The sequence below is a fragment of the Aythya fuligula genome, chromosome 9 (assembly GCF_009819795.1).
Source record: "Aythya fuligula isolate bAytFul2 chromosome 9, bAytFul2.pri, whole genome shotgun sequence".
NCBI classification, from domain to species: domain Eukaryota; kingdom Metazoa; phylum Chordata; class Aves; order Anseriformes; family Anatidae; genus Aythya; species Aythya fuligula.
The window spans coordinates 8,250,935-8,320,511 of record NC_045567.1 but is presented as its reverse complement, the minus strand read 5'-3'; the positions used below and the strand labels follow the sequence as shown (position 1 = coordinate 8,320,511).

General features: G+C 49.5%; 2 protein-coding genes across 6 annotated transcripts in view; one reads left to right on the top strand and one right to left on the bottom strand.

The window, feature by feature from the left end:
• ADIPOQ (adiponectin, C1Q and collagen domain containing) overlaps positions 1 to 158 on the bottom strand; it is a 4,627-nt gene extending 4,469 nt beyond the window's left edge. Inside the window, exon 1 of the mRNA XM_032192975.1 lies at positions 1 to 158. This exon is cut by the window's left edge and continues 103 nt beyond it. The gene's annotated coding sequence lies outside the window, so the exon portion shown is untranslated.
• A 17,922-nt stretch (positions 159 to 18,080) lies between these two features.
• ST6GAL1 (ST6 beta-galactoside alpha-2,6-sialyltransferase 1) lies at positions 18,081 to 60,255 on the top strand. 5 transcript variants are annotated; one of them, XM_032192973.1, is made up of 9 exons: positions 18,081 to 18,238; positions 30,590 to 30,747; positions 41,908 to 42,048; positions 46,735 to 46,863; positions 47,880 to 48,561; positions 51,698 to 51,795; positions 55,193 to 55,294; positions 56,362 to 56,536; positions 58,739 to 60,255. In XM_032192973.1, exons 5-9 carry the CDS (start codon positions 47,931 to 47,933, stop codon positions 58,978 to 58,980), a joined length of 1,248 nt encoding a protein of 415 aa, XP_032048864.1. In that variant the 5' UTR covers positions 18,081 to 18,238; positions 30,590 to 30,747; positions 41,908 to 42,048; positions 46,735 to 46,863; positions 47,880 to 47,930; the 3' UTR covers positions 58,981 to 60,255. The 5 variants fall into 5 exon arrangements, with proteins under 5 accessions (XP_032048864.1, XP_032048860.1, XP_032048863.1 ...); XM_032192969.1 differs by lacking the exon at positions 41,908 to 42,048; XM_032192972.1 differs by lacking the exons at positions 18,081 to 18,238; positions 41,908 to 42,048 and adding an exon at positions 18,548 to 18,562.
• Positions 60,256 to 69,577: the final 9,322 nt, after the last annotated feature.

Genomic DNA, 69,577 nt, shown 5'->3' with positions numbered 1-69,577 from the left:
TGTGTTTTCCATTTGCTATTGCGCATGCTGGCTTAAAAGTTGGCTTTTCCCATTATTTTTTCCTGGTCATTGCTTGGTTTTGGGGCCACTTACATAATCCAGTTGCAAGTAATAGCTTGTGAAGATATCCGTACCAGGGGAAAGGCTGGTTTGGGAGTTTCAAATGAACCCAAACAGAAATGTTTGGGGGGGAAGTCAGTGCCTGAAAGCTCGCTTGTCAGGGGCTCGGCTCTTGCAAGCCCCCACGAACAGCAGCTGCTCTGGGTCAGCTGGGAGCCCTTGTTAGCAGCTGGTGGAGAAAGTGTGTCTACAGGCTTGTGTTAACACCTTTGAATGTTTTCTTCTTTCTTTTTCTTTTTTTTTTTTTTTCCCCCAGTGTGCTAGTAAATTGTATGGGAAATGTTTGCTTCTCCTTGGAGCTGCGGCTGCCGCACCAAAGAAGGGAATGGCCCAGGACGGGGCAGTGCTGGGGAGAGCAGAGCAGTATTTCCAGCAGAGCTGGGCTGACAGGCCGGCCTCTGAGCAGCTGGCACACGTCAGAGCCGGTGGAAATCCACAGAGCAAGCTCAGCCCTGTGGATGGTTTTCAGTCCATCACAGGTTTTAGCCTTAGGCCAAACCAAAGTTGTCTTTTCCTGCACTTCTCTCCTTCCGAAGTGGGCGCTGCATCTCAGAGGGGAGGCTTTGAGCCCTGGTCACTGCTGGTCAGCTCAGGGTTAACTGGGTGTAACCTCAGCAAACCCTGCCTGCAAAATTGGGCTGGGAAAAACCAAAGCTAGGTGTTGTCCCAAGCAAGCACGGGGAAGCGGTGTTGGGGAGCTGGAGTCCGTGGGGATGGGGAAAGCTCGTCCAAGGGGGTGTCAACAGAGAAGTGTCCTGAATTTCTGCTGCTCTAAAGAGATGGCTATCTAGGGGGGAATAAGAGGATGTGTAAATGGATTAATTTCTTATATGTAGAGCTGGGAGTCGGCAAGGGTAAGTTCTGAAGTAGTGAGGAGAAGGCCAAAGAAGGAAGCAGCTGTTGGATTGCTGCTTGCTTGCTTTCTTATTTTGGTCGAGTTGTCGGTCCAGCATTTGAAGAATTTGGATATTATTTTTTTTTTCTTGACAATAATTTTTTTTCCAGGCAGGGTTGAGACTTAAGTCAATCATCCCTCATGCGGTCCCAGTAACACAGGACGGAGAACTGCTTGGAGGACTCAGTGGAGATGAGAGGTGCCAGGAGCCAGGCAGATTGTTGTCTCTGCCAGCTCTCGGCTTGACCCCCGAAATGCATGGCTGGAGAAGTTCTGTAGGCTGCTGGTGTCTGAGGATCAGACGTGATGTGTTTAATAGGTAGTGCTGTAATTGTGGCGTGGCATTTTGGTTCAGCTGTATGGAAAATGCCGCGGGCATAAATGACTCGTGGTCCATCAGCAGCCTTCCAGACAGTATCTCTGCTTCCCCCAGGAGGGCAGGAAGTCTGCCACTGCCCCGTGCTTGTGCCCAGGTGCTCCTACCCGCCCGCTCTGGGCATCGGGGCCAGCTCCCATTCCCACTGCGGGGTGAGCTGCTCCCACCTGTGGGATGTGAAACACCCCAAACGCCTTTGCTCTGCCCGGTGTCATACCAAGCCTGCCGCCCAGTGAGGGGTGCTGGCAGGCAGCAGCTCCCCCGGGTGCTCTGGGTGTTTTCGGCTCCCCATGAGCATTGGCCACCGGCCTTGTGCGGAGCCTGACCTTATTTACTCTGCTGGGCCCGATCCCAGCCCGTGAATGTGAGAAATGCAGAACTGACGGATTGCAGACTGCAGGCTGCCCAGAGAATTAAAAATAAGCCCAAAGTTATATTTAGAGTCTATAAAGCATAGCGGGAGGCTGATTATCAGCTGCGCTCCCTCAGGCATGGTCCCTGCTGCTGTGGGATGAGGGCTGAGGGCCGTGCCCCCCAGGGACGCCCGCCCTGCCCCGTCCCCTTGCCTTCCCCTCCGCCCTGGATACTGCACGTAGGAAGGGCAGCACAGTCTCCACTTCACTAAAAACAGCGAGAAGTGTTTATGCCGTTCAGCGGGCAGGCTGCCAGGCTGTGAAATGCTCTTTCCGTGCAGCCCCAGGCTGTGCGCTGTGGATGGCCAGCGCCCCACACCACGGGGGTGTGAGGGGAGCCTGGCGGTGCTTGTGCTGGGGGTGCTGGTCTTGGGGAGCCCTCACCCCCTGCTCTGCCCTCACTGGGTGACTCAGGGCTTCCAATTTCTCATCCTGTTTCACTCACACAGATGGGCTCTGCTCGTCCCTGCAGCTGGCAGCTCAGGCAGGGTGGCTCCTGCCAGGCTGGAGCACGCTGGTGTCCCTCTGCTCGGTGACCGTGGGTGATCTTCCTGGCCCCAGGGAGCGCTGCTTAGCTCCCAGCGAGGGATCTTGGCACGTCAGTGTTTCTCATGCCGAAGGAACAGGACATCCAGACGTGTTTGTTCGGGCCTTGGGGCTGTGTCAGTCCTGCCAGGTCCTGACCTCTCTCATGCAGGCTGGCAGCTGAGCCAGGCATTGCTCCTCTTAAAGGCCAGTCTGGGCTGGGGCTTGCTCTGGGGTGGGCAGGGTTGGGGCAGGGATCAGAAGAAAAGCATTGGTGACCCGGTGTGCAGCGTGCCCCCTGAGCCATCCCCTGTCCAAGCACCCCACCAGGCCGTGTTCCCAGCAGTGATGGTGTGCTCCCAGTGAGGCACCTGGGCACGTCTCTGCCCAGCTCTCCCCTGCCTTCACCCAGCTGACAGCAGGTAATCCTGCAGCCACCCAAAATCTGTGTACATCCGTCGAATCACGATGTTATCATCAGGTGAATTGTTTATCCGGAGAGTATTTCTCAATACCTGATCAAAACCTGATCTCCTTCTATGACAAAGTGACGCGCTGGGTGGATGAGGGAAAGGCTGTGGATGTGGTCTACCTTGACTTCAGCAAGGCTTTTGACGCCGTCTCCCACAGCATTCTCCTCAAGAAACTGGCTGCTCTTGGCTTGGACTGGCGCACGCTTCGTTGGGTTAGAAACTGGCTGGATAGCCGGGCCCAAAGAGTCGTGGTGAATGGAGCCAAGTCCAGTTGGAGGCCAGTCACTAGTGGCGTCCCCCAGGGCTCGGTGCTGGGGCCGGTCCTCTTTAATATCTTCATCGATGATCTGGACGAGGGCATCGAGTGCAGCCTCAGTAAGTTTGCAGATGACACCAAGTTAGGTGCGTGTGTCGATCTGCTTGAGGGTAGGAAAGCTCTGCAGGAGGATCTGGATAGGCTGCACCGATGGGCTGAGGTCAACTGCATGAAGTTCAACAAGGCCAAGTGCCGGGTCCTGCACCTGGGGCGCAATAACCCCAAGCAGAGCTACAGGCTGGGAGAGGAGTGGTTGGAGAGCTGCCAGGCAGAAAAGGACCTGGGAGTGATGGTGGATAGTCGGCTGAATATGAGCCAGCAGTGTGCTCAGGTGGCCAAGAAGGCCAACGGCATCCTGGCTTGTATCAGGAACAGTGTGACCAGCAGGGCTAGGGAGGTGATCGTCCCCCTGTACTCGGCTCTGGTGAGGCCGCACCTCGAGTACTGTGTTCAGTTTTGGGCCCCTCGCTACAAGAAGGACATTGAGGTGCTTGAGCGGGTGCAGAGAAGGGCGACGAAGCTGGTGAGGGGCCTGGAGAACAAGTCCTACGAGGAGCGGCTGAGGGAGCTGGGCTTGTTCAGCCTGGAGAAGAGGAGGCTCAGGGGCGACCTTATCGCTCTCTATAGGTACCTTAAAGGAGGCTGTAGCGAGGTGGGGGTTGGTCTGTTCTCCCACGTGCCTGGTGACAGGACGAGGGGGAATGGGCTTAAGTTGCGCCAGGGGAGTTTTAGGTTAGATGTTAGGAAGAACTTCTTTACCCAAAGGGTTTGTTGGACACTGGAACAGGCTGCCCAGGGAAGTGGTGGAGTCACCATCCCTGGAGGTCTTTAAAAGACGTTTAGATGTAGAGCTTAGGGATATGGTTTAGTGGGGACTGTTAGTGTTAGGTCAGAGGTTGGTCTCGATGATCTTGAGGTCTCTTCCAACCTAGAAATTCTGTGATTCTGTAATAACTTAAACATGGAGAAGAGCAGCTTTCTGTGCAGATGTGGATTTCTGCATCACTCAAGTCAGCTGTGAGGTTTGGACAATAGATGGTGCTAAGAGCCCTGGCAGACCAGCTGCTGTCACGCCGAGCCTCCTGCAGTGGCTGTGGGGCTCTGCCTGGGCACTGTGCAGGGCCGGCAGGGAAGGTGAGCAGGCGCAGGGGCCCCACAGCCCCAAGAGCTTTGGTGGGAAGGCAGCCCTGATAGGGGTGCTGGGTGGCTGCTGGGGTATTGGGATGAGCCTGGTGGCAGCCTAGCACCATCCCTGTGCACATCCCCCTGCGGGATCGTGTCCGCCCATCGCTTTTCTTCCCGTTGTGTAAATGCACGAGGATCACGTTTGGCCACAGCCTGTTTTTCCATTCACTCTGGTATCGACCTGGGGCTGCTGGCTCCGGTGACCCCAGCTGCCTCCCTTCTCTTTGTGGCCTGGGCTCGTGTGGGGACTGTTTCTGTGTTGTGCTTCTGGCACAGCTTTTGGCTCATTTTGCAGCAGTTCCGTGACTTTTCCCACTTAAAAGACAACTCCAGGACTCTCTTGGGTAACACTGAATGTAGAGGATAAATCCTTTTGTCCCCTCTGCTCCCGTTTCTCTGACACTTCTGCCCCTCACTGTGCCACCCCTCGCTTGCTCACCGACATGCTGTGACTGCAGGGCGGTAGAGCAGGCGGGCTGGATGCTGGCTGGTTGGATTTGGGAACTGCTTTCCCAGGGCAGGAACCTCCTGGGCTGGCATCCAGCTGCCTGGCACATGCCCTGGTCCTTTTGCAGAGAAGCTCGTCCCCGCGTGCCTGGCTGTGCTGTGGGCAGCGGGGGCACCACAGCATGGGGAGCTGTGCGAACAGGTTCCTCATGGGCTAAACCCAATAAGCTTTGCTTCAAAACAGCAGGGAGGTGCTGGGGGACAGCACTTCGTGTGTTTCTCCCATCGTTCATAAAACCTAATGACCTAGACACGAGGACGGGGTTAATTAAAGGCAGTGTAAGTCTTACGTTGTTCATAAAATAAAATATTATTGTGGACTATGAATGATGCATATTTCATTGAGAAGCTGTAAATCTGATCAAAACTGACTGCTGTGTGTTTTGACTTTGGGCATTTCGTGGTGTGAATTAGCACAGAGTGTTCCTGGGGAAGTTGCACAGGCTGCTTCACCCGTGATGCTTTCGATGGGGAATTTCTTTATGCTTGGGAGAAAGCGTTTATGGTTGCTGTAGGGCTAATGCAAGGCTTATGATGTCTTTAATTATTCATTTTTCTGAGTGCTTGTTCTCCTGCCTCGAACAGCCAAAACCACGCTATGACTGGCTTCGGCAGTAAATTGTGTGTATTTTTTTTTCTGGAATCAAATTACTTTGCCTCTGCTGCAGACTTTGCCTCCCTTTGCTTCGGAAGACGACTGAAGCGGCAATGCATGCGGCGACTTGCTCCCGGCTCTCACGGTGTGGGACATCCTCCTGCCTGTGGTGAGCACCTGGCAGCCTGCGGGCAGCCCTCTGCAGACCACGGGCGCTGTGTTCGGAGCACCGCGGGCTCTGCTCAGGAACAGAGGTTCATTTCCAGGGTGTTTTCCTCCACAGCATGGCACGGTGCTGGGCCGTGTGGCTGCGGGGAGGTGGGCGCCAACATTGTGGCTGTGGGGCCAGTGCCCAGCACCGAGCCCCCCGATGTAGTGCTGCCCACCCGGGCCTTAAAAAGCCCAGGGTCTGTGCTCACACGGGGACCCTGCAGGGCTGCAGATGCTTCTGTGGTGAGGCACACTGCCTTCCTGCGCCTCTATAGGGTTTTAGCAGGGTTTTCATGTTGGCGCCTGGCCTGCTGCCTGCAGCCAGGCGCTCCTCTTCCTCCCGCTCCCTGCTGTGCTGTCTTCTGCAGATGACATAAATTCTCAGTGGCATAAATTCGTCTCCTTTTATACTTATAGCCCCTCTGAGGGTGGTGTCTAATAGGGACTGTCCTTTCTCAGTGCTTTGGCAAGGCAAGTACCGGCATCCTGCTTTGTCTCTTCTCAAATGACACAGAGGTTCTCTGAATAGCAAGGAGGAAAAAACAAACAAAAAAAAGATTTATTTCTTTTTTTTCAGACAGCTTCACACATCTGAAAAACACTCTAAATACTTCCTTCTCTGCCGTTCGGTACTCTTGTTTCCTCGGGGCCTTGCCACTGGTGTCGGGGCAGAACCCAGCCAGGTCGGGCCGATGCTCCTTCAAGGCAGAAGCGCCCTGCCCACGGCCGTGTGCGAGCTGTCACTGCAAATATTGTCATTAGGCTGAAACATAAATAATCACTTACAGCTTTGCCACTTCAGTTTGTGATGAGCCTGCAAATGTCAACAGATGTTTGTCAGAGATGATCAGGCCACTTCAGTGTTTAGTGGCTTTGTCATGCCTTGTGTCTGGGGGCTTTGTTTGTCCCCCACCTCCCCCTCAGTGTGTGGTGTTTTTTCCAATACCTCTGAAAATAATTGGCTTCTTGTCCTGGTCATTTTTTACGTTTGTTTCCAAAAGGCACGGGAACAGCCCCTCACCACGGTGACGGCCACGTGTGCGGCAGTCACTTTTCAATGCAGCTCCCAGCTCCCTGAGCGGGGCGGCTGGGGCCTGGTCTCCTGGTGCCCATGGCAGCTTGGGCATCTGCAAGGAGATTGCAAAGAGAAGCACTGACCTGGTTGCATCATGTTTGTTACTCTTCTTGCTCTCCCGTGCTGTTCACCCGATGATTTATTATTTTTTTCCTCACCTCCTTCATATTCATTTGCAGCCGGTCTTGAGCAGAACAGGAACCCAGACACATCTGAGTCGTGTTTTCCACTGATGGTGCCGTGTGCCAGAATAAATGATCTCTTACAGGGCCGTGGTAGGGACCTTGTGTAAGGTGAGAATTTAACAACAGGCAGGTTAGGAAACACAGCGGGGGCAGAGGTAGCTAAGGAACATGGGTAGAAGTGGTCTCAGCTACAGCTCATCTGTGTCCGTGCACCCTGAGGTGGCTTTTACAAACCTCTTGAGGTTTGGGTACATCCCCCCATGGCTTACCATCACCCCAGGCTGCCTCTCAGAGCAGCTTTTGGGCTCTCGGTGTCCCCTGGGGCTGCTGTAGGGCTGCAGGCGCAGGGAGCGGTACAGCTGCCTGGTGTCTGAGCACCACCTGCCCGAGAGCATGCAGGGCTGAACCCGGGCCGGGATGCTTGCTGTGCCCCTCGAGGAAGCCAGCTGAAGCCTCTGTCCTGGAAACCCCCCCCCGGCATTTGCCCTGTTACCACCAACGTGCCATATGCTGAGCGTGGGGAAGTGTTTCTGGTTTGCATAGTGCTTAGCTCTGAACGCAGGAAGAGGTCACCATCCTTCCCCTTTCCATGGGAAAGGAACCTGGCGTGTCGTCTCCCTGATGTTTCTTTGAGCTGTGTGCGTTGACCCTTCCTTCAGGCTCTGTCTTAAGCACTGGGGGTGTTTCTCGGGGCTCTGTGTGCCGGGCCTGGGCGCACAGCATCTCTCTGTCCTGCAGTGGCACCCTGCAGAGCTCCCTGGCTCCGGGCCCCAGCACAGCTGTTGCAGGAGGTGTCAGGAGGACTGGTCTGCCACCTGCCTGGCCCCCAGCTTGGAGAGCAGTGCCCGGTGCCCCCGCTGTCACCTCCTTCCCCTTCCTTCACAGCTAAATGCTTTGTTTATTCTCATACTTCTGCAAACCAGCCTTGCTTCTTGCAGATCCCGCAGCCTGCAGGTAGGACTCTGTTTTGGTCTGTGCCTGTTCTCACCGTCTGTGTGCCTCCTCTCACCGTTCCCTGCTCCTTGACTCAGTTTTGGTTTTGTGAGCATTTCCTCGGAGCTCTGATTCCTGCCCTGTTTCAGCACATTCCTGTGGCCTAGGGCTGCTGTGCCACTGCTGTGGTGCCTCCATGGTCTGCCGCCCAGCATCTCACCCACCCGTGTGGCTTCTACCCAAGCCAAGCTCTGTATTTCCGTGCTGAGGAAGGAATATTCTGGCAGTTTCTTCCTCCCTTCTACACTTCTGAACCCATAACAGCATAGTGAGGGGTTCCCTGTCCTCGAGGAGAGCTTGTTCACTTAGTGCAGCCTCCTCACAAGTCCCCTGCTCATCTCATTTCTCCTGTAAATAGGGTATTTTTCAAGGCTTAACTCCATCCACGAATACAACAGCTTTAAAATCTGCAGAAGCACACGACAACTGGCTTACTGTTCCCCAGTTAACATTTGAGCAGTCCCGCTGCCTTAGAATCAGAGGTAGTAAATCAGAAATGTTGCTTTTATTCATCCTTCCTTTCAGGTTCCTTCTGCCTCCTTGAGAAGCTGATTTTCTTGCTGGAGTCTTTTCCAGCTGGCTGAGGCATTTTGGAGAGTCTGAGGAAAAACAGGGACTTTGGAGGCAGCCTTCTGCACTGGGAACCTGCCCGTGAGTTGGGAACAGCGTGGGGCAAGCCTGGGGTGTTTCTCTCAGGTTGCTGCCACTGAAATACCATCGGCTGCGGTTGGTTCCTTGCTGCAGGCAGCAGCATAGCGGCAGCCCCAGTGCTCCCCGTTCCCTGGTGGTGGCCGCGGCTGCTGCCCTGGCACCTTGTGCCAGCGGCTTTTGGCTTCACCACCCTGTGCTGTGAGAGCCGGAGAGGCAGTGGTGTGGGGAAAACAGGAAGCGGTGAGGGGCTGATCTTTTTATACTTCAGTTGGTCGGTGATAAAATGAGAAGTTATCTGCTGCTCTTATCTAATAGTGAGATTTTTACTTCCTGTGTTGCTGCAGTTAATATAGAAACCCTCTTTCCTCATGAACTTCATTTCCTTGAGGTTGTTTTTTTTTTCTAAATTTGCAGCATGCCCTCTGCACGCCCTGATGCGGGCAGCTTTCGGGTCGCATCCTGCCCTGAAGCTACGCCTTGGAAAAGAGGTGGTGCAGGAGCTGCGGGCTGGAAATAACGCCTGCCGTGGTCCTGTGCTTGCAGTTGGCATCTGTCCAGCAGAAGGCAAAATACTTCAAAAAGGAGGAGGGTGGAGAGAAGAGGTGCCGTGAACGGAGGCTCCCATGCAAAGGGGCAGAGCTGGGGCCGGGGCCAGCCTGCTCTGGGGGCATGCAGAGAGCGTGGCTCTGGACCAGTGCTTCCAGCTGGTGGCCCCCCACACCAGCCCTGGAAGGTCTCATGAGTGTGCACAGGGCTCCTCACAGTCCCATGGGAACCTTGGTCTTGAGAAGAGAGGATTTGGCCAGAAGCACGCCTGTACCTCTGCATATGGGTACAGGAGGTGGGAGGAGAGGGAGAGCTTGGGCTGTGCTGGCTTCTGCTTGTACCAGCACCCTGCCCATGCTGCTGTGCTGGCAGAATAACTGGGGGGTTTTCCTTCTCCACCCCAACAGTGATTGGAAAGTTGTACTTGAGTGTCTGGAGCATTGTGCACAAAACCCAGTGGGCGTGAGGGGCTCCCAGCTAGGAAGGTGCTGGGTGAATGCCTGGGAGGCATCCAGCGACTCTCGTTTGGACAATTCCAAAGCAAACTGGAGCAAATGGCAGGGGCCTTCAGAAGGAGGGAGAGCTGCATCCCAAATGCTTTGCTTGCAACTGTATTTCTGCACTGGCAAATACACCGGTGTCAGTGTAAATCATTGCCTGGAAATTCCTGTGCATATATTACCAGCTGGTGACATCTTTATTTGCTCCTTGTTTATCTGTGATTGCAATGCCAGATAAAAATCCCCTATATGTTTCCTTCAGCTGCATAAACATTACTTGTCAGTGACCTCAGCTGTTTGCCAGTGGGCTATGTGTCCCCAGAGCTCCTCCAAAGCTTTTAGGGCTGTTGTGCTACCCAGTAAGTGCTTGGTGCTTGGGCTGGTCCTGCAGAGCATGGTTTGCCTTGGACTTGAGCCTGGAGAGCACTCTGTGTCTGGCTGCAGAGCATCCCTCTCCTTGTCCCTTGCTGCCTCCTGGAAGGAACAGGGGCTGGGGGTGTGCAAGGGGAGAGCTTTGCAACACTCAAATCAGCTGTGCATGCTGCAGGGTTGGACTGGTGTTGAGGCCAAGGCTGGACTTGATGCTGCTGCTAGGGGAGAATGGAAAGCAGCCGCTCTTGGCCTGGGGGAGGCTGTGACCTCGCAGAAATGATCCTCTTAGATTGTTTGAGAAATCAGCTTCCAAACAGCACATATTGATGGTGAATTATAGCCATGGGCCGGCGAGCTGCCCTGACGACCTCCACGCTGTGTTTCTAGTGGATGCTCTCCTAGGGGTTTCATTACTTCGAGAGGCTGTAGGGCTCTGTGTGAGTGTGGTTTCGCTCCCAGTCCCAGCGTGTTGCTCCAGGGCTCACTTGGAGCAGCTTCTGGGGGTGTGCTGCACGTGCAGACTGGGGCCACGTGCTGCCTGAGCGCTCCTTAATCCTGTCTTGAGTGCAGATCAAAAAGCCAGTGTGCCACCTGGCCAGTGCTGCTGGCTGCCTCACCTTCCCCACTGGGCTGTCTGGAAAGAGGGTGCAAAGCACCTGCCGGCCGCTGTGGCACAGGATGTGCTGTAATCACCATTCCAGCACCATTACAACGAGCTCTTCTTGCAGTTCTTTAGGAAATAGGCACTGAGACTGAGCATAAAATAATACGTTCCTTTAAGAGTTCGCTACATAGCAGGCTCCAGAATTAATATGGAGGGCTTAAATTTTGAGTTTCGAATGAACCATCCGGAAAATGAGGGTGTGAAGACCTCTCACCACCCCACTGGCTCTCTGGAAATCCTAAAAAGGCAGAATCTGTTTTACTGTGTTGAGCAACACCTCACTGTGACTGTGGCAGAACTACTCCTACAAATTAGCACTGATCAACCAGAGTGAGAGTTGTAAAATCTGTCCCTGAACTTCCATGTTTGCAACCTGAAAATGCAGGTAATCAGTCTGCAGATCGGTTCAGGATCCTCCCGGTGTAAAGGTGAAAGTACTCACATGATAATTAAATCACACCTAGGAGGAGTAAGGAGGAATTGATAACTCTCAATATAGAGAGCACATGGTGAGAACACCCTGCAGCTACCCTTCTTCAGCACAACACAGCACAACGTCAAGTAGCTGGTTAATACAGAAAGAAACTTTACACTTCCTTAAATTCAAAGCCCGGTTCTTGATTTAAAGGAAAGAAGTGGTTGCAGAGCACTGTGATGTCCTGGTGTGCCACCGGTATTTCTGCTGTACAGCTGTGGTTGCAGCAGAGCTGGTTCAGCTGGAGTAAGGCTGGTCATCAGTGCCTGGGGACTTGGTTCCAAGTGCCTGGTCCCACCAGCTTCAGCTAGCGCCGTAAACAGAAGGAAAAGCTGCAAAGCACACCCAGAAAAATTGTATTTTGTTGAAGCACAGAGGAGTGGCATACATTTCAACCCTTTGAAGTCACTAGGCTATTCGTAAATTCACTAAAAAAGCAGATAAGTAATGACTTGCTTTCTTAAAGCCTGCCTCACACGTCCTCTAATTTCAGCCCTGTTGCAGTGGGTCGGATGGCTTGATGGATCTGCAGAACACCCCGCACGAGGATGCCAGGGGTGCACAGCTCCTCATCAGCACTCTCTGTGCTGTGGACCACAAGCTTGGAGAAGCTGACACCTCCTGGTAAGCAGCACCAAGCATCGCTCCGTGCACTGTGATCAGATGCTGGGTCCCAAACCACCTTAGGGCCCAGGCGGGGCTGGGGGTGCAGTGTCTGCCTTGTCTCCGTTCCCTGCGCGCAGCCTGCTTGGGGTGTTAGGAGACCTGACTGAGCATGGGGGATGCGCTGGGCTTCCCCAGGTGGTAACAATGGGGCAGGGTGGGCAGCTGGCCAAAAAGTCTGTGCTTAAAACAGCACCCAGTCCTAATTCCCTGTAGGGCAAATCCAGGCAAGCATAATGCAGGTGCTGACAGCCCCGTGGGGGTGACCACGACAGCCCTTGGGGGCTGGCGGCTGGGCCAACCTCCCTGTTGGCCTGGGCAGCAGCAAGCTTGCCTTTGTCCTGCAGAGCCATCACGTTATGGACCTACTTACGATGTCTTGAAAGGTTTCTCAGGGTTACTGTACACAGTTAGCTCAGATAAGCTCCTACTTCTTCATCACTGAGCAGACGTGCACAAGGTGGGGTGTGAAGTAATCACACTGGATCCACTGCTCCTTAACTCTGCATCGGGCTGGAACATCTCTGCAGGAGGAGGCTCACAGAGCCCCTGCCTCTTGTCCCAGACTCTGGGGAGCAATGAGGAGGAGTATATCTCCGTGAGCACTACTTGGAAATGTTTTGTTGAAATTATTTTTCAGTTGAAGTGGTGTGTTGTGTTTTTTTTTTTTCTAACAAACTGAAAATTATTTTTTTAATCAATAAAACATTTCAAACAGAGTACTTTCTATGTTGAAATTTGTGGTTTTCATGAAAATATTACATCACTGCTTTCAATTTGTGCTTACGGGATTTCCTGGTAAGTCGGGCAATGCTGAGAACGCCGCTAATCCTTCTGTGAATTCATGTCGTGGGGCAGTGCGGTGCGAGTAGCTCTGTCCTTTTGCTGTTTTCCCATCAGTGATGTCAGGTGCCAACAGCACTGTCCCTTAATGCCACAGCACAGCCCCTTTTCCTTTCCTGGGGAAGCCGTGTCCCCCCAGAAAGCAGCCCTGCGCAGTCAGGTGGTCTGGCTGCTGAAGGGGCACCTCTTGCACTGCCAGGAAATCTCCAAAGGATGGCCTCCAACTTCGTTGTCCCAAAGGAATGAATACTGGGGTTGCTCTCCTGGCTAGCCTGAAAAAGCACCGATGTGTGTGGAATAAAGCACAGCCCTGCAAGGAACCACTTCTTGCCGCGAGCCTGTACCGGGGAATGCTGCTCTCGTCCAAGGAAATTCCTCCTGCTCATCCTTGACCTCCCAGGCTGCTGGCTGTGACCCAAGGAAGATCTCCTCCTCCAGCAGCGTGGCTGCGGTACGCCTGACGTGCAGGAAGAGACCTTGTGAAGAGTTACAGGTCCACATCAGGAGTTACAGGTCCACCCTGTCCCTGCCTGCTTCTGCCAGCTGTGCCCGGGAGAACCCACGGTGCTGCTCACTGTCACCTCAGCAGCTGGGTGGCTTGGAGCGTAGCCAGGGCTGGGCTTTTCTTCCAGAAATGTGCTGCTGCTATGGATATCCAAGACATGATTTAAAGGTGTTTCAGTTGCACTTAACCACTCTACGAAGTGTTTTTCAGCTAATGGCAGATTCTGTAGCAGTACCTAAAATATATGAATTCCTCTCTCCCTAAACAATAGGAAGTGACATTTTATTCCCTAATTTAAAATTCCAAGGAGCCAAGGCACGAGCAGCATCCTGCTGGGACGCTGATTGCAGAAATCGATCTAGGTGTTAATTGTCTGGACTTGAACCCTCTCCTGTGTGAAGACAACAAAGAGAATGAGAGCTGCACTTGGATGTTCGTTATTTTTACACACATGGCACGGGAGGGAGGGCTACGGCTTCCCTCTGCTGTGTGCTGCCACGCAGCATGGTGTGCAGGTAGGGGATGGAAACTGAGCTGATAGCATTGATGCTACAGCGTTCTTCAGCCTGGCCTGAAGGGAGATTTTACCTCCTTGTGTTGCAACCCAGTGACATAGGATTTTCCAAGAAAAAAACGACCCACCTTTTTATTATTTTTATTTTGTTTCCAGCTGGGGCTGTGTGTGGACTTGCATTTGTTACCGTGTCTGCAAGTGCAATCTGAGACAATTGAACCTTCCTAAATTGTTGCTGAGTCTATATGCTGTGTGCCAGCAACAATTATAAATCCTGTTGCTGTTGTTGCCTGGGGTCTGCCATTTCTCTCCCAGTTAAATGTGTCATATTTTTGTTGAATGCCAACAGCACAACACTGAGAAGAGATAAATACACCATGGGCACAATGAATCACAAGCTCTGGTAGCCTCGCCCCAGTCCCAAGAGACTGTCTGGAGCTGGCCAAAGGAGAAAACACCATGGCCTGTTTTTCTTTTACTTCCCTTTTGCTTGGAGAGTGCACCCGTGGGAATGCAGGAAGCAGGAGGCATCGTGCCCATGCAAGAATCCCGGATGCCAAGAGGAGCAGGAGCGCCCAGCAGGGAGGAGGCTGGCACCGCACTGCATTGTCAGGGGGCGCAGGCTGCTCCTGCTGCCCAGGGCAGGCTGCCCAGCTTCTGACACCAGGGTGATGGAAAGAACCGTGGCCAGCACAGTGAGTGCCAGGGTGACACCACGAGTCGGTGACAGCAGCCTCCCATGAAGGCAGCTCGTGAGTTGGAGACTATGGGCAGAAGCATGCCCGTGTGGTGCTGTGCAACCCCTGCACTCTGCTCAGGGCAGGCTGGGCTTCAGAACAGCCATCTGCGGCCAGGCTGGGGCAATAAAAATTTAACCTCTGGCTGGGGAGGAACTGGAGGTAAGCAGCAAGAAGGACGGCAGAGTTCGGCAACATGACCCGTGGGGACAGGCTGAACGAACTGGCGTTGTTCTACCCAGAACAAGACAAGGGAGATGAGTTAACCTCTAAATATATAACAGCCTACCGCAGAGTACGTCAATAAACTGTTCTCTGTGCCCACTGGGGACAAGGGAAAAATTACAACAGCAGAGATTTTGAAAAGACGGTGAGAGAAAGCTTCCAACTGCAGGATAATTAAACCCTGGCAGAGATACAGCTTGCGACATCTCCATCAGTGGATGTTTTTAAGACCAGGTTAGACAAACCTTTGTCAAGAACCATGCTTTGGGGCAAGGAGGATGGACAGTGTGGATTTGGGGGACCTTCTGAACTCTCATTCCAATTGTTTCCAGCTGTTTCTGTACTGACATCAGACGCGTCAGGAGAAGTTTTTTGCTGTAGCTCAGAGTAAGGCCATTCGTGCAGGTTCCTGCATGCTTCAAGGAAAGCCAGGCTGAGCAACAGAGATAGGGGCAACTTTTTGTCATGAAGCTATTAAAGCTTTAATCAAAGAGCTAAGAAACTGAAGATAGGACTGAATATATTTATTTTTTTCACATAAAAACCACTCAAAGCCACCCTTACATGCCTCTCAATAAAGGAGTCCTGTTCTTCCCAAACTTCTAACGTTAGCAGGCACAGATCACAAATGCTCCTCGCTGGAGAGCTGACTGCTTGTCTGCAATGTTTCTAGCAAGAACTGCTACGCTGTGCCCTTCCTCCTCTGACCAGACAGCTGTACCTTGGTGTGTGCATGTAGCCAGGGGGCAAAGCTGTGCCAGCCACCACCCTGAGGCCTGTTCCTTTCCGTGCAGCCACCCAGGGGCCTGGCGGCTGAGCCTGGAGGAGGATCCGTAACGCCAGGACGTGCTTCTTTGTGTGCTGCAGCAGCTACTGGTGCTGGCAGTGGGATGAGAGCCTCTGAACTGGCTGGGACACGTGCTGGGACAAAAGCCTTCTTTTTGTGATTTTCGTCTTTCAGGCTGCACGGCCTTTTAGAGCGGCAGAAAAAGAGGAGAGCCTGTGACTGCAAAGGTCACCCTGCAACCGCTTGTTCTTCTGCAGTGTGGGGAAAAGCATCTCAGACAAAGAAGCTGGAGACAGCGTTGCTCCCTGGAAAGAAGCACGGCCAGAAGGCAGGAGTCAAGAGTGAGATGAGGCAGCATGCTCGGTGTGTCCCTCTGGAATTTGGCTGCTCTCCCTTGCTCCCCCTGTGGTCCCTGCTGCCTGCCCCAGGGCATGGCAAGGCAGGTGGGTGAGGTTCATCCCGCAGGGCCACGGGAAGGATTGCTTTCGTTTATCTTCACGTTTTGTAACTGCTTCCAAAGCCAGGGAAGGTTTCCCTCCTCGATGGGTGGTCCCTTCGCAGGCAGCATCAGGGTTTGAAGCCTCAGTGCAGCAAGAGGGGAGGGATGAGTGGTGCCATGAGGAGGAGAGGTGCTTGCTGTACCAGCTGGGGGATTTGAGCAGTTATGCTCCCTCCTGCAAGCTGTGGGGGGATCCGAGGTGCAGCTGAGGAGCTGTGAGAGGGGACTGCATAGTGGGAGACATGGGGGCAAGCAGGTGCGTTACCCACCTGGGCCTCCAGGGGAGGGCAGGGGGCTTCCATCTGGCTGCTGCTGGGGACGGTGGCTATGTTCCTGCGTGGTCTGACTGCAAAAGGACCAGCGAGATGCTCAGTGAAGGATCTTACCCCCAGGCCAAGACCTTTCAGAGCAACCATCCGCATAAACAAACGTGATTAGTGGTAAGTGTGGGCTGGCCAGCTGCCTTTCTTGCTTGTGATCCTGCTCAAAGGAGCCTCACAAACTCAGCTTAGCTTCAGCGTGTAGGTTTAACCACCTTGTAAGTGCTGGGAAGTGTCCGAAACCATTTTGCCCATGCAGCAAAGCGCCTCTGTCCTGTGATACCTGTTATAAATGAAGTCTCAACTCAATCTGAATTTAGTAATACATGTATTTATACTTATAAAAGGTATAAAAGGCAAGTAAACAGCGCTGGGTGTGTGGGGAGTCTACACTCCACCAACACGCACACACGAACATCAAACATTCTAAATATACAGAACATTGCTTTACATACTAAACAATTAGAAAAGGTAACAATCAATCCTCTAAGTTCCACGACTTAACAGTCTCCATTTTCCATTCCTTTTGAACAATATGTCTCGCTTTAAGTTGTTAAGCAACTCAGTCTTTGGGCCTTATGTATCCCGTTCTTCCTGCATCAAAGAAAAGCATATCCATCTCCTTTTCAAGGCCAATAGGGCCTGGGTCAAACGGCACGTCCAGGTCACCAGGGGGCGGAACAGCAAAGGCCTTCGATGGCTGTAGCAGCAGAGGGGCCGATGGCGTAGCAGTCGGATCAGTAAAGGAGCCCGCAGCTCCCTCACTGTCTGGCAAACCACACGTGTTGGACTGTGGTCCCACATGGCTCTTTAAGGCCTCAGAGACTGCTCGCCAGGTGCTGAGCAATCCCACTGCAACCTTGTCGTCTTTAGTTGCAGAGTCCCACACCTTGACCTCAGTTTGGTCCCATATTTCAGGCTCATAAACTGTCCGATTGTTAATAAGGAGAATAATCTGTAAAGTTACCAGGACAGTCTTTGTTCCTAATGACATATGATTCCCCACAATGCGCAGCTGTTGACCAGCGATGGCCAGCTGTGTGCGGCTCCGCTTCTCTCAGCTTGAGCTTCTCTCCAGCTCCGGTGTGCCCATTTCCAGCGACTTTCAGTACGAGCTTCTCTGAGCAGTTCGCTGAGTCTGGCCGAACCGATTTCCATGAGGCGATCAATGTGCCTGTTCCTGTCCTGGTCTCCGTTCTGCCAGCCTGTTCCTCTTCACTCCTTTTTCCTGCTTCTTTATTGATAACATAACTTTATCGTGTTGCCTTCCTTTTTTTTTTTTTTTTTTTAATCCCTGAGGGCAGGCTCCCCTCTTGCACCCTTCTCCCCACAGCAGTTCTTTTCAAAACAACTTTTCATTGGGCAAACAACTTTGAATGGAACAACAACAGCAAACACCCAGAAACATCCACGCCTTAACGGCTGGGGAACAAGAAACCGGAGACTGCATGGAGTCTCCTGAGTCACCCTTCTTTGTTCCCTCTAAACTCTTTTATACTCCTGATGGCCTCATCCTTAAGAGTCTAATGTTATCTCAACCACGGGGCTTTCCAACCCCCATGGCCACACTCCCAAATCTCCCCCTTCTTTATTAATATCAACCATTCTCTCGACAGGCATTACCACTCCATATATAACACCCCAAAGCTCCGGGGCTTGTGCGCCAAAGAGGAGCGTTGTGGGGCCGTGGGGCCATGCAGCCGGGACCCTGCCTGCCCATCGCTGCGGGCCCTGCCTGCATCCCCGTGCGGCCCCAGGAGGGCCACGGAGCCTGCGGAGCATCCCCGGAGCGGGACGGGCACGGAGCGGGGGGGCCCCGGGGGTCCCGGCAGCACCGCCCGGCCCCGGCCGCGGCGGCAACAAAGGCGGGCGGCGGCGGCGCAGGTGGGAAGGGAGAAGGGGAGGAGAGGAGAGGAAGGAGGGGCTCGGCTCGGCTCGGCTCGGCCCGGGCCGGCCGCCCCCTTCCCCGGGTGCCGCCGAGGAGTGCCGCCCCCGCGGCGGTGCTGCCGGAGCGCCCGGAGGCCGGCGGCGGAGCCCCCGCGGTGTCCCCCGGCGGCGGGGCGCAGCCCGTGAGTACGGCCGGGGGCTGGGGGCTGCGCAGCGTGGCAGGAGAGGGGCTGGGGGCTGCTGCCCTGGCGGTGTGCGAGCAGCGAGCCCCGCGGGGATGGTGCCGGGAGGGCGGCGGGGCGCGGGCTGTGCGGGTCCCGCTGCCAGCAGGGAGCGCGGCTGGCGGGGCGCTGCCTGGGGCTCTCGCTGGCCTAGCGGGAGCCAAACCCCCCTGCAGGGCTGTCGGGGGGTTACCGCTGCCGAGCTGTGCTGCCTGAAGGCAGGGGAGCACCGCGATGCGCTCCCGGTCTCCGCACAGGGGAGGACAGCGGCCGCCCGGGGTGCTGGTGTGAAGGGTGCAGCCCTGGGGTTTGCTGCAGGAGCTGCTGGCTGTAGCAGCGTGTATCTGTATCTCACAGAGCCAGCCTCCTCACCTGGCGCCCGGGGAAGGGCAGGTTTGGAGTGTGCAGCCCTCCTGCCCGGGTCACGGCATCGGCGAAGGTTTCAGCAAAGCTCGGGGTAATGGTGGGGCTTGTGTAGAGGTGAGCAATACTGGACGTGCCGTAGGAAGAAGAGTATTCCTGGCAAAAACCTTCCCCAGAAGGCCCCTGGGACTCGGGCCAGGAGTGCAGCATGAGGCCAACTTTCCCCCTTCGTTTCTGCAAGGGCTGCAGGAGCTCATGGGGACCCGGCGCTCCCCTCCTGCAGGCAGCGCGGCTCCTCTCCGCCACGTTGGAGGCACCACGGGCACAGGGTCCGGCAGGATGGAGTGTGTGTCACCGCCTGGCTTGGCTCCTGGGGCTGTTTGCTGCTGCCAGAAGTGGCCGTGGTGTGGGGAGCAGTGAGCAGAGCTGCGTGTGCTCGGGAGAGCCAGGGGGCCTGGGTGCCAGGGACGGGATGGCACCACGGCCTGCAGCTGCCCCACGCTGTGCTCTCGCTCCTTTTCGGTCATTTTGTGGATGCTTCCTCTAGGTGGACAAAGTGCCGTGCCATGGCCTTGTTTGTGGTAAGCAGTGGCAGTGGTTCAGGCTCTGCGGGCGTGCTGTGCTGTGCTGTGCCTGCACCTCTCTGCAAAAGCGGTGGCTGGGCTGAAAAGCCTGCCTCAGAGAGCTGGGCAGTGAACCACCAGCTGGGACCAGCAGCATGCCTGCCTTGCTGACAGCAAGCATAAGGTTATGTGTCATGATTCAGAAAGTGAGAGGAATACATGAGTGTCTCCTCCACCTTATCCTGTGCAAGCAAGCATGTGTTTGCAAGGCTTTGATAACAGGGCTGCTTGCTCGGCTAACTGCTGGTTGTTTGGAAGTAGCTGATACTTGGTTGAAACCAAGCTGTGGACGTGGAGGTGCATCATCATTGGCCAAGACCTAATTTTTCTGGGACAAAGCAGGCAAGTACTTGAATCGTAATTTGTAACAGTTGCTGACAGAGTTCCCTCTTGCAGGAGCTGTAAATGCATGGGAGGAAATTAAAAGTCCCACAATGAGATGGCCGAGGGTACTTCAATTAATGGCAAAGTGGATGCAGCCAGTGATGTTTCATATCTTTAAGTCTGATCTTGTGGCTGTGGTTCAAGAGGAACTTGATTGCAGAAACGGGATTACTGCGTGCTCAGAGGCTTATTTCCCTGTCTGTGCGAGAGGATAGGTGGCCTGCTGAAGGGCAGAGCTTTCCCAAAGGCAGTGCACAGGTGACAGCGCCCTTGCAGGCAGCGAGCACGCAGCTGGTAGTGAAGCACAAGTCCCTTCTGGCTTCCACGCTGCTCCAGGCTGGAGGGAGTGGAGGATGGTAATTGGTGCTAGCCAAAATCCACCTCGGGTTGTCCTACCCGGGGCTCTGAGGCTGGCCCAGCTGGCTGGCACTGAGGACGATGTTTGAACTCAAGGTCTGTCACCTCCCTCTGCTTCTCCTGACCCACTTGAGCCATTGCACCGGCAGCTTTTGGAGGGGCAGGAATGGTGCAGTAGGGCCGCAGTCCTCTGTCATGTTCATGGGAAGGTCAAAGCAGCCCTTGCAGCCCTAGGGCAAAACATCATTTTCCTGTTCTCAACTCAGCATTTATAAAGATGGCAATAAAAGATCTGACAGTATTATTTTGATGATGTTTTATGAAACATACTGGCCTTTACTGTAGCTCTTGTCTTTGCTGGAGTAATGTAAAACCCAATTCTGTAAAGGATTTAGCAATCAAAGAGCATTATGAATCAGTCTGATACTTCATCCCAACCACAGCCCTTCTTAGGTTGCTGACCTACATACAGCTTTTGGCATAGCTGCTTCAGGGAGGCCGGGCTCCATCTCTGAACGTGAGGTGGCCCGCGTGCTGCCGAGCTGTGAGATGTCTGTGTGTGCTGGGAACGTTTTCACCGAGGTTACGAGCAGGTCTGCTGAAATCCCTTATCGCTTCAGCCGTGCTTGAAGCTGGTGCTGCTTGGCTGGGAACTTGTCTGTGACGTGCGAGCCATGGTAGTTCCTCTGAAAGCTCTTTCAGTTGTAACTGTGCTGATTAAAAAACTTGAATATGAAAGGAGGTGTTTTCGCTGTAAAGAGCTCCTAGATACCTGGCCAGCAAAACTCCTTGTTATCAGATGCTTTAATTACTTGTGTAATTAAAAAACTTGGGAAAACTTCCGTACTTTGGGCATCTGCTTATAGATAAAACCCAGGCTTGTTGCCTTTTTTAAAACACACGTGGCAGTTCAACCCCTAGTGACATGTGAACCCAAAGCGTCCTTCCTGAAACCACCCCGGAGGCTCGCTGTGCCCGTGCACATCTCATCGCTGCCGTGATGTGGGCAGTAAGGAGGTGAGCAGGTACGAGGAGGGGCTGGAGGGGGGTCTGTGAAGCAGCAGCTCCATGGGGAGCTCAGTCTGCTCCCTGCTGGCTTGTCCATCAGCCGAAGGACACCGGTGCAGTTCTCACTGAGGTGGTGGCAGTGAAAACAGACAAAGCTGATGTGAGCTTGCTTTCTGCTGCAGCTTGGGAAGGTGAGGAGCAGGATGACACGCTGTAGCTGATGGCACGCAGAGCAAAGAGAGTCTTTGGGGTGGGTCAGTGTTCAGCTTTGCAACAGAGCAGGGCTGTTCCCGGCTCCGAGCAGTGTGGGGTCTGGCAGTGTTGGCTCCCTCCCTGGGTAAGGGAAAACACTGGTGTAAACTTTTTCTTCTTTCTTTTTTTTTTTTTTTTTTTGTGTACCCTGTTGTGGACATCTCTGGTTGTGTGGGCACATCTGTTTGTGTTTGTTAAACACCACGTTGAGCAATGGTGCTGCGCTGGTTAGTGCTTTAAGGCGGCACTTAAGCCTGTTCGTATCTGTCATGATTTCACCTCTGCAAGACAGAGCCCGTGGTGTGCAGGACAGCTGGAAGCAAGGAGAGGGGCGTGTGTGCTTCCCACCACGTGCCAGCAGCCCACACACCTGCCTTTTGGTGTGGTCGCGGGTGCCAGCTCTGGTGAAGGACCTTTGAAGCGGGGTGTATATATGCCGGTGTTTTCATCTGCAGGTCTGGGGTATTCAATCTAAGCTGGTCCTGAGAGCTCCTAGGAGCTCATTTGGGGAAGAAACAGGGCAGAGTGACAGCATCTCTGTGAAGTCTGTCCCTGCTGTGGCTGTGTGCTGTCCCCGCTGCGTGCTGTCTGCTAGGTTTTTGTCTCTGCAGGTCCCGAGTAGTGCGTTTGCTTCACTTGGGTTTGTTGGTCCCTTGGCAGCCTCTGGAAGCTGCCTGCTGAGTTTCTGCCTTGTGTTGGGTGTCTTCAGAGACTTGAGAGTTGCAGCTCTGCCAGAAAGATGTCAGATGATCTTAAATATTTGCTCATGATCTGTTCCTCACAAGATACCATAACCTCTGTTCTCAAACAAAGGTTGCAGAGACAGCTGCAGTGCAGCATCTTGCTTATTCCTCTGTCTTCGTAAAAACAAGTCTGCTTGTGATAGCTTAATTTAGAATAGAAACACTGCACAGGATATCACCCCTTGTACCAATGGGGTGCTGCAGGGCAGGGAGGCCTCCACTTTTTCCCTTTTTACCCTTGTGCCCTGGATACCTGGAACAGCACCTCTGTGAATGCAGGAGAAGAGAGCTCTGCCAGGCTGAGCTAAAATGTCTGTGCGCTCTTGATGTGTGTTTCCTCTGGGAACTGGCAGCTTCCGAAAATGAACGGAGCGGAGCTGCCTTCCTTCTGCTGCCTGGTGTGTGCTCCGGTGCTGCTGGAGCAAGCCAGCGACCCCCAGCCAGCTAGCCCAGGCGTGCTGCTGGTTCTGATTATCGCCGTCCCTTTCCCAAGGCACCTGGAAATATTTAGGAACTTCACTCAAATGCACGGCGCAACTTCTAAGTACACGTTGAGTGTTAATACGTCTAGCATCTACGAGGTCCTTTGCTGGTGCCTGCTCCCTCCTGCCTAGGTTGGTAGAGAGGGCTGTCAGCAGGAGCAGGGGAGGGGGTGGGTGTTGTGCTGTACGTGGTCGCTCACTTGGGGCACAGAGATCAGCAGAATTACGAAGCTGTTGGAATGAAGCATGGAGCTGGAGCCAGGCCTGTCACATGCACCGTGCACACAGATCTGCATTTCACAGCCCTTACCATGCTGGTGCTGGAGCCCTGCCTTGTGGCTGAGATCCCTGACTCTGAGAGAAGCTGAGAGCAAGATAGCACTCCTGGTGTAACTGGTGCAACCCTTCCTCCTCTGGGGAGTGAAGCAGTTTGCATTTATAACTGTAAAACTTTGCGGAAAGGTAGAAGTATGCCTCACGGCCCGTCTCTCGTACCACTACAGCATTCGCTGATTAGAAAATCACAGAGATTGAAATTGGTTTGCCACGGTTCCTGCAAGTGCCCTGTGTGCATTAATGGAGGTCACAGTCCGTAGGAAGTGTGCCAGTGGTGTAAGTGAGATGGAGAGACAATAGGACTTGTCATGGCAGTCTTGCAGCAAAGGTAGCTGCTTACTGAAACGGTTCTCCCAGAGGCTAAAAGTGATCCATGGTCGTAGTTGTCCCCTGCAGAGCACAAATCTCAAGGAGCTGTTTTTATCTTGAAATAACATTTAACTTGCAACGCAAGGGTGGAAAGGTTTTGTGTTTTTCTAGATTCATTTGTAGGACTGAGCGTTCAGGAAGTGCTGCTGGCAGAAAGGTAATGCAGACCACCACGTGCCTTCTGAACAGAGTAGCTCACGCACTGAGCATCCTAAAAACAACTGTGTAGTAAAAATTACATAAATAAGAATTTTAAACACAAATCACAAGGATTTTCTGTTTCCTTGACTTTGTTTCCTATCTTCATGACCCAACTGGAATCCTGAAACCCTTTGTGCTTGCTAGGGGTCTTAAGAAAATTGGAGATTTGAATGTATGAGATCATAGATGTTACAATCAAACTATATTTTATTGTTTTCATTTTAATGTAAGCCTATATAATTAACATTAATACACAACCCAGTGTTTGTTTCCTCAGCAGAGATTCGGTATAAAGAATTGTCAGGGTGCTGGGTGCTTCCTAAGTGAGATTCATCAGCGGAAACCAAAACCTTGTTCTCTGCCAGCTCTGTGCTGATTTGTCTGCGTGAGTTTGGTTGAAATATGATTTATGTTTATGTGGCCCCAGGTAAAATTCCGCAACCTGGGCAGAATCCAGAGGAGAAAGTCAAGGTGCAGAAAAAGAATACAGGTCAAATTAAAACCCTTTTTTGATTCTGCAGGATTTTATGACCCAGCACTGTGTATCATTACTCTTTGGCTCTTTCAAAGGGAGCTTTTCCACTTTTGAGGAGTTTTGCTGGTATGTTCGCGTAGTAGCTGGAGGCCTCTATGCTCCGTGCTGCTAACTTCTCAGCATCACTGAGGTGATGTCTGCAGGTGTGTGAGAAGGGAGCTGAGAGGTGGGTCTGGTATTAACCGGTACAAAGGCAGCAATCTGTTGGAGGTGGGCAGATTTGCTGGGAATAGTGCAACAGTGGAGGAAGAGAGAACTTCTCCTTCTTCCTGGTGCCAGGCTCTTGGCACCCTTTGGGGCGGAAGGTGGTCAGCAGCGCTCTGGGAGGAGTGCTTGTGATAAGGACCAGGAAAGCACGGACTCCTGGAAATAAGCAAAAAAGGAAAGATGCTCCAGAGTGTAATGAAGGAGAAAACATGGCAGTGCTGGGTACTGGAAAGGCACTCGGGTCTGGTGGCAGAGAGGAGGAAGGGAAGGCAGGGTGAGGATGGTACCAGAGGGTGTCCTTCCTTGGGGGGGTTCCTGCTGTGTGGAGAGAAGTGTCGGAGAGTGGAGCTGCTTTTGGGGAGAAATAAAACAAAGAAAAACACGCTGTAGGAAGGAGTGGTTAAGTGGATTTAAGATGGAAAGGAAAACAAAAACCAGAAGAGGCCAGGCTTGAGGGTAAGTGGAACAGAGATGGTGTTGGGCTTGAAGGAATGAGGAGCAGAGATATAGGAATAGTCCCAAGGATGTGTTTTGTTGTTGGAGGCAGTGGAATTCCTGCAGGCCAAGCTCCCGTCATTGATATAACTGAATCACTGATATAAATGTAATTGGGAAGGGGTGGTTTGGAGAGATGTGAGAGTGCCAAGCTAGAAAAGCAGAAAGAGCATTACTGGAAGAACGCTTCAATTGAAGGATGGCTTGCATGATGAGTTAGCCAGACTATCTGCTCATAATATAGATTGGGGACTGAGATCACTGGAATTTTCTGGCTCTTCAAATTAAATTTTACATATTTTTAAAGAATAGCTTTCCTGACGTCTGGCCAAATGACTCCTCAGACTCCTCAGTTCACCTGTGGACTGAGGAGTCTGAAAACATGCCCAAGGCTTTGCTTTGAGTAGTGGCCCTGTGTGCGTGGACATCCGTGTCGTGTGCGTGGTCATCTGTGCTGAGCCTGCTGCAAGGTGTGGACTTCAGAAAGTGCCACGAGTGAAGAGAGGGAAGAGAGGTGGGAGAGGTGCATGGAAGGAATCTCATTGTCTTTAGATTTATCTGCTACTTTTCACAGCAGTCGCTACTTGCTGTCTTTCATTTCATTCTTCTGTAACCCAGCGTGGGTGTTGGTTGGGAACATTTTAGGCACTGTGGATGCGGCTCATCAATTTGAGTTGTGGTTAGGAGCGTGTTCTTGAAAATCTGTGGGAATTCCTTCACATCTGTACCTGAGGTAAAAATCAAGTTCACTTTCAAGTGTGGCAAAGCCCCTTTCTGCCTTCCCTTTCTCCCTTTTGGAAACCTGTTAGCGTTCTGCGTTTGCTCTGGGCAGGTGAGGGTGGTATGGCAACCCTGCAACTCTGCTCCTGATGCGGTTTTGATCTCTCAGGATAAAACCAGGGAGAAATCCCACAGAAGTGTTCCCCAGGAAACCGTGGGCAAGTTTCTTGTTCAAGGTTCACGTGTGTAACCAGTCTGTCTGTGGTTCAGCAGCCTCTGGTTTTGGCTGAACCCCAGGGAAAGAGTTCTTGACTGGGATTTTGGAGGTGAGTTGAGCTCTGGACTTTGTCGTCATCTCTGGGCAGACGGCTTTGCAAAGCACCAGTCTTCTTCAGACGGACAGCACTGGTGTGTTGCAATGAAATGTGTGCTTTAGGGTTGAGAGGTTCCCCTAGTTATTACGGGAGCGTAATCAGATACATATTTCATTAGATATTTATGGATTGTTTAATTAGATGGATAGATAATCACATGCTTGCCATCTAGGTAGGGAAAAAAAAATCAAAACAATTAAGGATTAGCTGTAAAATTTGATGTCAGAAATGGTGTTAAGTTTCTGCTTGGACACTCTTTAATTATATTTTGTTTAGTCCATGCTGGAATTAAATGAAAATGAATGAAACCCACGCTTACCTGAGCTAGAAATGAGAGGTCTCACCAGGGTCATTAATGCATATTAACTCATACTTTTAAAATTCCTGCCTGCCATTAATTTGGCTTAACTCTTCCCATCTGTCTCCATGTAGACAAGACTCCAGAAGCCTAACTTGCTTTGAGGTGTTGCGGAAAGGCCAAGGTTTCAGCGCTCTGCGTGCCATGCCCTGCCACACGTGCAGTGCAGCAGGTAGGTGCTGTGGTGGGGTGGTCACATCCCTGTTGCGGCAGTGCCAGCTGGAGAGCTGGGGCTGTAGCACAGCTCTTCCTGCTCACAGCACGGCCTCAGGGCTCATACCTGTCCTCAGCAGAGTTTTACACTGGGTCTTAAGCTGCTGATGTGCCAGAGCCATTTTTGGGCAGCGCTCATCCTCTCCAGCACCTTGTCTGATGGGCAGCTGAGCTGATAAAAGTCTCACTTCTTTCTTCATAGCTTCTACCAATTTCTTGTGGCTTTCTGCACCGGTTTTGGGAGGAGGACGAAGGAAGTGGAGTTCAGACAGGCTGGAAGCTGCAATATGCTGCTTGTTTGCAGCGCCTTGTCTGGGGAAAACAGCGAGGGGCTCCTGGAGAGCTGGCAGGCACGGAAAAGGGATGCGGCTGGGGTCGTACCTGGAGGAGACTGCTTCTGGGTGCCAGAACCCCCTCAGCTCTGGTTTGCATGGATTGCCTTTCTTCCTGGCCACGCTGCAGCTCCTGCTTGGGCCACGGTTGCGCTGGAGGATGTGGTGTGGGCTGGCTGCCTTCCTGCTGCTGCCTTGTGTCCTGTCTGAGGGAAGTGTGGAGAGCAGAAAGTGGTGCCCAAGCCTGCCTCGTGGCAGGCAGGTTTCCAGTTCTGTCACTGGGAAGGTGGTGGCAAGAGCGGGAGATTTCTTCTCTCCTCTATCCTAGCAATGCTCCTCCAAAGGCATGTGTTTCCCTTGGCGTATGGCCAAGGCAGTAATCAGTAACTTGATTTTCTGTAGTTTCCCTGCAAGTTGCTGGCTTCTGCTTCTCTGTTTCCAGCAGTGGTCAGTGTGTGAAGTCTTTCCCCTGTAGCGTTCATGAAGCAATTGAAGGTGAACAAGGGCTGCTGCAGCTGAAGGTGTCAAACCCAAGCAAAGGTACATCCCTTCAGACACTGCAGGCTGTGGCGATGGAGCTCCTGTAGTCAAGCCTATGGCCATGTCTTTGGCTTCATTTTGTATTATAATTTATTTGTAAGAAGGTTCCATTTCATAGCACAGGTAGTACTCTAGTAGCATCAGCCATGTAAAAAAATAAATAAAAACCTGACAGCGTACCTTGTAGTAACAGGGGTTTTGTCAAGCGTAATTTTGTCCTTTTGGAGTTGTTAAGCAGGCAGCCCGGGCTGACAAGAAAAGGGACAAGAAAAAGGACAAGGAAAGGGTTGTAAAGCCAAGCTCAGAAGGCAGGATAGTGTTTAAGTTACACAGCCCTAATGCAACTTGCATCTGTGCTGCAGTTTCTGACTGCATGGTTCCAAGGCTGCTGCTCAGCTTGGTGCTTGTCCAGGTCCCTCTGGATGGCATCCCTTCCTAAGGTAGGATCAACGGCACCGCTCGGCTTGGTGTCACCTGCAAACATGCAGGGGGTGCTCTTCTGTCACTGCCAGATGGTTGGTTGACAGCTGTAGCTGTGCGTATTCTGAGCATTACCAAAGAAACGTGTATTTGGAGTACTCAGACCCTTAGAAAGGGTCCAAAACAAGGCTGCTGGTCTTGGAGTCCGCCCCCGCCGCTTTCTCTGGTTTGGGGCAGGTTGCTTGGTTTCCCCGTACCTCACTGTAACGTTGAGGCAGCTTCTCTGCCCTGCTGGCCCTGCGAGTTGCCGGGGCTCCGCGCCCTGCGGGAGCCACAAGCAGCTCTCAGAGGGCCGTGAGCTTGGAGCTCGCCTGGGGCTCTGTTGGCTGTGGTGCCAGCCTCGTGTCCAGGCAAGAGCACGGCTGGACGGTGCTGAGCTTCGCACACGGTGCCTCCGTGGCTCAGCCTGCGGGTCGGGGTGTAAGCAGGAGCCAAGGGCACGAGGCCGGGCCGGGTGAGCGTCCACGCCTGCACCGCGTGGCTGCCGGCGGGAGGGAGCCGCTGCTTTCCTGGTAATGGCTTAATGGTTCTCTTTTTAACCGTAATTAACCCAGCAGGCAGGGGTTTGATTATTATGTTTTAGAAGAGTTGTGGTGGCAAGGATTGTAATTTGGGGATGAATCAGCAGTACCAATTAAGCAATAAACAAACATGATTTCTTTTACCAGAACGCAGCAGAGTGCTTTCCTCTGCCAAAGCAGCCAGCGGGCACTTGTTCGTGTTGCAGCTGGGGAGGAGAAATAATTTCTCACCTGTGAAAAGAAGGGAAGAAGAATTAATGATAAATTTCTTTACTGCTATCACTTCCTTTTTCTTATTTTTTTTTTTTTTTACCTTGTTTGGGTTGGGGGCTCCTTTGGCTTTTGTTTTTGTTGTGGTTTGTTTTTGTTTTTTTTTTCCTCTTAAGGATGGGATTTTTTTTCTACACTGTTGTGGGGGGGGGTTAATATTGAAGTTCTTGCTTAACCTTGGCATTTGCAAAGGTGACTTCCCATCAGATAACTGCTGGTATTTCTTGCGGTGCTAATACTTGATCTGTAGATAGGCACGAGCACATTTGGGGGGTAAAACTTGGTAAAACTCTCTTTCCCCCACCCACATGTTCTGGCAGCATTGAAAAACAAAATGCAGGACCAAGGGGTGATGTCCTATCTCCATCCTATTTGCAGGAGCCCCGTGTGCCTGGGTCGGGGGACAGCTGTCTTCTGCTTTCTGCCCAGCAAAATACTGCAGCCTTATTAGAGAATTAACATCTGGCTGGGACACAATTTGCTCTATTTAAAATAAAAATAAAAATGTAGCTGGCCTGTTTTCTTCTGCCTGCGACTCGTGTGATAAGAGTGTGGTCTGCACTGTTTCCTGGTGGTGTGCTGGTGACCCTGCTCTGCAGACAGGTTGGTCCTGGCAGCACGGTGGGAAAGAAGCGTGCTGCTCAGAGGGGGAAAGCACAGCCCTGATGAATTGGGCTGAGGCTTCTCTGCTGTGTGTACCAGGCTCAGGCTGTGAGGCTGACCGCTTCGTTGCTGCACATCAATTTTTACAGCTGGAGTGGAGAGAGGGTAGCCTCCTGACCCAGCTTTATATTGTTCTTCTTGTACTTTGTAATCCAACAAAGCAGCATAGAGAGAGCTGGTATGTGAAGCTGCTCACCTCGCTGGCTGCTGGGGCGGAGGAGCAGGAGGTTTGCTGATGTTGCCTGTTCTGTTAAGCTTAGCCTGGGCGGTTGAGCGAATCTGCAACCTTTTTCATGAGAGGTGTCAAAGAAGGTGGAGAGGGCTCTGACCCCCCTGTATGCTCTCCAGATTAATTACGCCTTTTCGTTTTCCCTGTGGTGGCAGACTGGGCGGACTCCCTGGGCAGCCCCTTCCAATGCACGACCACCCTCTCCATGACAAAATTCTTCCTGATACCCAATCTTAGCCTCCCTGGTGCAACCTGAGGCCATTTCCTTGCAGTCCCTATGTTGCCACGGGGATGGCCATACCAGGCCACGATCAGAAGGCGAGGTGGCCAGATCCCTCTCATGCCTACAGCTTGTGGGACAGAGCCCGGTGTGCTTACTGCATGGTGTGAAGTAGCGCGTGGACCAGCGATCCTAGTGACTGCTGTGGCTGCTGCTGGGGCTTCCTAGCCTGGCATGCACATGCAGCCACCCAAAAGCACTGCCGGTTGCCAGAAGAAGCACAAAACTTTGCTTTCAAGTTTAGCAGCCCATTCTTCCTGCCTTCCCTTCCTGCCTTTCCCTGGCCTGATGTAACCCTCAAAGATCTCTTTGGTTTCGTTATTTCTCATGCAGCCTCAGCCCTCGCCAGCCCTGGGGAGAGCTGGGCGCTGGCGGCCTAGCACCAAACATCGCCCTCAGCCCTCTGGCCTGCTTGCAAGGACTTGCAGCACCACGCTGCCTCTTGCAGCCCCCTCTGCTGAGCTTTCTGCTCCTGGCAGGGCTGGGTGCCGCGGGCCTGGGGTCCTTGGGGTTAGAGGTGGCTGTGGTGCAGGATATCAGCGTGTCGGGATCTCTGTAACCTGTGGGTACTTGGGTTCCCGACAGCAGGGAGCAGAGCTGCAGGACGTGTGGGGCAGACCCGTGCCATGCCATGCACACAGGCTGGAAACTTGCCTGGGGCAGGGTAATTATGGGAGGCGGTGCTTTTTGTGCGGGTTGTGTGCACCGACTTGCTAAGCAGTCTTGTGATGAATATCTTATTTAAGAGGATTTTAGGACACGTGTTGTAGTTACTCCTAGTTTCTTGTAGAAATAGGGGAGAGGTTAGAGAAATGAACTCTGAAAAGGCTTTTTTGTGTTTCTGGCCAAGGCTCCGCGTGGTCGCTTGTTGCTGCAGGTGTGCCTTGTGTGTCCTGGCTGCCCACTGTGGTCCCAGGGCCAGCAGTCTGTATGACCGATACGGCTGTCTCACATTGCATCCTTCATTTCTTTCCTAGGCCAGAAAACTCAACTCGAGGTGAGATGTGGGCATGAAGAACTGCATGCACAGCTTGGATGTGGCAGCAGCTCGCCTGGACCTCACCTGGCCACCCCGCTGTGACTGGAAGGGTTTTGCAAAAGCTGCTGTGGACAGTGAAGGAACCTGGAGATGAAGGTAACAGCCGTGCCTCTCTTCCCTTCCCTGTGCCTCTTTTTGCTTTTGCAGGCCTGGCAGCAAGAGCATGGCTGCTGTCAGCATGGTAAAGGCACGTATATATGAAGGCATTGCTGTCTGTGGAGGGGCTGTCTTGAGTTGCATGCGAAGTTGAGAGGGGTGTGAAGAGAACTGGGAGGGCTCTCTGCTCTTCCTCTTGCACCTCCCCTATACTTTCTGTAAAGCAAAAAATGTTTGTTCTGCTTCTGGGGGGAGCTCTTGTAAATGTTGATACGTACTGGCTAAGCTCCAGAGATAAATGCCTGAGATGCGGTTGCATTCTGACTTGCATAAAACTAAAATGAGATGTGTGCTGGGGCTCGCTTTGGTTTCTTTCCCCAGAAACCCCTTGGGGATATTGCTGGTGGCACTGGGTTAGAGTAATTAGCTGGATGGGTTCACAGACAACCTCTGCTCAACATCCCTGGAGATTTCCATGCTTTCACTGGTGGTGCCCCTACTTTTTTGCCCTCTTCATCGCTCTTCCCTGACATCCTGTCCCTTATCACAGCACTGCAAGCATTCATTAGCTGTCTCCCTGGATGATTAGCTGTGCTGCCTATGGAATGTTCCCAGTGCTTTGTGCTTTAGTGTGGGGCCAGATTAGTCTAATAAGTGTGTGAATGGGCTACTCTTTGGTGCCCAGTTCAGTGTTTCGGTTGGGCACAGCAAGGTTTTGGGTAACCTGACTGGGAAGGTGGTGGTACCAGGAGCCCCAAGGTGAATGCAGACCTCTGCTTTGTCACGTTCCCCGTTTAACACCACCTTCTGCACATGGGAGACCAGAGGAAAGCAAACTCAGCAGGGGAGATTTTTAGCAGTGATTGCAAGTATGGGTTTTGGACTTAGGCCCATTTTCATGTGTGAAGAGGGTTTGAGAGGATTTCATTGTACAGTTGCTTTTTTTAATCCTTAGCTTCCTGGCATCAGGAATGCCAGGCAGCAGTGGCCTCTGTCCCTTCCCCATTTCCTCCACCGCTGGAAACGTGGTAGTCGTCCCTCCGCTGCTTAAAACCTGAATCTTTAATATGGAAAACGCACCCCCCTCTCTTCCCTTCTGGCCAGGGAACACTTCCCAGTGTTGTATTACCTTTAGCATTGCAAACTGGAGAGCCCCAGCCGTGGCGGAGCGGCTCAGCAACCTCCTGCCTGTGGGCTGAGGGCAGGGAGCGGCTGCTGCTGTAGTGCCTCGAGACCCAGGGGTACTGGACCCTGCCAGCACCAGCAGGAGTGGGAATGCGCTGCTGGAGACAGGTGAGTGGAAGAGAGAAGAGGCACGGCACGTTGCCCTGGACATCCTTGGCAGCTGTTGTTTTCCTGGGGAAAGAAGGAAACTGAGCCACAAACAGCTTCTGGTGAGAGGATTTCAGTATAGAATAGAGGATCAAGCAGGTCAGCCATGGAGTGTTGCCTATGTAAAAACTTTTATTTTTGTGTGTGTGTGTGTGTGTGGAAACAAGGGGTTTTGTTTGTTTTTCTCCCATGTTCCTTGATGAGAATCCTCTGCTCATCAGGCAAAGAAGTGACTCACAGTGTGACCTTGGGCTTGCTGCTGAGATAACAGGATCTCGGAGCGCTGTGTATCTTGCAGGAGTGGGACTCGTACTCCCTGGGAAGGTGTGGCAGCACGGAGCAGCTCTGTGAGCCCATGTGAAGTGTAAGTTTGCACCAGCCAGTGTTACTTTAGCCTCGGTTGGATGCCAGTCTTTAAGACAGCAGAAATCTAAGGCCAAGCTGACCTCTCAAGCACAATTTTTGCTTTTAATCCAGAGATATTCATTCTCTTAACCTACCTTGGTAGGACAAAGTCTTTATCTCCTTTTGAAGCGCTGAGAAGTTGGTCTGTTGGACAGTCACACCCAAACCTTTTACTAAATGAGGTTTTGGGAACCGTGTCCCCCTGGTACTTGGGGCCTGGGTGACAGATGGGAGGAGCACGGCCACGCACAAGGACGACGGGAGGCTCATTGTGCTGCCTCTTCAGCAGCAGCAGTTCTGCAGCGTGGGTGTCCAGGCTGGTTGAGCACACTCAGCACTGTCTTGGACCCGGTACTAAAATAGTTTCCTCTAAAGGGGATGCGTGAAGTATTGTGCAAGATAGCAGAGTAATTAAGCATTGTGTAAGATAACGGAGTAATTAATTCTATTAATTATGAACACTTGATTCTGAAGCACAGTGCCAGCCCACCTGGGTGGTTTTCCTTTAGGGTGGCTCCACGGTTGCTATCGGTTTTGGGCAGCTTTCTGGATTGGGAGCTGGTCATTTGTGCTTGTGGCTCTGGGTCTCCTGGTGCCAGCCTTCTTCTGCCTGTTCAGGGCTTCTGCTGGCTTATGTTTATGAGGTCCGTGCTGCAGTCCCCGGCTTATTCACTTCTGTGTATATTATTCTGGAGTAATTGCTGTTGGTTAGCACTATGCAATATCAGGGTTTAAAAGAATGCTTGTACACATACCTACGTGTAAATATACCTGGGGGTGTTTATATTTGATTTTACAGGGGTGTGTGTGTGAATATTTGCGCTCTTAACGACAAGTGGTTGTGAAGCTGTACATATGTAAGCAGGATGGTGCTCTTGGCTTGGGTTAGGGTTGTACTCTGTTCCAGTCAAGGCAAGCAGGTGTCTTGCTCACCTTCTGTTCAGGTTTGCGGGTGCAGTTGCTGGAGCTACTTCTGTTGCCAGCTCCTGGTGCAGAAGATGACCAGCTCAGGCATTGCTTCTGATGTGAAGCTTCCACAGGAGTCGTATGTGGGCTCTGAAACTCACAGCATCTTGGTGAGCAGAGGACAGGAGCCCAGAACAGTCACTGCACACTGGGGGTCTGGGAGAGATGGGAGGAAAGCTGACAAAAACAAACAAAAAGCAGATAAGAGAAGGACTTTCAAGAAGGAAGGTTCATGGAGGGGAGAAGGAGCTCTGGAGACGGACGTGAGGGTCCCACTGAGGCAGGAGGTGACTGCACACTGCTTCACCCTGGGGAAAGGCCACAGAAATTTGAGCATCCCCTCATGCAGAGCCAGTGCTGAAAGGAGAGTGAAGGGCCTTAGGAAAGGTTTCCCAGGAAGAAGAGGAGTGCTGGAGATGCAGTTATGGTAGGAAAGCTGCTGGTTCCACACAGGTCACGTATGGCAGAAGCAGCTGTGTGGTGGGAGCTCCTTCAGCAGCACTGCACTGGTTTGGGGAGGGCCTCCCGGCTGCTGTCAGGAGCAGCTCTGGCAGGGGTTGTGCATCCTCGGTCTCTTTAAAAATAGCTCTCTTAAAAACAGCGGCAGTCAGAGAAGTGGTTTCGTTAAGCGTAAACCACCAGTGCCTCTGTGCTTGTTGCTCGAGCAAGTGTTTGGTTAGATTGTGCTGAACGCCGTACTTCCATCTCAAAACAGCAGAGCCCTCGCAGAGTCAAAGGGTTCAGGTGACCCAGCGCCTTGAGGTGAGCGTGTGGGGAACTCCGTCCCGCTTCCTTTCTCTTACCTACATCGTCGCCTCTTTTGGCTGCAAACCTGCAGAGAACTCCATGAGTGCTTGTCTTCTCACCTCTTGCTCAGGTGGTCTGCTGTGAGCGAGCTGGCTGAGGACAGGTATGAGAATCCAGAAGCAGCTGTGGTCTGAGGAAAGCCAGCTTGGTCCGCCGAAGGTTGCTGTGCAGCTCGTGTGTGTGAGTACTGCGTGGTCTCCAAGCAGAACCCCAGGGACGTGAGGTTTTGGAGCAGTGGAGGAAGGAGCACCACAGTGTGTTGGCTTTGCCTGTTGTGCTGGTGTTGGGGTAGTTGGGGAGCTTTTAAAGCCCCCTCAGAAAGGGCATGTGAGGTTAGACCCGAGTATTCTCATTGCTGCAGCACGGGTGCTGCACTGTTTGATATCTGCTACAGGTAAAGCCTTACAGAGGCGTAGGCTTTTTTAGGGGTGCAGTTTAGGCTTTATATGTGACCCAGGGTGAGAGGAATGTAAAAGCTGAAGCAGGCTTATCATCTTAACAGACTTCAGACAGTATTCTTAAAAGTATTGCTTTTGTTTCACTAGTGATTTCTATGTTTAACACTTAAGGAGGAGGAAGAATTTAGAGAAGATGACTTGCAGAAGTACTTACATGACTTACTTACATAAAACCGTGGCCTCTCTGCATGTTGGACAGCTTTCTGAAAAGCTTTTCTTTCAGCTACATCAATTTCTTACTGCGTCCTGAATACATTATTTCCTAATTCAAAAATAGGAGGGGAATATAAGAACAGAAGTATGTGAGTATATATATTTGTGATACATCCTGTTCAGGTGGACAAATGGCTTGAGACAAGCCAGCAGCATGCACTGTGAGCCCAGAAGGGCACCTGTGTCCTGGGCTGCAGCAAAAGTAGCCAGCGGGTGGAGGGAAGGGATTGTCCCCCTCTGCTCTGCCCTGGTGAGGCACCACCTGGAGCACTGCATCCAGGTCTGGGGCCCCCAGCAGAAGGAGGATGTGGGGCTGTTAGAGCGGGTCCAGAGGAGGGCCACAAAGATGATCAAGGGCTGGAGCACCTCTCCTACAAAGATAGGCTGAGAGAGCTGGGGGTGTTCAGCCTCCAGAAGAAAAGACTCTGCGGTGACCTCATTGTGCCCTTTCAGTACTTAGAGGGGACTTACAGAAAGGATGGAGAAGGACTCTTTACCCGGGTAGATAATGATAGGACAAAGGGGAATAGTCTTAAACTAAAAGAAAATAGATTTAGAGATTAGGAGGAAATTCTTCACTGTAAAGGTGGTGAGGCACTGACACAGGCTGCCCAGAGAAGCTGTAGATGCCCCATCCCTGGAGGCGTCCAAGGCCAGTCTGGATGCGGTCTTGGCCAACCTGATCTAGTGGGTGGTGTCCCTGCCTATGGCAGGGGGTTGGAACTGGGCGATCTTTGGGGTCCCTTCCAACTCAGGCCATTCTGTGATTGTATGATATCAGTGGAAGCAGAAGGAAATTAGCTGAATTGACCTTGTTCTTGGAGAGGGGAAAAAAAAGACTACTGAAATGCAAATTAAGAATCCCAAGATAGTTTGAGAGGACATTGCTAGGCTTTTTTCTGGCTCTTCTTTGCTCTCATATTGGAGTGATGCACAGCCTTCTAAATGAGAGGGGATGAACTAACTAGGGTACCTGGTTTTGGGGATTCACAGCCAGTTTTGCTGAGGGTCTGCTGCTGTGATTGCCTGAGGATGGGAAAGGCATCTGTGTGCTCGCAGGGGAGTGGGATGATAAAGAGATGGACTCAAGTAATGGATATGGCACAGGCAGATCTGTGCATCTGTATGTTCAGATTACTGTTGTGCTTGTGCCCAAACTGCAGCAGACTGTGATTAGAGTCAACATTTGGTTCTCCATGTGTTGAAAGCCAGTCCTGCACCCAGAGATTTGCCAGGAGACCCCAGAATGGCCACTGTGTACTTCCAGATCCCTTTGCAAGCTTGGACGTGTTGTGGTAGAAGCCTGGATCATGTTCTGAGGAACTGGAGGAGGGAAAATCGTGGGAAGGAGAGGGGGATACACCACTGGGGAGGATTCCCTTACCTGGAGGACTGAGGATAGTGGAGATGAAGGGTCACCTCTAGTTCTGGTCTAGAATTCCTGCTTTTTCCATGCCTGGTGACTGCCTGTCCTCAACAGGTAAATGGGGATACTGGTTGTCCCTTAAAACTGAGTAAAAGCAGGCAGGTTTGTTTAAATAAAATAAATGAGTAACTTTAACCTAAAGCTTGATCTGAGCTAGATCAAAAGTCAGCCTTGTTTAAAGTTTTATGAACTTTAAGCCCAGTGCTTTCCACTTGGGAGGTTAGGTCTGATGTTAAGCAACAAGAAGGACTTGCCATGTCTCAAATGAATCAGGCAGGTGCTGGAGGTGGTGTAAGATCACCCTTCCAGGCTCTAGCCCCGTGTGGGATGTTGTTGTGTGTGAGATGACAGCCGTGTGAAAACAGCAGTTCTTGCTTGAAAGCAGCCAGGCGCGGTGTCAAACGCTGCAGACTTCCTGTGAGTCACCTGCCTGCTGCTGGCTGTAGGAGCCTGTCACATACCACAGCTCAACTGGATTTTGCTTGCGGGTGAAGGAAATCTGAGTTCCTCGTCTGCACATAAGCGGAGAAGTCTGCTTCAGAGATAGAGATCATTTTGGCACGTCTGCTTATTTGTGCAGCCCATCTAGACGTTTTGCTGCAAGAGGTAACTGTATGTAGCGTATGCCGCACGATCTAATCTAAGAGATAAGTTTTGCAGTATTCTGCACGTTCTCTGTGGTTTGTGAAAGTTTGGTTCAGCTGAATGTTGAGCATTTGATGCTGACGTTCAGACTCTTTTCTTAAGGATGGTGGAAGCCTCATTGATGCATTTTGGCCTCCTCTGTTTGGGTTATTGACATACTTCTTTAAATAATTGCATGGATTTTGTGATTAGGGTTCCTGAACGAGTGTTGCATCATGGATTGGATTCGCAGTGAGGTCTGGGGCATCTGCTGCAGTGTGCTCCTTTGGATTGTGAATACACCACTGAAGGTCATCTGCTGATCACCTCATACTTGCTGTGCTCCCATTCGTTTTGGGAAACAGTTTTGGATTAGGCAGGGCTCGAGTCAAGTGGAACCCAATGAGAAGAAGATTTCCAGGAACAGTCTAACTCCCCGCAGATACACTGGTTGCTTGGCTTACTGCAGTTCATGGCCGCAGGACTCCAGCAGGACTCACAAGGTACACCCTCTCCTATATGCCTCACAGGTGATGTTGTGAGCTTCCCTTCAGGATTCACTCAGCAAAGATGAAGTCAGTCTTGGCAGTGCTGTGAAATGGCTGACCTGAGGACAGAACTGACTGATGCAGCGAGATGTTAACGCAGTATTGAAACAGAACCAATTCGTGATGTTACAAAAGGAAAAAATGCAGTACAGATAAGTGTGGCTTTCCCTTGGGGCACAAATTGTGAATTAATGCTGTCAGGTGTGTGCTCATCTCAGGGCAAACAACATTCAGAATCCTCCAGCTGCTATGACTAGGAAATTGCTCAATTTTTAGCAGTTACGTTCAGAAAGCATGGTGAGGGTGAGGAGTGAAGTGAGTGTTGTAACTGGAGATGGCAATGCTTGGTGCTTACTTCAGTCTGGGTTCCTTGCGTTCCAGTTGAGGTTGGCCTTTCCTGAAGCCACTTCCTTCGCAGAAGAAGAAATCTGGCTTCTTCATGGCCAGGTGGCAACAAGGGGAAGGGAGGAGAGCTGCGTGCTCGTGGAGCCTGCTTCCAGGAGCTATATGACCTTGTTTAGCTGTGCTGGAGTCACATTTTTGGCTACATCTTCCCTCAGTACCTCATCCTTCCTCCCAATGAAGAAGGTGAGCACCTTCCATTTTTCTTTAGGTCATAGAAGAGCTTACAGCCTGCTGAAATGTGTTGTGCTATAGCCAGTGCCAGAACCAATGCTGCGCAGAGGAGATAAAATGTCTGCGGCCTCCTTTACCGCTTCAGGGAGCAACCCGTGTTTCTGTTGGATTTAGCTGTCTAAAACGCTTCCTCCATGCCTGCAAGCCACCACCTGGCTGTGATGAAAAACACATTTGTGCTGAGATTTGTTGTTGTTTCGCTTTTGTTTCTGTTTGTTCAGCAGCCCCGGTCTCCATTTCGTGCAGCTGGCTCGGCGGCATGCCCTGCGCTCAGCCTGTCTCCGGCCCATGGCTGCCACGCCGCCTGCCCTCAGGGTCTGCTGCCCACTGCCTGAGTGCCTGCATCTGTCCCCTGGGGCCACGTGGACCCTGGGGAGATGGGCCACCACTTGCCAGGGCATGGGGAAGCAGAATGACACCTGGCAGAGCTTGGGAACCACTGCTGCTGGGGCAGTGACCAAGTCGTTCGTGTCCACAGGCCCTATGGCGGCAGCTGTGGGGTGGCATGGGGCCTGGTGGAGGCTGGAGGTTTCTCTGAGTTTTCTGGACTTTGTACCTGTTTTTTCTGCTAGGAAAAAGCAGGCTGATAACAGTTGGAACAGTAGGTGTTATTAAATAGGCTTGAGAGACACTACGACAGTCTTTATTGCCCTTTTGGCCTCAGTAAACTTTAATTAAACACACTTCAGTATCACAAGGGTAGTGTTTTTTTCCCTCCAGCAACTGTGTTAATCCTCTGTAATTAACATACTGCACTTAGATCACTTTATACCCTGCCCATAGGCACAGCAGTCCTTCACTGGGATGCTGTCATGGTATACTGTGAGGAAATAAAAAGGGGAAATCTCCAGCTAGGTGGTATCCATCGAGTGCTCTCTGCTCGCCACGTGATGCCGGGCCCCACATCCCAAGGAGGAGCAGTAATGGCACATAGGGACAGGAGGCATCTGTATGCTCCTACAGAGCCTTTGTGGTGCTGGATCCTTCAGCTGGGGGCATGGCCGTTGGTTTTTGGGTGGACGGTACCCTTGTATGTGTCTGTTTGGGGGGGGGTTGAGGAAAGCAAACTGTGAAGAGATTTTAAGTTAAGTGTTCATCAGGGAAGTTTCAGTAATATTTTCTGTTCTTATAAATACATATGTGAAACTTTGAGCAGGAGGAGTGTTTTAAGTTCCTTAAATGCCTTTAAACATACCTAGATGCCCAGATTTATGCTAAATGTTTATATTTCATGAGATTTATAAAATTGAGTCTCAATCAGGCAAGGTCACTTCCCTGGTGACTTTCCTATGGGCTTACTGAAGGTAGATACATTTTAAACAATGTACCAGGAGGTCTATTGACCAGTTACCAGTAACTCAGACTGGATTTTAACAAACAAGTCCTTGAAGTTTGTTCTTTTTCGCACGTGGACCAGCTTTCTCTGCTGCGTGTCTGCTCTGCTTTGTGAAAGCTGCAAGAAATGCTCAAGCGTTTATTAAATCTCACAAACACAGTTTTAAAGCTGGGTCCATCACAACACTATCAGCCTGTAATTTGTTTTTGAAATAGTAGCTGGGGGTCAAAACCAAGGTAGAGCTGTGCTTGCTGCTGTTCACATCTGAAGCCCGGATAGGCCATGAGCTCGCTGCGAGGGGACGTGACTCGTGGATGTGCCTTGGCAAAACACGTTTGCTATCTTCTACTGCAAATATTTTGGCTTCAGAGATCCTGGCTGCTGCTTCAACAGTGAACAATATTCAGGATGTTTTGATATATAGATTCCTACATATCTGTTATGTGGGCTTCTCTCTTACAGCATGACTCTTAACCTGGACATGGGTTTCCCCAGTAGCTTGTGCTTGGTGATAACCACTTGACCAGGGCACTTTCAGCCCTCATGGCCTGCTGATACGTGACTGGAAGAGGTATCAGCTTAGCTTGCTTAACACTGGTTGGGGGGAACAAAAGCAAGCGTTATGGGGTTATGGAAAAACATTTGACTATTGTAATGTGGTTTTCTCCTCTTCTGATTTTGTCAGGGACAGAAGAATTAGTTGTCTGTAATTTTGATCTTCCTCTTTATATTCCATTATTCAGTTTCCTTGCATGGGAAAGAACTACTTTGATTTTGAGAATTAATTGAAACTCTTGTTAAATAATTTCTTTTTACAAATTCTCTGAAAATCGCATGTTCTGATGGGCTGTAATGGGTGTCCATTCTAGTATTGTTTGCTGTGGTCGTGGTGTGCCTTTTGTTCTCAGCGCCTGATACTTCTTGAGGAATGCTCTTGCCACCTTTATGTCTCTCTTACATTATAGAATTATGGGTTTCGTAGTGATAAAAAATGATTTATTTTAAACATTGCGAGAAATCTTTTGCTTGCCATGCAGGGACTTTTGATAAGTGCTTTCTGAAACCAGTGGCTTCAGAATTGCCATTTCAGTTCTGTGCTCCGGTGAGGTTGGTGTGATGGAGCGCTGTGGTGGGTGCCAGCTCTGTGTATGAAAAGAAGAACCAAAGCTGAGTATTGCTGCTGGGCCAAACAGCAGGCAGTGGATGTGCAGTTGTGCAAGTTGATTCCAATCTCTTAGTTGGCATTGAACTAGGTTCTTTTCTGAGCAAGTTCTAAAGAGTGATTGCATTGTCCTTGAAGAGATGGAAATATATCATGCCCACCTGGAAAAGGCTGGCGTCACAGAAGTATTATCCTGAGGGGCTCTGGCTGACACAAAATGTGTTTGTTGTCCTGGGGCCATGGAATACCGGTTAGGTGTCTTGGTGTGCGAAGATATTTGCAGAGGCATTAAGTGTTGACCTGCCACATGCTGCTAATTTAAAATAAAGAATTGCTGCCCTCTCATTTTGAAAGATAAACACCCTGGAGAAACACATTACTGGAGAAGAGAGGAGAAAATGAGGAAGTAATTTGTTTGATCTGAAGTCATAATATAAAGTAAATAGTCCTAAATGAGTGCTCACACCCTAGCTTTTATAGCTCAGGAATTTTTACTGTTGGCTTCAGTGTGGCAATTGTTATGATAAAGCTTAAATAAATAAATAAAATAATTTAATTAGAATAAATTTAATTAATTAAAAATAATTTTAGATGATGAAAACCTCACTAGTAAAGTCATGATACTAGTGGGGCACAGGTATGAGACAAGCACTGCTTTTGGGAATCAGTACTGTACATGCATGGTATAATGTGTTTTCTCTTTTGTTCTTCAGTTTGAACATGAAACAGGCAATTTTAGAAATTGAAAAGCTTGTTACCAGCAATGTTCTCCAGATCTCTTACTACAGAGTGAGGCTTTTCTGCAGGAGAAGTCTTAAAGGGCAGTGCTGCTTGCAATAAACTCTCATGGGAATGTGCCCATCATGAGATGACTTCTGTTTTACACTGACCTCTAAAAACTTCCCCCCCTCCACCCCCCCCGGAGCAAGTATTGCCAGTGCTTCCAGGTCCTTGGAAGTGATTCCCCATCAGGAGAGCAGGGGAGCTCTGGCAGTATGCCCCCCCATCTGAGCAGGACATGCTGCCAGAGCCTCCTGGGCTGATAATAACCCTGTGGCTGAGCCATTTTGAGTATTCTCCTATACACAGCAGGCGCTTGTCAGCTGAAGATCCTCCCTCTGCACGTGCTGAGGTCTCAGAAGGGGCAAGGGGTCAGGACTGTCCCTGGTACTGTCACTAGCCATTATGTTGGCGTAGCCGTACTGTACAGCTGTGCTAACTCCTTCCTTCCTCTCTTGGTACTTCAGGACTGAAGATAGCCCCTGTACACACATGCTCTGGAAGCGTGATAGCAGCAGGGCTCCCATCTCTGGAAGCTGCACCCCAGTGCTGCGGGGCACACCGCTCCTGTTATGAGGAAAAAAAAAACAGCAAGGAACTGCTGAGAAGTAAGTCTTCTCTGTTCGTCGAATTGAAATCCATGCAGCTGGATTAACAGGCTAGGCTACACAGAGTGTTAGAGAGTTTCTGAAACCCAGCTCTGCAGGGGCAGACCTTTAGCTTTAACTTTAGCTTTAATAAACGTGTTATCGGCTCTCACCCTGATGTACTGAGTCTGTGAAAAGTACAGTTTCTTCCACTGCAAAATGGCACAGTCATAGTTTGTTTACAGCTATAAAGATTCTTGATAATTCTTCCTTTTTTTTTTTTTTTTTTTTTTTTTTAATTCCCCAGGACAGTAATAGGATTTTTTTTTCCCTCTGTTTCCCTGGGAATATCACTTTAATTTGAATGGAGGGATTCGTGCCCTGCAGCTCTGTGTCTTCCCCCTTCAGGTATCCTCTTCTTTTTACACACTTCGATGTGAGCTCATGCTGCTGGGCACTGTTCCTTCACAGGCTCCTTGCAGAGGCTGCTGGTGGAGGGAAGGCACAGCACTGAGAATTTACAGAAAATGAACACAAGCTAAAAGGTGTAGTTGCAGTGTAAAATATTCTTGTGGGGGGCAAGAAAACACTCAAAAATCATCTAGCAAGATCTGGGAAGTAAAGCTTTACTGCCTTGTATTCAGTCATGGTAGAGTTGTGGGTACAGATGGAAATAAGCCACGCATAAGTGAAGGAAATCTGGAAAGAAATTTAAATGTTGTATATCCAAAAAAGACTGAGGAACAACTTGCTAAAGTATAAGGTTTTTGCAGGTACATCAGAGGCAAGAAAACTACTGGCAAATGATACTGGTATATAAATGGAGGTAGCAAAGAGAAGCATGGTAGGGCAGGTGATGTTCCCTGCTTGTCCCATCCCCAGAGGCCACACCTCTGGAGCTGTCTTTTAAATTGAAGGTGTTATTGACATGGCTGCTGAATACTTTGAAACAACTTGTCTGCACCAGCAGTTCTAAGGGGCTGAAATGTGGAAATCCTGAGTTGCAGCAGCCTGTTCACTGGGTCCCTGACCCGGAAAAATGGGAGGTAACAAACAGGATGAGACATTTCAAAGGGACTGTGGTGAGATCCATTGTTTCAGACCAGTAAACAAATTAAAAAAAAAAAAAAATAACGACAGTTGGCAGCTCTAGTATATGTAAGAATATGTAATGGAGAAGTCTCATCCTCGGTTTGCAGAAGAGGATGTTTCAAATCTATTTGCCTCTTTCCTCTTTTTTCATTTTAAGTTTGCAAGCCTGTAGAGAGGGAAGGGAACTTGAGTTTTCAAGTTTCTGATGAGATTGCTCACCAAGAGCCTCAGAAAAAAACCTAAGCTGTCAAGGGATAAGAAAGTTCCTGTCCTGGATTAGTAACTGCTTGGTTGGTAGGAAGCCAAGCGGTCAGATTTCACAGCACCACAGGACTCCTGCAAGGATTCACTCCCAGATCTCTGCAGTTCAGCAGCAATAAATGATCTGAAGAGGAGAGGAACAGCAAGGTTGTAAGCACGGCTTGCTTTGTCCACAGGGGACTGCTAAGACTAGAGGAAAAACCGGGAAGCTGCAGAGCGAGCTGGAGATCCCAGGTGACAGGGCAAGGGATGTTTGTGGTAGCAGAGGTGCAATAGAGCTCCTTGGGTTTATTCTGTTCCTGACCTCTGTGTGATGGGGGCAGCTCTCTGAGTTATGCTTGCAACACACCGTGAACTTCTCGCAGACAGCGCAGAGCTTGGGGCTTAGAGACCAGCCATAAAGGAAATAGAAGCAGAGGAAGTTGTGGAAGGAGAGCAAAGCAGCCTGGCTGTGGGGCCACACGGCCTGAGCTGAGCGTGCCAGTGCCCTGGGCCTGTGCCCAAGGACATTGGTGACATGCAGGGGGTGCTGAGGGAGTCGGCTGGGATGGCCAGAGGTGTGGAGAGGCAGTGCAAGGGGAGAGTGAGTCAAGCAGGGCGCAGCTTGGAAGAACACCAAGCAGAAAAAGGAGGGAGTTGAGAGGCATGCAGCCATGGGTGAAGGCAGGAGGGGTGCTGGGGAGCAGTTGGGTTGGCTGCTCTGAGCAGGAGAGAGGAGGGGATGTCCCTGCACAGAGCAGCACTGCAGGCTGCATCACCCCCAGCTGTTCTGCACGCAGGAGGGGGCTCAAGATCAGGCAAACAAATCTGTGTAGGGTGGGCGTTAGTATGGCCGATGATACAGCTGCAACCCTAAACATTTCTGGAAGCTGGGTGTATATCTGGGAGAGAAGCATATTCACATGTTTGCCCATAGTTGCATGGTTTCCGTATATTATCTGCTTCTGGTCGCTGTAAAAAACAGGTGAGAGCTTGCCAGGCTTTTTGTCTTAACACAGCGAAGCCACCATCATAAGCACTTCTAGGGCAGATCTGCTGTAGGTCGTGGAAGTGTGGATTGCCAGCTGTTCTTTGCCCGACTAAGGCAGCTGTTCTTTCCTACCACTCGGCAGACAAAACCACCGTGACCTCGGCTGGTGGGCTGCATCAGGATGCAAGCCTCCAGGCTGAGAGAACGCAGGAGGCAGCGTTCTGACACTTCATGTGTTAAGACCTGAGTTCAGTAAGGTACTTGAACATAAAAGTTAAATAAAGGAGTGCAGGTTATGATGTAATTCCCTGCCTGCCTTGACGATGCAGCATTGCTTATTTGCTCTCTGCAGAGGGCTAAAATTTAGCCCTCAAGAGCTGGCTGCGTGGAGCTCGCCTGTCCGCTGATAGCGGAGCTGATGCAGAGCCAGACTGTCACCTCCAAAGAAGCACACTTGTGCAAAGCACACTGACACAGAAGTGCTCACAAATGACTTACCTGCAGGTCTTGGAGGAGAGCACCACTCGGGTGCTATCCCAGCCTGCCCAGAAAATAAGTTGTCTTCCCTCTTGGCAAAAAAGACTCTGCCAGCTTACAAATCAAAGCAGAGTAACTGTTTCCATTGCACTTATCGAGGTGGGGTTGCACCCTATGAAGTGCTGAACTGAGTTTTCCACGTTCCTTTGTGTGGCCTGGGAAGAAGAGGTGCTGCGACTTGTTCAGCATCTCCTGCTGCAGGGCATCAGGAGAGGCATCCCAGCAGGAACTTGCACTGAGCTTGGACTTCCCATAGGATCACTCGTCGAGATGAACTTGCTGCTCCTCTGGGTGATCCTAGCCATGGGAAACAAAAGCTGACAGTACTGAAACATGCCTGCTGTGGCTGCGATCTGGAAGCCTGAAGTTTCGTGGAGGTCAGCCCCTCATCATGTGTAAAGACGTAGAACAGAGTCAGGGTGTGGGGCTGTGTGACGTGTGTTCAGAGGGAGGCGTCTTGGAGCTTCGCGCTGAACTGAGACAAGACGGCTCTATTTTGGTGTTTCTGTTTCTCTATATATAGATTTTGAAAGCACTGCTGTCTACATTAGGGCTGCTCGCAGAGCCCGGGGCAGGCTGGAGGCTGACTCAGCGGTGCAGTGCCTCGTGCAGCACCCTGCCTCTGCCGCGCTGCCAGCCCCTGCCCGCACCCGCTCCGAAGCGCTGCAGGTCAGTGCAGAGCAGCAAAGAGGGGGCGAAGCATCCTGCAGTGACCACGACAGAAAAGGAGCTGCGAGCAGCATGGGGAACCTTTTATAAGCCGCTTGTAAGAGAGGCTGCAGTGAGGTTTCTTATCTCCTCCCTGCACACACGCTCCTTCCCTATTTGCTGGAGCTCTGCCTCCAAAATGCTGCTGACCAAAAAGACCTCAGCGTGCCTTTCTAGCGCTTGCTTCTCAGGCAAATGAAAAACCAGGTGGTCTGTCAAGGCAGAGGAAATTATGGCAATGAAAACTAGAATTACTTGTGCTTCTTGATTTATTTACCTGTTTGTTTATTTGTTTCATGGTTTACGAAGTGGGGGTAGAAGAATGCCTTTTAATTGTGGGCTGCACTGTGACAAGTCAGGATGATTAATAGACTTAAAAGTAGTCAGCACTGGGATACGTGACTAATTTAGGACCTAATCCTATGAACTGGAGCATTTGTAATTTAGCTTACAGGGTATTCTACTGACTCAGTGTTCCTGCAGAAGCAATTTACTTCTTGAAATGCATCACACTGTGTGAAATCTTCTCTTGCTGTGTTTCCTCAGTGGAGTGAAGCTGTGAAGTCTAAAATACATTCTTCTGGACAGTGTTCTGTGAGGACCTGTGGATAAAGTATTATGCAGTAAAGTAATCTTTCACACTACTTGCTCTTACTTGCTTTGAAAAAGCAGGGAGTCTTCTATGCCATTGCTTTTGAGGAGTGCATGAATCACAGCAGGCAGCAAGATATTTCCCCAGGAAAAGTTACCTTTTTCTTTTTTTTTTTTTTTTTTAATATTATTTCTTTGTCCCTGTGCAATGTTCATTGCGTATCCACACCTGGAAGCAGCATCCGTCGAGAAGGCTGTCAGTCTGGTGGGAGCAGATAGCCTATGAGCAGGCTCCCACTTTGGCTGAGGCTAGATTTCCGACTAATAGGGAAGATGAGTGGTGAGCAAAGTTTGAACCACTCATTCTGAGTGGGTGTTTAAGCTTTTAAAAAGCCAGTGTGTTAGTAATATTTTCTCCGCTGAGCATTCCATGCTTGGGTAACAGTTTTTATGGGACTGCTGTGCTTAGCTGAGGAATTTGTGTTGATCTCCAGAGCCATGAGGTTCTTCCATAATAGTTTTTTTCTTTTTTTTTTTCTTTCTTTCAGGTGTTTCTTGAACTCTTCCATGTGTCACACAACCGTTGTGTTTTGGTATATCCTGCTTTGACTCCTGGCCGAAAATCTGCCAACAGCCAACAATGACCTGAGCTGAAGACCTACTGTTTTGTCCAACAGGTAGTATTCGGTAGTTGGTAGCTTCTAATAAGTCACAGCTTAGCATGGCTTGCTTTCAGCAACTTGTCCAAGGAGGGAGTTGGCACTAGTGCCTTGACTTGAGGCATGGTCTGCATGCATGCCTGCCTCCCTGGGTGTGCCGGGAGGCAGTTTGTGTGAAATGGTTTCACTGGAAAATGTGGCTTTGTAGAAGAGGCATGAAGGCAGAAACACAAGAAGGCAGAAACACCCGAAGGCCATCTGACATGTTTTCTGTTGGCAGTGTTTTTCCATGCCAGAAATTTTCTGCTGGACGTGTGTAACTCTCAAGGTGTTTGTGCCTCAGCACGGTTCCTACACTGGCCCTTTGTGCTACCTGGGCTAAGTTCTCCTGCCACTGACGTGCCCCCTTTTATTACATAGGATGGGAGCTGGAGGTGGCTGCTTAGATGAGGTAACACATAAGAGGACAGGTAGTGCTGTATAACAGGGTTTGGCTTTACTTTCCGTAGGGCTGACATAGATAGAATAATGTCTATCAGAGGACATTTATAAACCCAAACGTGCTGTGGATTAATTGGTTCCCTGCAGCTGTTTAGTGAGGTCTCGCACTGAGAGTACACTCAGCCCACTGCAGATTTGCAGAAGTTTCCTATGTAGTCACCAGATGTGTCAGTGTTGGGCTGGTGAAACTGCTGGTGTTCGTGAACTCGCAGGTTTTTTCCACTGTGATGTGTCTCCTTATATATGTTTTGTTAGTGTTCGGGCCTGTGGTCAAGTGGAAGCTCAGTTTTGGAAATGCTCCTGGTGGGATTTGGATATTGACTGACTGGGATGGGAAGGGAAGCCAATGCAAGTCCGTTCATTTGATTTTTGAGGTGGTGGACTTTGAAATGAGAGCTTTACAGAGACTGAAATGTTAAAATTGCCCCTCTGTTCTCTCTCTCCCCTCTTATTGCCTGCACACTTCTGCTTATAACTTTACACATAGGCATGCGTGTGCACGCCCCCTGACCGAGGTGTGTTCCTCTCTCCAGGACCAGCTTCCTGCCCTGTGGTAGTTGTCCCACTTGGATGCAACGTACACTATGGTTCACATCAATGTGTTGAAAAAAGTTATGTGTGGTCTTGTGGTGATACTGATAGCTCTGACAGTTTGCCTTTGGAAAGAGACAAGACGAAGCTACTATGTTCCTTTCAAGACTGAGAACGATGATTCACAGATTCACAGGACTTCAGAAAAGTGGAACCTACTTAAATCACAGGACCTTGTCCATGAAGCAGCTGGCGGAATGGGTCAGATGCCTAAAGCTTTGCTCAGTAACGAAAATAAAGTAAAAGGCGGCATCTCTGGAATGGTGGAAAAGTCCAAGAAAGCATCAGACTATATGAAGGTATGGGATAAGGACAGCTCATCGCAAAATCTTATACCCAGGCTGCAGAAGGTCAGAAAAAACTACCTGTCCATGAACAAGTACAACGTGACCTACAGTGGGAAGAGGAACGCCGTTAAACTCAGCCCAGAGCAGCTGCTGTGCCAGCTACGGGACAGGGTGAATGTGTCCATGATACATGGATCAGACAGTCCATTTAACACATCCGAATGGCTGCGATACCTGCCGGAGAAAAGCCTCAATGAAACGGTGGGCCGTCTGGGTCGCTGTGCTGTCGTGTCCTCAGCAGGGTCTCTGAAATCATCTCATTTGGGACCAGAGATAGGTTGGTATTTTTCTACAAGGATAAAGTCATCAATACTGTTCTATAACTTGCATTGAACAGACGGGAACGAGTGGCGTGTTCTTACTCTGCTGTAGTCAAAGGGGTATTTAAAATAAATTGAAATATTTTCCTTACAGTTCTGCTATAGTCAGTGAACATTACAGCATAGGAGAAGATGGGAATGATGATGAGAGATGCTTCTCTGAGTGTTTACACTGCACAGTATAGGCTGCATTACGACGCTAGCTGATGGTGCCTGTGAGCATTAGACCTGGGACAAGCCTTGGCCATATCTGCTGGCATGAGCAACCACTGATGGCAGCAGCCACCTCTCAGTGGTAGAAATAGAAACGATTTTAATACAAAACAGATGCAGTCTCAACTCTGGAATCATGTGAAGATTTGATTATGGTGTAATACTGCTTCTTCAGAAGGAAAGCAGTAAGTAGAAACATTTCCCCAAATGGATAAGCCGCAAGGGGCTGGGTTTTGTTGAGAGGACATGACTTATGTGCAGGCAGTTCCGTTCTGGCTAGGCCTTTTAATTTTCATGATCATGTCAACATCACCAGAGGGCAGAACTACTATGGATACCAGGAAGTCTTGGCACCTCAAGTGTTTGTTTCTTGAGGGAGTGTGGGATGTGTTGAGTAATGCCAGTGTGCTCATTTCACACTCAACAGTCAGGAGCTTTTTTATTCAGAAAGACATCTGCGGAGAAGGAAGTAAAAAAAGAAAAAGAAACAACACAAAAGGGGGAAATAAAGACACAGCCCTGATCAATCTGCTCTAGTTGACCTAGTGTTGGGCAGAGAGGCTGGATATAGGCAGTCTTCAGAGGTCCCTTCCAACCTCAGTGACTGATTGTTGCTCGTGGCTTTTGAGGAGTGACGCTGCCTCACTGAGCCACAAGGCAGTGGCTGCGTTTGGGTGGCCTGCCAGATGATGGTCTGTGCTGTGCTGTCTTCTTGATACGTTAGGAAGTAGGAGGGCATGTTTATCTGAAGTTAATACAATAATTCATAAATGCTGAAGCATCAGTCTTATAGCGTGGATTATAAAGAGGTGTGTTTTGATGCTAAAGCTTACAGAAAGCAGCATGCAGGGAAACCAGCTCTCCAGCCTTCAGCTCTGCGTTTTGTGCTCGACAGAAAATTCGCTTGTGCCTGCAGGTCACTCAGCTTTCTTCACTCCTTATTGTTTGAAGCTCAGTTGAGATTCAAACTGTGCTAAACTGACTGCAGGAGTTTTAAAGCCTGTGGTTGTCTCTCCTGTAGAGATTGTTTGCAAGCATCAGTGTGTTCATAGGCTATCAGCTGGATCGGGTCCCCTTGGCCTGTACTAAGCTGGAAGTAGCCTTCATCCTTTGAAAGAAGGAGACGGATAGCCCTTTGATGCATTATTGATGAACAACCTAGGGAAAGCCTTCAGAATTGTGGTCCCAAGCTGCTAGGAAGGGGCTGAACAGTCTGAAGTGTGTTAAAATGTGCTGAAGGAAGCAATGAAAAAGGCATTGTCAGTGTTAACCAAGGTAGCGTTGCCTCCTGATACAAATCGTGGTTGACAGGTGGTTGATGGAATTGTTTCCACCTAATAAAGAACATTTGAGGCCAGGTAGGTCAATGCCTGGGAAGTCAGACATGGCTTTTTCTTTGAGCACCTCCCTGGGCTTGTTTAGGTTCCTCCTGAAGTTCAGTCCCTGAACGTTTCTACAGAAGTGACCTGATCTCTTGTTTAACACTCTCCTCTGACCCAGCTGGCTTGTTTCCAGTGGTGTCCATGTTAGGCTCCTGCATGTCAATACAACAGCTCCTTTCTCCCTAACGAGACCCCTCGGGAGCCGAGGGCATTGCAGCGGCATGTTGTACCTCGGTCGCAGTGCTGCGAGCGTGCTGGATGTGGAAAGCAGTGTCACTGTGCCTGCAGTCAGTCTCCTCCTCTGCCCCTGAACTGCAGCACCAGGCTGTTCCAAGTCACCAGGGATGAATTCTGGAGAGGCCACTGTAATGTGCCATTAGCCCCGCTGGTGCCCCAGGCGAGTGTGCCTCCTGCTTCAGTCCCAGACCTGACCCCTTTCGCTTAGGTGATCATCTCTGCTAATGGTTCTGCACAGTTTTGGGTGCTCGGAGCCTGCTCTCACTGCAGCCCCTTCAGCTGGGCAGTGTGAGTAGTGAAGGATGCAGGAGTGTGTGTGTAGTTTTCCCTGACACATGTTGGTGTAGGAAAAGCCATGCTTTGATTGGAGGAAGGTGCCAAAAAGAAACTAAATCTGACCTACTTAAAATGAGGCATTTTCCTAGATGTTTGGAGAAGCACAGGAGGCTGATCAGGTATCATTCCTACAGTGACCAGGAAACGCCTGCTCTGTGCAATCACATTAGGACAGCAAATGAGCAGTAGTTGGTGTAGGGAGGTCTGGTGGATGGGAACAGGAGATCCTGGTAGACGGGCAGCTCTTGCCTTACTGGCTTCTTGGTGCAGGCAAAGGTTACGAATTGCCAGGTTGCAGTGGTTGAGTGCCTGCAGCCAGGGCACCGTGCTGCCCCAGGGGGTGATGCCAGCAGAGGAGAATGCAGTGAATCCCAAAGCGTTTAGCAAGCCGGGCCTGTTAAATACACAATGATGGTTTTATTTCTGCAACGTGGGAGGTACCCTGGCCGACTGAAGCCAGCTTCATTTGCCTCTGTGATCATTAGACACATTTTTCAGGCGGGTAAACCTCCAGGCTGCGAGAGAGGACAGTGCCTCACAGTTATTTCCTAAGTCTTTATTTTGCAGCCAGCCACATGGTAAATCAGTTGTGCATCGGTCTGTGTCCCCGTAGTGTTAGAAAGAAAGAAGAGGGGAATGGAGAGACACCCTACACTGTCCTGTGCAGTGCAAATACTGCGGCTGATCTCTGAACCTGCGAGTGAATTGTGCTTTGAAAAAGGGGATTTCTAAAAGTGCATTGATCATGGAGCTAGGCTAGCACTTCTTTCACAGCATCTGGGCTGGTACTTGCAGTATTACAGGGAAACTCTCCAGCAACTAGCCAAATTGCATGAGAAGTGTGGGTGAACAACCTACTGCGCATCTCCCCTGTAGCTGCAGGAGCAGCTGCTGGCTCACTGGCTTCACTCTGTTTTCCTTTCAGACAGCCATGATGCCGTCTTGCGGTTTAATGGGGCTCCTGTCAAAGGATTTCAAGAAGACGTGGGGCAAAAGACAACGATTCGTCTCGTTAACTCCCAGGTGGGTCTGATGAACGTGCCCAGATGGACCGAGAGTGCCACGACTGTGTGCTTCTCTGCTTGGGAGCTGCATGGCAGGGAGCGGCTTTCCTTCTAACAGGGGGCGCTGGCAAGTCCTCTCCGCATTGCTCAGATACCTTCTGAGGTTACTGCAGTTAAATTACCAGGTGCTAGAAAATGCCTGCTTGCATTCTACTGTAAGACCAAGGTAATTTGGTTTTCAGCTTGGCTCTTCCAAAGCCCAGCTGCACCCTTGCTGTTGGGAAGTGGGAATGTGAGGCACAAGTGTCACTGTAGCTAAGAAAAGACCAACCTGCATGAAGCCACAGTTGTGCATGCCCCAGAGACGGGTATGAAGAACAAGGGGAGTCTGTATGGTTTAAAACAAAACAACAACAACAACAAAAAAAAACTTTTCTGCCCAGAGATAATGCAATTAATGCATTAGTGATGTTGTTAAATGGCTGAAGATACGTGGCAAAGGACATACCTTTAAAGCTGTAGCTGCACACAGCCTGGTGTGAGCTGGGGTCCCAGGACTTCATGGTAGAGCACAACAGAAGGTGCCTTGTAATGCAGGGCATCCCTGATGGAGTGCAGTTCTCCGTGATGCTTTGAGAGCTGTTCAATATGAGGCTGTCTCTGCAAATCTTTCTTTGGACTTCAGAAGACTTTGAAGCAGATGCCCAGTGTTTAAGAGCCATGTTTAGTGATGCAGCAGGGTATGTAAGCCCCCTGTTGAGGAGCAGAACGAGACCCATAGCAGAGGCTGTTGTTGCTCTGGGTGCCCTTAGGAGTGTTTGCACTGTGCTTCCATGGAACTGCTGCACCTAATGTTTGTCCACTTCTTTTGGGGAGAAATTTTCAAGAGTAGGCGTGCAGAGAGAAGAGGAAATCACAGTGTGCTGGTGAGAGAAATAAACACACAATTGTGCCCAGGGACCTGGTGCAGCATAGCAGTGTGGTGGGGGCACTGCCTGACCCAGGAGCGGGGACAGAGGTGACGGGGACCTGAGGGGCTGAGCGGGGCAGAGGGGAGAGGCTGGCACTTGGCGCTCCAGGACCAAAGAGGCATCTTGCTGCTCTCGTCCCAGCGCTCAGCTCTGCAGCCAGCCAATGGTGCCCTGGTTCATTTTAGGTGTCTTCAAATATATTCTTGCTTCTTGCGCAAATGCTGGGTCACCGTCTGCCCGGGTGGCTGTGCTCTGTCCTGCTGCTTGCTGCCTCTCGGTTCCCCTGTGCTAAAACAGGTCTCAGACGTGGGGCATGTCCTTGCTCAGCCAGTCTTTTTTTTAGCAGACACATCTGGCTGCTGACATCCTTCCTCAACTCTGTGTGACCTCTGGGTGTTTTATCGTTTCCTTTGGGTGTATGTTTTACAATATCAGATAGCGTTATTGGTTAAGAAGACTCTTTCTGGAGAATGTGACCATTGCCTCATGGTGATAAGAAGTCATTAATCAGTGAAAACCTGTGCATGACCTGGGTGATCCCAGGCTTAGCTGCACAGGGAGGAGGGCGGCAGCCTGCCTGTAGAGGTGTGTAATATATAGGTGTAGCCACATCATTACACTCCATGGAGATGTGCCTGCAGCCATGGTTGGCATTTTTCAGCTGCCACCATTCCCTCTAAACGGAGATACCAGCTTAGAAAACTTCAATTACGGGGCAAGCAAAACTGTTGCAATTTCTGGAGGCTGAAGTTACCTCGAAGTGTACTGTGGGTCTAGCTGCTGCCCAGGGCAAAAGATGCAAGTCCCTCCGTGGGAGGCATCTCCCTTCAGGAGTTTCTAAGGTTGTTTAATAACTGTGTTAATATATTTTCTACAGTAACCAAAATCAAATTGATTGGGGAACAGTACCCTCTCGGTAGTTTGCTCACTAGTCTCTAGGACATATCAGGGGCTGGGTGGTTTTAAAAGCAGGGTCGGGTATCTTGTACTGAACATCTGTTAAAAAGGGGAAGATTAATGGATTGATGTCAGTGGTGGGGGAGAAATTTGGGATCTTCAGATCTGGGGATAGGCTTGTAGGTCAACAAGCTTCGTGGATGTTCTAAATAAAGAAGTCCTTTAATATTACCTTGCTTATTTTCTCAGACCTTCGCTGTTTCATCAGTACTGCTTCCTTTAATGGCATGTTTTCCTGCAGTCTTATGCAAAGCATCAATTTGTGCTGGGAAAGGACTTGCATCTTACAAAAATAAGGGCTGAGGACGCTGGGGGGGGGAATGCCAATGTCATTATGTAGGACATGATTCCTTTCTGCAGAGATGGCCAGGGAGCAGAGCACCTCGCTCCTCCCAGCCCTTGTTTACAGCTCGTGGCTGGCTTCTCATTGCAAGGGAGAGCACTGCCTTGGCTGCGTTTGCTGTCATTGGCACTAACGAGTCTGCAGGGAGGAGAAGGAAGGAGATAGCACATCAGTGAAATGAAGTAAGGTGGTGATGGGAAAGAGGGAGCATGCTTAGATTGTGGGGCAGTGGCTGCAATAGCTGGAGGGAAGGAGCTTGTTTTGATATGGTCGATTGTACCAGGAAGACAGGTGCTGTATTAACAAGTTACTTGCTAAACAAGCTGGCTAAATAACAAATCTAGCTAGGAAATAAATAGATAGAACCACTGAAATGAAAATGAACCACCCAGGTGCCTTGCCCTGTTTCTGCCCTGCGTGGGGCTGCATCCCACCCTTGCTAGGAGGAAGGGCAGCAGGCGCCTGCTGCTGCACTCCCCCTGCCAACCCTGCTGCTGCCAGGGCGCCCGCAGCCCTGCGCTGCGGTGTCAAGGCGTGCTGCTGCCCAGTGACCCAGATCCTGCTGCTGCTGCAAGGAAAGGAGGCCGTGCAGCACACGTGGTCGAGGACAAAGCCTAATCCACCAGAGCTGAGACCAGATGGAAGGCAGCCCTTGTTGCTTTTCGAGTAACAGACGGGCTGGCTGCAGCATCCACATGTGCTGGTTAATGGGGATGGTCAGGGAAACGCTCTGCTGCTGGAGGCAGCCTGGATGCTTAAGGATAAATTGAGTAGACCTTAACAAGATCCTTGGAGAACATGGAGACAGATAGGAGCTGATTTTTATGACATAGCTTCTCTGGGATGTAAAGATCTGCGGATGTGTGTTATGCTTGCATGTAGGGAGGGCAGCAGGTCAGCCCCTGTCCTCAGACACCGCTTGCTTTTTGCTGCAAACCTGTGCTAGCGCTGGCTGTCGGGGGCTGTGCTGGTCGTGTCTGAGCTCTCAAGGGAGATGTGTCCTCACCTCCGTCCCGTGGGGCTCGCTCAGTAACTGGTGGTGGGGTGGCTGTGGCTCTGCTCGAGGAAGCCTCGCTGCTTAGCCACCTGCAGATGCTGGCAGCGGTCTGTTTGTCACCGTGGTGTGTTTGTTGTTGTCGTTCAAGCTTGTCACCGTCGAGCAGCAGCAGTTCCTGAGGGATGCGCTGTATAACACTGGGATCTTAATTATCTGGGATCCAGCACCATATCATGCAGAAATTCATGAGGTAAGGCTGAGTTTTCTCTAAATAAAATCAGATGCAAATCTGTTGAAGTGCAACTGTTAACTCGCTTCCCCCTAATGTGGGCAACCACTCATTTTAAGGCCATTCTTGTTCCCCCCCCCTTCATTGTCATGGCTGTATCCATACCTACAAGAGCATCCCATGCAGCTCTGGTCTGAGGGGAGCATTTGCCTGTTCCTGGTACCTGTGCAGGGCTTCAGGCTGGGTGTAACAGGTCACTACATTGACTTTCTCATGGGCTGGTGCCAGCAGCAGGAGCCCACCAGTGGCTACAGCTGTTGCAGCCCCCCTGTGGAGGGATGATCTCTCTCTGTTGGCTGCTGTAAGGTTTGCTGCTGAGAGATGCTTGGGTATTTAGAGGCACCAGTCAGACATAAGAGGTACTTGATGCAGTATGATTGGATTTGAAAACCCTCTGAAGATCTTAGCAAATGTCACCTCTCTGTGTTTGCTAGATTTTCAGTTCTGGGTGTTGCAATCCCTTTAGCATTCGCTTTGCTTTTTGAGCACAAAAGGGGGCTGTTTGATAAGCGATGAGCTGTGGAGGCTCCAGGTGAAGCAGATAGGAGTGAATAATCCATTTTTTACTTTTGTTTTAAGCCCTGTCTGTAGCTGAGAGTTTTTTTGCCCCTCTTTGCTCTGGACTGCATTTCTTATTTTCTCACCAATGTTTATTTTTTTGCCTAGCCCCACCTCTCGAGGAGATGTAAGGGTGTATGTACAGCCTGGTTATGAGTCAGTGAAAGCAGGATGGGATATTTTTAGCGTAAAAAAATCTATCAAAATGACTGTAAGAAAGCAGAGTATTCCTAAATATTTGTATTGAAAGTGGAAGTATCAAGATGCAAATCGGTTCATACTGTTTGAGACAGCTGTGCTGAGGACACTTGCCTGCAGCATGGGGTGCTTTGTACTCCAGTGTGGAGAGGGGCAGGGGGTCTGTATCGCTTCAGGCAGATTTCTCAACCTCATCAGCTACTGGGGTTTTCCATCCGTTATGTGAAAGAGTGTGCTAGTAATAAATCTGACTTCTTGCTTCTGTTTTCCAGTGGTACAGAAAACCAGACTACAAGTTTTTTGAAACCTACAAGTTGTATCGTGTTAGACATCCAGAGCAGCCCTTCTATATCCTGAATCCAAAAATGCAGTGGCAACTCTGGGATATTATTCAGGAGAATTCTCTGGAGCATATTCAGCCTAACCCCCCATCTTCGGGAACGCTTGGTGAGATAACTGGCTTCTAAACTTCATGTTCAGTTTGCAGAAACTCTTCAGCATACCCTTTTCAAAGACAGTTCTGGATTTATGTTGTTCAAAGGCTTATCAGGCTCAAAGGCCTGATTGTTTTATGCCAGAATTTAAGCATCCTATCTTGAAAGTATCAGCTTGGTTGTGTTAAAATAAGCAGTTTGCAGCACACTTCTGGAACAGCAGCTCTAAGCGTGGCCTGGTTCCATGTGGAAACAGGAGAGTAGATAGCAACATCGAGATGTTCTCTAAGATTTCTAGCTCCTAAAGTCAAAGCAGTGCAACTGCACGGCGGGCTGAGAGGAAGGATGTGGCTCATGCAGGCTCAGATCTTGTCAAAGTAATGTATTTATCTAGATGAAGCCTAAGTGGTTACCTATTTTATTTGTGGAAAAAAAAAATTATATATATATAGCTAAAGGCTTAATGGGGTCCTGGGGATGGTCAGGCTGAATTGTTGCCCTGAAAAGGTCAGTGATGCTTCCCCCTTATCCAGCATGCTAAGATCTTGTTTGTTAGCATGCTAAATCCAGCCTTCCATTGAAGAGGCTCGCTTTACATTCTGCTGTTGCAAAGCTTTTCCTTCTTATCAGAGAGCAAATCTCACGACCATTTGAATAAAAAGAAGTGAACTTCTCAGGATCCCACAGCTATGTTGAAGTCACAGCACAGAAGCGTGGTCTTGTTCCCCACGTGGACATCAACTTGCTGCACTTCAGCCACTCCTGCCTCTACTCCTGTCTTTGCCGAGGAGCAGGCACGCTTGAAATCCATGTAAACACGAGTCACTCTTATTTCTGCCAGTTAAAGCCTATTTTTCTTCCACAACCTTGCCCTTGTCCTGTACCTATTACATCATTATCGGGATATGCGCAAAACAGTTGCGTAAGAATACAGTCAGTGGCTTCAGGGGCAAAAACATTTTAACGTTAGGTGCTGTCCCACTTCAGACAGCAAATTCCTCTGTGGCTTAGCTGTGGCCAGGTTGTCTGCTTGGTAAAACAAGTAACTTCACCGGGCACAGGGGAGCACAGACATGCTCCAGTTTGCAGTTCCAGGTTTCTTGGAAGGGTCAGAGTAACTGAAAATTGTCATTTGGAAAGGTGGATGAAAATATTTCTAAAATGTAACTTAATAAGTGCTTTCACAGATGGGTTCTCATAATGTCTTGTAAACTCCTTGTTCCTCTCATCATTGCTCCCAATGTCTCAAGTCTCAGCTACTGCATGGCTTTCATGTGCTAGTACACATCGCTGCTATTTCCCTAGTATACTTGTGCTATTTCTTGCACTTCTTCAGCTCAGAAAAGTAGCCAGTCACAGGATGGCTGAGGTTGGAAGGGACTTCCAGAGATCACCTAGTCCAACCCCCCTGCTCAAGCAGGGTCACCCAGAGCGTGTTACACAGGATGGCATCCAGGCAGGGTTTGAATATCTCCAAAGAGGGAGACTCCACAACCTCTCTGGGCAGCCCGTTCCACTGCTCTGTCCCTGAACCATAAAGAAGTTCTTCCTTATACGGTGATGAGAGCTCCTATGGTTCAGTTTATATCCCTTATCCTATCATTGGTAAATATGGCTTATATGGCCTCGGGTAAATATGGCTTATTTCAGCCAGATCATGTCTGCGCCTAGCACTGGCATCAGTGGGCTCAAGTCATTCGTGTGTCTGTCAGAAGACACAGGAGGGCAGCACTGCTCTGTTCCGAGGAAGCATTGTGAGCCTGTTCCATGCCTGTGCATTTATACCAGGAGCCATCTCCAAGCAGGGTCACTTCTGGATTCTCTGCGTTAAAAAGAGGCAGATGGGAGAAGGTGAAGGAATTCTCTCTGCTTACCCAAGCAGGTTTGAGATGGGCTGTTTGGTTCAGCTGAGCAAAGCACACAGCTGGCAGACACCCACGGTTCCGTGAATATCTTGGTAAATGGCAGCACTCTTAAAAAAATGTCCTTGTGGCATGACTGGCATCCTAATAAGCAGTCTGCTCTAATCAGGTCCATCGGATGGGGCAGAAAACAGCTCTGTCTGGCTAGATTTTTCTCCCTCTCACCTGAACCCCCGAGAAAGGAAACCCTTCCCATTGGAGTGGGATCCTTCATGCCTGGCCATCAGTCTCACCAAAGCGGTTTGTGAGTTTTCTGCTTTGAAACAGGGACGTTTGTTTCTTTCCCTCCGCAGGCATTCTGATCATGATGACGCTGTGTGACGAAGTGGACGTGTATGAATTTCTCCCTTCCAAGCGGCAGACTGACATTTGCCACTACTACCAGAAGTTTCACGACCGTGCCTGTACCATGGGAGCTTACCACCCTCTCTTGTTTGAGAAAAACTTGGTGAAGCATATAAACCGGGGCACAGACGAGGACATTTATACGCATGGGAAAGTTACTTTGCCTGGCTTCCGAAACGTGCATTGCTAGCAAATCAATTTTTAGTGCGTTTAGAACTTTATCCTGACTGTTAAAGCACTTTTTAAATCTGGGTTGTGAGATTTGTTAAGTCTAAGCACCGGTGTGTTTTGACAGCTCTTCCATGTTGCAATACTTGCTCTTGGGACTTCGTTGCATAACTTTTCCAAACCGTAAGGCAGTGCAATACGTTGTGGTACGTCCACACGGTATCTGCATGAGCCACTGCAATAAATTTACTCCTTGTGGAGCAAGGCTCATGCGGCCGGTGGAGATCCCTGTCTTCATCTCAACTGCTGATGGTGTGTGGGAAACAGAGGAGATGCTTTCTAAGCAGAGATTGCACAAGCCTGGATAAATGCTGATAAAGTTCAGGTTGCTTAAAGGGATTATGACAGCTGGAAACCTGGTCCATTGAGAAAGAAGGAACTTACCATAAAACTCATTCCCATCATCCTAGAGATCCTGGGAGCAGGGCTGATTTATGGAAACACTGTCAAAGCTGGGTATTGATAAGCTAAAATCTTGGTTCAAAATATTTGATTTTACAAACAGTTAAATAACCATGGCAACTTCCTTTCAAACTGTAAGACTTTTGAAATCATTCAGATGGCATTTTTGGCAAATCAGGAGGGAGGCGACTCACGATTCAGTGATTTGTGCAAGATATATTTAGACTTTTTAGTTGTTGATTTTTTTTAATAATTTTAAACATATTTTTTTAACATTTACTTCTCCAATATAGTTTTGTGCTTGGTACAAAAGAACCCTTATTTGAAAATATTTTGGGGTTGATGTTCAAAGGCACAAATGGGGAAACTCATTGGAAGCTGGTACTTCTTTCCAACTCTGCTGGTCTACCTTTGTAATTATTGGCAAATTATTTTCTGGCATGTTTTCAGTAACAAAAATGCCACATAGCTGCTGGCCAGATGATATCCAGTTCTCTGCAAACTAACCAAGGTAATCTCACAGCGTTTTTGTGCTTTCTGAATACATGGGGAGCAGATGCATTGCCTCCATTCTTCATCAACACTGGGGACGGGGAGAGTGTGCTCTACTTCTCATGCTAAATCCCAGGCAGAGCTGAGGAGGGCACCTTTTCCCTCCTCTTTATGAGATAACTCTCCTGTGGCGTCATGGTGGAAGTAGCAGCTCCACAATCTCTGTACTTCAGTGAGAACACCTTCTGTGTCCTTTTCCATACCAATGTATTTCATGATGTCTGTAAAGAAAGCCTTTTCTTCTGTTTTGAATAAATCCTGTGAAGTCGCTGGCCCATTCTTACCTTGGTGAAATCAGTGTAAGTATTGTTGTTCCTGGGACTTGGGGACTTGGGCCGGTCTTGCAGCAGAGCAGGCAGAGCTGGAATGGGCACTGCTGACATGCTCGTTTCAGGGAGCCCATAGCTCTTGTCCAGCTCTTGGTGAGAGTGCTGCCGTGGAGCCAGTGCTCTGGGATTGAGAAGAAGCTCTAAGGCTGGCTTTCTGCATGTTGGCCTTTTGGGATGGATTGGATCTGTCACTGCTTGTGCGTTGTATGTCATGAACATATATTTGTCCATTTGTTTGTTTTATATTATAATCCTTACACTGTTGCCCACAGCCACTAAGGACAAGAATGTAGTGAAGCCCCTGTGCAGTTCTCTCTTGTGAAGGATTCATTTTCTTCCTTTATGTTGAACTGCCAGGGAAAGGAGAGAGCCAGCAGGCTTTTCCCAAAGTGGCTGTCTGCTCTTGCCATCTCAACTTGTAGCATGTAACAGTCCTACCTCTGGCCCTTGGTTTAAGGGACTATCTGTCACAGTGGTTTGCCTTCTTAGTTTGTGTTTAGTTGGGATTCAACCTGCTTCTTCCTTTTTTCTTAGGTGGTTTCATTTGTTATTTCACACAACCTCATTTTCCCTCATCTTCCCTGTTGGGATGACCTTGGGCTGCGTGATAGATGAATGTTCCAGTGCTGTGGAGGAGCAGCTGTGCCTGAACATGGCTCTGCGAAGTCCTTCTGGTGTTCTCATGGGGGTCTCCTGAACCAGCTTCTTCTCCTGCAAGAGAAAAAATGCCACACAGGCTCCCTGGGGTCTTTCAGAGCCCTCAGTTACTTACTGGCAATAGTGTTGCACTCAGCATGAAATTTCAAACATGCTAACAATTTTAGCTAGATCCAACATATAATTCACTTATGCAGTAAACACTTTTTACGGGAATTATGACGGAGCCTAAAATAGGCCAGTGTTAACCCTCTTTTTTTTTTTTGGCTGTATAGATACAAATCTGATATAAATTGCAAGTGATGACGAGTCTGGTATTTAGAAGAGCCAAGTTTACATGAGTGGGCAATAAAAGCTAGGCTGTAACAAAAGCCTTATGCCTCCTACGGTGTCTTTCTAAAGGTTTCCAGACTTTGAACAGCTTACTTCCTACCCATGTGCAAAGCAGGAGGAGAGCAACGCTGGTCTGACAAAACTGCACGTTTTTGTTGCTCTTGTCATTTTGCTTTTACTAAAGAAAAAGGGGAGAAAAATCCCAGAAATTCAGATTCTATGTAGCTGAGTCAACACATACATCCTCCTCACCTGCCCCAGATGAGTATAGTGGTTGATTTGCAGCTAGATCTGACAAGGCTTATCTGTTTTATCAAAAAACATGGTTAAAAAAAAACACTCCCTGGAAAGAAACACAATCCCCCTCAGCCAAATATTCCTTTTGTTTGCTGTGTGTACACTCAAGTAAAGGTACAGCCACAGCTGAGAAGGGTTATTCTTCTCTCTCGCATAACGTGAAGGTGACTCTTTCCAGCCCTTTTGATGTTTGTTTTCACTTGCAAATTTTACCAATCTAACAGGGAAACATCTTCACTTGTTTCAGGTGATGATACAAGGCACAGCATAGGAAAATCAGATACTGTTTTGGAGCAGATTACATGTACGTGTGCATGGCTATGGAAGTGTTAGATCGTAGCAAACACACCAGAAACAGTATGCCACAGAGATGGAAATGCCCTGGTGCATTTGCAGGGCAGATGAACATAGGAAAGAGCCTGTGGATGGCTGTGTAAATGCTAACTGGTGTCCTGAGAAGGGAACTGCCCCCAGCCCCATGGGTAGCATGCTGACACCTGGAGCTAACGAGCTAACTGGGTTGTAGCAGGAGCAAGCTGTGCCTCAGCTGCTCTGGGGCTCACTCCAGGTGAGGAGCAGCCTCTTTTCTCAGGGTCTGCACGTGAGGGCTGCTCTCTGAAGAGGGAGTTTACAAGGAGGAGGACATGCCTGTTTGTAAAATGTAGATGAAGGAAAACTGGTAAGTGGTCCTCTTAGCTCTGTTCTTGTATGCAAATATATTTTTTAAACTCAACAAGCTGCTTAGCAGCGTAAACCTGAAACTTTGTGCGTGAGAAGGGCGAAATTTCATAAGGAATGCTTCGTTTAACAGTCAGGTCAGTCTTGGAGCTTCTCCTACACATAGCACTCTGCTACTAAACTCTGTTCAAGGTGCAGGGAACAACACTAATTTGGGGAGAAAACTTAAGCAGTGTGTATTTGAAAAAAAACTTCTATTCAGAGTACATTCTGGGAGGACTATATCTAATGCATTTTTTTTCCAAATAATTCTCCAAAAGCCAGAGAAGATGCAATCTTTAAGGGCATAATGCTAAATTAACCTCTCACCTCATTTATTTTCTGTATGAAGTTGACCATGTTAGCTAACATAAGGGGACACACAGTTGTGTGTCTTCTTATTGCAGCTGTTCTTAAATTCAGAAGCCCAGAAGGAGAGGGGAGGCTGTGCCATGTGGCTAATGTGACACCGAAAATGGTTTTCGGTGTGATACAAAAATAGATGGTGAGAGAGAAGGGGAGGAGCAGAGGGAGTTGACTGAAAGTGCTTTAGTTTGTTGCAAGTAACTTCTGGCAGGAGCTGGATCTCTTTAAACAGAAACAGAGATTTCCCAAAATGCAGCAAACTTGTTCTGCGGTCTGCATGCCAGTGCTGAGCGTGCTGCCTGTTTTGAAGGTCAGTGTGGACTGAAAGCTGTATTTCTGGGAATAAACTCAGCTCGAAATGACTGTGTGCCCGTTCATGCAGAAATCCTGCGGTGCCCTTTTCCTGCCTGGCCCTGGAGTCCTCTACAACAACAATAGTATGGCACTTCCATGAGCCCACTCGATTTTAAACCCATGACAAAACACTCTCAGTAGATGACAATGGCTGTTCTTCAGGTCAGAGAAAGTTAGACTCTTAGCCTGGGCAGTTGTGGTTTGCAGTTTAAAAGAGCTCTAAGATCTCCAATGGGTTTGTGATGACCCTGGGGTGGAAAGCAGTTTGCTGTAGGGGACCAGCAGGAGCTTACAAAATCCCTGTTGCAGACGGGCACCGTGTAAGCACAGCAGAAACTGTCTGTGGAGGGCTGAGCTTCTGTCCCCTTCAGCATGAAGAAATGGTCTGCGGTGTATTAGTCCTTCTTGTCAGTGCATGGGAGCCTCAGAAGGAGGCCTGTTACACCAGGGGGATTGAACCGAGTTGAGCCCTTGACAGGTTCAGCCTGTAGGCCACCTTTACAACTAATCTGCTTCAGTCTAAAATACTGAATATCTGAGTCCTTCTCTGGTACTGAATGAGTAAAAGGAAACTCAGGGCTGTAGGTGGTGAAAATAATACTAGTGTTTGTAGCATTTGTTTTAATTCACTAAACAGAATAACAGAACTGGTGTGCGTGAGAGTAGGTTGTACTTTGTTAAAAGCCGGTTTCAGCTACATCCAGCAAGATAAAAATAGGAAAACTGAACTGCATGCCCTAACTTGTGGTTTATATATTACCAAATAGGTGTTATTTACAGTGTATGCACCATTACTTAAACATTAATCTTAACGAGAGTATGGAGGGGGAACTTAGCTTTTTCTTGCTCGCCTAAGTATTCCCCGCCTCTTCATACATGCTGAAGACCGGCATTACTGTTTTAAAACACTTCTCAAAAATGGAGCCAGATCTTTAACTGGGATAAATCAAGGAAGTTATAAATCATTTTCACAAGCTGAGAATCCATTTCCCTGAGTTGATTTTTTTTCCTCAGTTATCTTGATGAGTGTTATGCTATTTGATTTTCTCTCAGCTTACCAAGGTACGTGTATATTAAAGGTCAGGCCATGTTTCCTAAGAATACGTGGGTGAGGGGGGCATTTACACTTGAATTTAGGAAAACAGGTGGAGCAAATGGTTAAAGCTGGGCCTTGTGTGGCTAGAACAGCTGCAAAGCAATCTGCTATTAGGGCAGTGGAGTTTTCCAGGTAATTTAGAGGCTGCTGGCTCATCCCAACTACCAACCAGAAAGTGCATTTTAAAACTCAGTTTCATGGCAGAAGAAAAGCCGCTTCCCCTTCAATTATAATTATACAGGCTCTGTGAATGGGGAAGGTCCTAGCTGAAGAATTAAGGGGAAGTGATAAAACTCCTCTTGTTAGAACTGAGATGCTCTAAGCATTTGTAACAGGAAGCAACCTAACCTTGTTCGCTAGCACTGTCACGGCAGATAACTTGAGTCTGACCAGATGTAACCATAACTGGTTGTCTATAGACACTCTTTCCTTCTTTATAATGATTAACAGATCTAACTTGCATGAATAAGGTAAGTATGGTGGTCTCCTATCTGTATTTTTGCTACTTTAAATTCTAGGCATTGTTTGCATCCGTGAGCAACTTGGCAGTGCAATAGTCATTTGGGATTCTTGCTTTTGAGTGGTGTGAGGTAATGGTACGGCTAAGCTGTGTATCCTGGCAGCAGGTGTGAGCTCTGTTTCAGATGGCCTCCAGTTCTGCAGGTCTGCAGTGAGTACAGGGATGCCAGGTGTGTGAGTGCCTCTTCTGTGGCATCACTCTCTAATGTGACACCCATCTATAAGAAGGGTTGTAAGGAGGACCTGGGGATCTACAGGCTTTGGAAGTGCAGAACAGGCTCATAGCAGAACCATGAGAAGATGCAGACTGCACAGAGAGAGTAGGGTGGGTCATTTGCTCATCGGGCTCCTCGCATGCTTATTGAGGGATGCTCTGGACTGCTGTGAAGAAAAGCAATGACAACAGAGCTGTATGCTTATTGCTGTTTTCTCAGTCAGAATATTTTTTTTTTTTTTGGGGGGGAATTGAAACAGTATTTTCTGGTTTTGAGATGAAGCAAGTCCCCTTCACTCCTTGTCTTCATCAGTATGTGACATTCTGGTTAAAGCCTATTTCTTGCAGAAAGCTGGCCCTCCTAGTTTCCAAGCTGAGGTCTCAAATGATAGCCGAGGCTGAGTTGGTGTTAGCTGCCTTCAAACAGCACAGATGGGATACCAGACCTGTCCCTCGCAGCACCTCACAGTCATTTCCATGATCGGTTTGTGCACAGGTCTGTGCTGTCCCTGTGGCCTGAGGGGTGGACACAGCACCTCTTGATCTGACCTGGCTTGGTTCTCTCACCAAGTGTGGGTGGCACAGCTGTGACTATGGCAATTCTGGGCTTTTCATCTCTTGCTGAGGCTTGGTATGCCTGTCCTGCAGTCGTGTATCAGTAGGATGGTCAGCAAAACCCGAATGCCAACCATGGCAACTCTGCTTGCCTCGAACTGAACTGTGACAATTTGGGCAGGAATGAGGTGTGAGGGGCTGCTTCGCATCTGACTGCAGATGTTGGTGAGGGAAGCTGATAGAAAGCCTCAACATTGATCTGTATTCATAGGTGAAGCTCACACAGTCCTTGCTGGATTAGCTTCTCGTTGATCCTACCCAAGATCTGCTGGGACGTGAGCATTGCACTGGGTGGGGTGGGCTGCTTACCTGCTGCTCTCTGTCATCTGGTTCACGGCAGTGCCAACCTTGGGTTTCTCTTCCTAGGAGTGTGAAACTCAGAACAGTCCCCCTGTGCCAGAACAATCAAAGAGCGTCTTGCAAGCAGGAGGGGGGGAAGTTCTCTTCAGATTTCTGTTTTCAAGACGTGCAAGGCAAAAAAAGGCAGAATGAGTCAATGTGGATGGGGCTGGGGTACACAACACCTCCAGCTGGGGACTGGGCTTTGGTGTGGGTGTGTTGCTCCAGATTTCGCGGTGAAAAGTTCATCCAGCTCTGCAGGTCAGTCGCTCACCCAGACTGTTGCCCTGCGTGTAATACAGTAATGGTATATGTGGTAGAAAATGTATTATTTTTTTTTTTAACTGCAGTGGAAAAAAATAACAAATACACAGCCTTGGTGATACACATTAATAAGGAAGTGGCATATCAAGAAGTTAGATATTTTTATCACTGTTTTCCATGAAAGGGACAATACAGACAACTTCAAATTCAATCACTTTTTCAGTTCTAGGGCCCTGCTATTGGTATTAAACCTAAGCTTGTGTTATCCCTTGCTCCCTCCTGCCTCCTTGACCAACTCCTGTCACCTGAAGCTTGTTCACATCCACTGTGAGAGGGTAGAAAGGCTTCCTGTGACTCAGTGGGTTGTGGATCAGGCCCTTAAGCTCATGTGATGGCCGAGATTTGGGAGTTTGAGAATAAATTAATTGCTAGCATGTGGAGAGCATCTAGCTGTATTTTTGTTTCCTTCTGTACTAGTTCAGACAGTTCTTATCTAACTTGATTGCAAGAGTCTTTGTTTTCAGGAGACTTCAAGATTTGGCCACATGATACAGTTTTGGGAGAAGATGTGAATGCACAGAGAGAAAATGTGACTCACAGCTGATGGCAAACAGCATCTTCTAGCCTGCCATTGAATTCCCATGTCACAGCCCTCATAGTGGGGTGCTCTTAGACCTCATCTTGTTATGTGACTGGGGCTTATTTTCTGTGCGGTTGAAAATTTGTGTGTCCAAAAGCTGATTAGCTTTTCAAGCTATGTTGCTAACAATGCCTCTAGCCTGGTGCTCTGGAAACAAACATCTCCACTGTGTGTTAGGCGATAATATAGAAATATAAATGATTTTTTTTTTTTTTCAGCTCAGTGTCTTGAAACCCTGAAGGTTTGTTGCAGTTGGATCTGTGTCGAGAACAAAAGAGCCTTCAGAGACTGGAAGCTGATAGACAGTTTTATTCTTTTATTTTATTTTTTTAAATTTTAACTTGAGAAATCGAAGTCCATCAAACTGCATGCTTCTATGCAGTTCCTAAAGTTAATTGTGAGGGCATAACACCTTGGGAACCTTTTAGAATAGGTCGGTAGGAGATCTCTAGAGATGGGCCATGTCCTACTTCTACGTGCAGAGAAGTAATGCGCAGAGTGCCTGCTGTTCACTCGTAGAATTGGAGGTTTCATTTTGGCAAAGGCCACAGCAGTACCCTGTTCCTGTTAGACTCAAGCAAACAGCTTTGAGCAGGAATGTGTTTGGTGTGTAGACGTGATGCAGGTACTGCTCACTCAGGTGATCCTTTGTCTCCTATCCAAAGCGTGCATGCCGTGAGCTGCAGCTCACCTTTCCCATTGCCCTACGGTCGTTTCCTATTTTCCTGTTTGAGGCAAAACTGGGACTGCAGTCGTGTGAGTGTGGCACAACTCTGGGCAGGCAGCAACCAGTGAGCGCTTTGCATTTCCCAGTCCCTGCAGTCCCCAGGGACTCCTGTAAGGCTAGGGGACATGGTGTATGTTACAGTTCTCTGTGAATCAGCAGTTTCCCTGAAGCTAGACACAGTGGCCTAATTCCATCATCACTCGTTATCCTTCCCACGTTGTGAGCAGGTGGTTTTTGTAGGTCTGCGTTTGGCATTTCCCTAGGTTAAGCCATATGAAAATGCTTTGTTCAGTAATCTTCCAGCATAAGCAAAAAAGCATCCTTGGAAAAGATGATACAGAAATTAGTAAGTGCTGAGCTGATGCCATCACCTGAGGTCACACTTGCTTTTTGCAAAGTGTGCTTTGCTAGCATACCCCCGCTGTGCCCAGCTGCAGCTGTGTGGTCACAAGAGAGCTGAATAAATAAATAAATACAGGAAAGTTCCAAAACTGGGCCTGCGAAACCATCTGCTGCGGAACCACCACTAACTCAGTCGCTGAATTCAAAAGCAGCTGGGAATGCCTGAGCATCTACTTCTGAGGTTTCTGGTAGCGATGAGGCTGCATTTCAAAGCTCCTCTGTGGATCAGCAAAAATACAAACATTTTGCTTTTTGTTTCCAAGGTGAGCTGAGGCTGCAGAGGCTCTGTTACAACACCGCGTATCGCAGTGCTTCGGTGGGCATCAGCCATGGGCAACTGCAGTGTGACCGCTGCACCAGCGCCTCCTCGGGAGTCACTTTGAGCTTGCTCTCTCAAAGCGTGCTCTGCACAGTCCCATGCCACTGCTTGCTTAACTTTGAGTTAAAAATTTGCTCTCTGTTTACCTAATAATGTACCTCTGGCTTGAAGAGTGAAGCCCCTGATGTGGAGGTTTCCAGGAACCAGCAGCTCTTCCTTTGAAGTTGGAAGGTGTGCGCTCCACCAATGGCAGGGTTTGGCTTGTGTTTGCTTGTCAAACAGAAAAAAAAATAAAAAAAAATTAATGAGAATGGGAGAGCTGTAAAATAAGTTTCAGGAAATTATATTCAAACAAGTGAGTAAATAAAGAATCAGTCAGATACCTAATGACCAAAGTGCCTGCTGTGCCAGCTTGGAACTCCAAGTCCTGGTTGGTGATCATGAGTGTCCCATGTCAGTGCAATTTTGCTGCAGTATAAATATTTTAAAGCCATTTTATTGAACTGAATACACTTCAGAAATCCTGTAGTGCTACAGAAGTTGTTTCCACTTACAAACCTGAGTAACCCTGTGCCCGATGTGTAAACCTGAGAGGTTCCTCTCTGTGCCAGATGTGAGGACGCAGCACTCCACCAGGAGACTGCAAGAAGCGATTTTGTGCTGCTTTGCCAGTGTGATTCTCACTTATCAGATTTACAACGTTCAGCATGATTTAAGAAGTTTGTTCCTGTTCTGCTGGGACTCCACTGGTTTTTATTGCCATATGCTGTACGCTTGCACAAGGGGAAGAAGCAAAAAGCTGCACAGTGCTGCAGTGATGCTTATAGCTGCTGCCTCTGGGGGTAACTTTACAGGGCTCTGCTGTGTGCTCTTCCCACAGCACACACTTTCCCCTAATAGTGCGGTATGTGAGCAAATTGCATGCTATATTGTGCTGCTGATGTTTGTAAGTCTGATGCATGTATAATTTGAAGTCTGAGAAAGCTCATCATTTTTTATTGGTAATAGATCAGAGTATGTTGTCAATGCATAAGAATTTACTGTTTTGCTGGTTTATGTAGTTTTTCTTTCTTGTCTTTTGGAAGATGATGAAGTCTCTGGATACTTCCCTCATACCTGTGGATTCAGAACTTCTACCAGCACAGCAATCTCCCCTCTGAGGATGGGGCACAGACTGCAGCTTGGACACAGGAAATGTTTGCATGAGCTTAAAAATACAGCGGCCTGTACCCGGGCAGCAGGGGCTCTCGGAGCAAGGGCTTCCCCTTGCAGGAGATGAGATAGGTACAGGGCTAGGAGCCTGCTGTTCCAGTCTGCTTGTCGTAACCTGGGGGAAAAAAGCATTTTTTTATTCATCTCAGCCATTTAAATACGTACATGTGTCTGTCCCCCTTTTGCACGTTTTTTTTTTTTTTCT

What these genes read in the sequence shown, in the direction of transcription:
- ST6GAL1 (XM_032192969.1), top strand. Translation starts at nt 47,931, where the DNA reads ATGGTTCACATCAATGTGTTGAAAAAAGTTATGTGTGGTCTTGTGGTG. An exon ending in ATCATGCAGAAATTCATGAG is followed by an intron (nt 55,295 to 56,361) that starts GTAAGGCTGAGT and finishes TCTGTTTTCCAG; the next exon opens with TGGTACAGAAAACCAGACTA. An exon ending in CCCATCTTCGGGAACGCTTG is followed by an intron (nt 56,537 to 58,738) that starts GTGAGATAACTG and finishes TTCCCTCCGCAG; the next exon opens with GCATTCTGATCATGATGACG.